Source organism: Acomys russatus, chromosome 7 (genome assembly GCF_903995435.1).
Source record: "Acomys russatus chromosome 7, mAcoRus1.1, whole genome shotgun sequence".
Taxonomy (NCBI): Eukaryota; Metazoa; Chordata; class Mammalia; order Rodentia; family Muridae; genus Acomys; species Acomys russatus.
Genome location: NC_067143.1, coordinates 42,316,333 through 42,387,779, shown reverse-complemented (window position 1 = coordinate 42,387,779; position 71,447 = coordinate 42,316,333). Strand labels below are relative to the sequence as shown.

The following is a 71,447-nucleotide window of genomic DNA, read 5'->3' as shown; positions in this document are numbered from 1 at the left end:
AAACATAATAAAGTATCTAAAAAAAAAAAACCAACAACAACAAAAATTTAATCAAACCACAAGTCAGATATGGTGGCACATACCTGTAATCCCATCACTCGGGAGGAGACTGCAGGGTCAGGAGTTCAAAGAAAACCAGAAATGTCAATGATAGTCTGAGCTAAATTAAACCTGCCCAATAAGACAGATGACAGGGTAAATAGAGGTGCTTGTGCACAGGCCTAATGGCCCAAGTTCAACCGTCTCATCTTAGTCCTGGATTGTGCTATAGCTTCGGAAAGTGGGTGAGAGTGTCTGCCTTCAGCCTGAACTGACAAAAAGACATTTAGAGATGTGCATTCTCAGGACTTTCATAACAAAGGTCCCAGAAACTCAATAGTATATTTCACCCTCTACTAGTATTATAACAGAAAGGACTATGGGGCTTGTTAGAACATTTCTTACCTTTACTCGTGATCTGTACTGTTTTTTGTTTTTGTTTTTAAATGAATATGACCCAAGTTGAGTGGCAGAGATAGCAGACATCTTATAAAGATATTGGCAAATTGGCAAAACTACAATCATGGGCCTGTGACACCCTAGAGATGTTTTTGTTTTGTTTTGATTTTTTTTTTTTTTTTTTTTTTTTTTTTTGCTATAATCCATCTTGGGTCAATAATAATTGCTTTAGTGAAACTGGACCTGAATAGAAGACCATGGGGATCGAGCCCCATGTACTCTCCTTTAAAGTACACTTTCTGGCTGATGTGAATGGGCATTTTCTTTTCTTCTAGGCAGTATTAACATAACATTGAGCACTACAAATGTGTCAAAACTGTGTACATTCCAAATTCAGGTTCAGACAAGATTATTTTAAATCCCTTTACTTATATGGATTTCTAAACCTCTGATACCGTCTATGCTGAAGCCCCAAACTATAAGAGTGTTTCTGTCTTTGTTTAGCCAATTCCAAGAGCTTGTTATCTTTTTAATCCCCTAAAGAAGTCAATACAAGGGGCTAGAGAGATGGCTCAAAGGTTAAGAGCACTGACTGCTATCCCAGAGGTCCTAAGTTCAATTCCCAGCAAGCACACAGTGGCTCAGAACCATCTATAATGTGATCTGGTACCCTCTTCTGGCCTGCAGGTGTATGTGCAGCCAGAGCACTGTCTACATAATAATAAATAAATAAATCTTAAAAGAAGAAGAAGGAGAAGAAGAAGGAGGAGGAGGAGGAGGAGGAGGAGGAGGAGGAGGAGGAGGAGAAGAAGAAGAAGAAGAAGAAGAAGAAGAAGAAGAAGAAGAAGAAGAAGAAGAAGAAGAAGAAGAAGAAGTCAATACAAATGAGGGCAGGGAGCAGAGCTCTAATGTCAGGCAGTCAGAATGCTCCCATTGGGTTTGATGGCACTGTGGATGTCAAGAGGAACCAGAAGTGGAGTCTGCATGCATTACTGGTCTGGGATTGAGGTCCAGTAAAGCAACTGGATCAAAACGGGATACTAAGGCTATAACTTAGTTGGTAGAGCATTTCCCTACTACATGCTATGCCCCTGTTTGGCCCAGGACTGACTGCATAAACTGGCCATGCAGAGCCAGGAAGATGTCCCACAGGGTAACGATCATTGCTGCCAAGCTGATGACTTCAGCTCAATCTCAGACCCACATGGTGGCAGAGAACCAACTCATAAAATGTCCCCTGACCTCCACAAGCACACACATAATGTAATTTAAAAATAAGACACATACATTTACACAATTATGGTAGTGAAAGCCTATATCCCTAGTTACATAGTGTATTCATGACCTAACCTGGGACCCTGGAGACACAGACTTTAGAAAGAGAGGAAGGAAGGAAGAAAGGAAGGAAGGAAAGAAGAAGGAGGGAAGGAACGATGGTAGGAAGCCAGGTGCTGTGGCACATGCCTGTAATCCCAGGACTCAGGAAGCAGAGGCAAGCAGATCTCTGTGAGTTCGAGGCCAGCCTGGTCTACAAAGCGAGTCCAGGACAGCCAAGGCTACACAGAGAAACCCTCGGAAAAAAACCAAAACAAACAAAACATGACCAAAACCAAATCAAACCAGACAATCAACAAACAAAAAAGGAAGAAAGAACTTAAGAAGGAGATACTTTGTGGTTTTGGTGAATAAAGATAGTATTAAAGTGCTTGCTTGGGACTTTCTCAGTGTCACCTGGAGCTGTTGGTTTTGTTTGTCCACTGACCTTTACCCCACATTTTTAGCAGCCCTTCTAGCATCTGGGCCCTTAGGGGAGTACAGATCTTTTAATCATCAAATGGTAACCTAGCTGCACTGGAAATATTACCTTGTACAAGATAAACAGTATGAAATGTACCTTTGAATATTCGGTAATTTGGGTTTTCTCCTTCCCTCCTAAGGAAATAATTGGGGACGATATAAATATGCATGGGCTAGCTGGGCGGTGGTGGCGCACGCCTTTAATCCCAGCACTTGGGAGGCAGAGGCAGGGGGATCGCTGTGAGTTCGAGGCCAGCCTAGTCTACAAAGTGAGTCTAGGACAGCCAAGGCTACACAGAGAGACCCTGTCTCGAAAAAACAACAACAACAACATGCATGGGCTAGTATGGGGCTATGTTTGGCAAGCTCAGAAACTATGTAAAAACACTACGGGTGAGGCTAAGCAATGGCTTTCATCATAATGTAATACTAGGTATGTTGTAAAATGATGTAGAAAATAACATGTTCATTTTATTTTGTCATAATAATTGCTTACAAAACTATAACATGGTTGGGGATGTAGCTCAGTTGATAGGATGCTCACTGCATGCTGAAGCCTTCTTAGATTTGATTCCCAGCACTGTGTAAACCAGGGATAGTGGACCATGCCTATAACCCCGTGCACACAGGAGGTGGGTGCCCGAAGAGCACAAGTTCCAGGATATAAACAGGGGCTGGAGAGATAGCCCAGAGGTTAAGGACACTGACTGCTCTTTCAGAGGTCTTGAGTTCATTATTCCTAGCAACCACATGGTGGCTCAGAACCATCTATAATGTGATCTGATGCCCTCTTCTGGCCTGCAGGTGTTCATGCAGGCAGAATGCTGCATATATAGTAATAAATAAATAAATCTTTTTTAAAAAATTATAAACTAGCCTAGATTATATAATATCCTATATCAAAAATATAAGCACCCACCCACAAAACCATGCTATCAATTATATTTCCAAACTAAATGTAGAGATGGGCATGGTGGCGCACACCTTTAATCCCAGCACTTGAAGCAGAGGCAGGCAGATCTCATGTGAGGCCAACCTGGCCTAAAAATTGAGTTCAGGATAGCCAAGGCTACCCAGAGAAACCTTGCCTCGAAAAACCAAACCAAACCAACCAAACAAACAAACAAAAACTTAAATGTAGACATCAATTATGCCTATCTCCAGACAATAGGATTATGGGAACATTTTTCGCTATGCTTTTCTTCTACTTAACAAATTATCTAAAATAACACCTTACACTTGACATTGCCAATAAATTATATTTTAAGAAAAACCAAAAAGTGGCTTAGTTTTCTTTTTGTAAAAAATGTCTCAACCAAATTCCCCAAGGGCAGAACAGAAGACTATTTCAGAATGCCAACTGTGCGTACTTAAAGCATCTCTCAGAAGACTTGTATTTGGAGACAAAAAAGTTACTTCCAATGCTGCCTCGAACTGTCACAGGAGCTATAGTGACTGTTTGAAAACCTTCAGACATTTATAATAGTTCAAGAGTTTTTGGGGTTTTTTTGTTTTTGGTTTTGGTTTTTTAACATGAATTTATTTATTTTATGTATGAGTGCTCTATCTGCATGTATACGTGCATGCCAGAAGAGGGCATCAGATCACATTACAGATGGTTCTGAGCCACCATGTGGATGGATGCTGGGAATTGAACTTAGGACCTCTGGAAGAGCAGATAGTGCTCTTAACCGCTGAGCCACCTCTCCAGCCACAGTTCAAGGGTTTTTTGTTGATGTTGCTTTTTGTTTTTGTTTTAAGAGACAGAACTTCTCTGTGGTGCTCTGGTGTTGGGGACGGGCTATATGGCCAATGTTCAGCCATCTTGTCAGAACCTAGGTTCCTATTTCTCCAGAAGTCTGCCATTCACCAGAAACTAGCTGACCTTGTCATAGGTCGGCAGTTAGACACCTGTTGTGGTTTATTGTGGGGGCTGGTCATTCCAGACCCCCAAGCTACTCCTTTTCTGGTGGGACTACTGATAAGATCAGATTAAGAGCCAGCTGCCTGCGAGCAGCAGTTCTGGGAGCTTTTTCCTGACTAACCAGATCCTTCACGACTTTCCTGGAATTTCTCTCCTGCAATTATAGCAGCTGTAAAGGTAGATACCTACCTGCTGGAGCATTCCAGAGTTAGGTATCCATAGCAACCCTTGCTTACGCAAATACTCATGCCTCTGTGCCTATAAACTCTGTGAAAATTCTCAATAAATGGGGTTTGATCAGAATGCAGACTTGCCCCCTTCTTTGTGTCTAGTGTTCTGTCTCCATACAGGAAAATTCTCCTCCCGAGCGTTAGTCGAACCCCGACGGGCCGGGGCACTCTGGTTGTCCTGGACTTGCTTTGTAGCCCAGGCTGACTTCCAACTCACAAGTGCTGAGATTAACAGCGTGCATTGTCACTGCCCATAGTTCAAATTTTAAAATAAATTTGTTAATGTGTATGTCTGGTGCAAGTTTCTGTGCAGCACTTGCATGAAGAAAACTGTAGAGGCCAGAATAGGGTGTCATATTCCTAATAAGTGGGGTTACAGTGGCTGCGAGTCTGATGTGGGGTTACAGCGGCTGCGAACCTGATGTGGGGTTACAACGGCTGCGAACCTGATGTGGATGTTAGAAACTGAACTGGAGTCTTCCAAAAGATCCCAGAGTGCTCTTAACCACTGAGCCATCTCCCTGCCCCCCTTTCAAGGGTTTTTCATTCTGGCATCTCTGGGATTCCATAAGAAGTCTCTCCGAGCATCCTTGGCAGCTATGTGTCAAGGGGACCACTGATAGTCTTGAGATAATATCCTAGAGTTCCTGAGAGAAGGAGGCAAAGGAGATCTTATCAGGAGGCGGAATAGCGTATCTATTAAGAATTAGGACTCGGTAGCTAAACCTAACTTAGAGACTGGTAGTTTGGGTGACCTTAGATTCATTACTTAATCTGTGTGTCTCAAATTCTTCATCATTCAATGAGATTATAATAACATCCATTTATGTTTCAGTGATGACTAAAGTAGTGCTGCATATTAAATAGTCAGCACACTTTTGTACACTGTAAGTAGGAACACAGAGAAGCCACTGTTACTATAATCAGTAGCACAAAAGAGATATAATGAGGGTCTTGATCAAATCAAGAAAGGGCATTGTGGTTGATTTGAATCACAATGGCGCTGGAAGTGGGCTTTGAGTTGTCAAAAGGCTCATTCTATTTCTCAGTGCTCTCTCTGTCTTGTGGTTTTTTAGATCAAGATGTGTGAGCTCTAGGCTGGTCCTTTGCTGTGCCATCACGGACTCTGACTTTGAAGCTGGAGCCGAACCAAACATCCTTTTATACATTGCCTTGGTCACGGTGCTCTATCACGGCAGCAGAAAAGTAATTAAGACAGGCACACTGGTTCTGATGGAAATGATGATGAAGGATGGCATTCCAGGGGGGTGGGAGCATCAGAGCTTAGAGGTGAGGCCATCATAGCACCATGTGTTGTACAGCTGTTGTGAAACATGACCTATATGAAGAGCATGTGGAGATAAGAACAGCCAGGAAAGGGGTTATCCTAGGTCATGGAAGTTAACAGATGCCCCATCTATTCGTCATCATCAGCATTCTTGTTGTTGTTTATTTTGTTTGTTTTTGTTTTTGTTTTTCAAGACAGGGTTTCTCTGTGTAGCCTTGACTTTCCTGGACTCGCTTTGCAGACCAGGCCGGCCTTGAACTCACAGTGATCCGCCTGCCTCTGCCTCTGAGTGCTGGCTCTAAGTCTTCCTTTTCATAGGCCACCATGGTCAGCTCTGTGCCCTCCTTTTCATAGACCTGTGGACAGTTGAAGACTTGGGAAGTATCCTACTTACTTTGCTATTGCTGGCATAAAATGCTGAGGCTACAAACACCCCCCCTAGGAAGAAAGGTTACAGTCCAACATCAGGGGATGCCAAGGCTGGGATTCAAGCAGAGAGCATGGAGGAAAGACTCTTCCTAACCTGCTCCTCCTGACTTGGTCAGCTTGCTTTGTTACACACAGGAGCATCTGCCCAGGGATGGCACCACCCATAGCAGGCTGGGCCCTCCTGTATCAATCATTAATTAAGAAAATGTCTTTTGGGGCTGGAAAGATGGCTCAGAGGTTAAAAGCACCGGCTGTTTTTCCAAAGGTCCTGAGTTCAATTCCCAGCTAACCACATGGTGGCTGATAAGCATCTATAATAAGATCTGGTGCCGTCTCCTGGCCTGCAGGTACACAGGCAGGCAGAACACTGTATACATAATAAGTAAATAATCTTTAAAAAAAAAAAAGAGAAAGAAAATGCCCTTCTAGCATGCCTAAAGGCTACTCTGATAGAGGCACTTTCTCGAATGAGGTTCTCTGTATATGCATATGTCTAAGTCTGTGTCGAGTTAACAAAGACAAACAAAACAAACAAACAAACAAAAAAGACTGCATTGTGGCAGTAGAGAGCCTTTAGGCAGTAACTATGGAGTTTCAACTTTACAGTCTCCATATTTTTATAAATTAACTCTTTTTTCAATTAATTCTTTTTTTTTTTTTTTTTTGGTTTTTCAAGACAGGGTCTCTCTGTGTAGCCTTGGCTGTCCTGGACTTGCTTTGTAGTTCAGGCTGGCCTCGAACTCACAGCAATTCTCCTGCCTCTGCCTCTCGAGTGCTGGGATTAAAGGCATGTGCTACCGCATCCAGCCTTTAATTAATTCTTTAAAAAATATGTATGCAGGGGCTGGAGAGATGGCTCAGAGGTTAAGAGCACTGTCTGCACTTCCAGAGGTCCTGTGTTCAATTCCTAGCAACCACATGGTGGCCCACAGTCATCTGTAATGTGATCTGATGCCCTCTTCTGGCCGGCAGCTGTCCATGCAGACAGAGCACTGTATACATACATACGTATAAATAAACTAATACATATTTTTTAAAGGCAGAGAAAGACCCTCCCCTGGCTGAGGTTTGAAAATAGTGGTGGAGTAAGAGGGGTGTGTGTGTGTGTGTGTGTTTTAAATGTATGTGTAAATGTGAACACATACACATATATAAAATTCATGTATATATGTGTCCATACATACATATATACATACATACATGCATGTTAGTTTTTCTTCTGTGGAGAGCCCTAATATACATCTTTGCTGTTTGGCATAAGACAAGGATAAATACAAGTAATGAACATTATCTTCGCCATTTACCGTGGATATGGAGTACCATTTAACATGTACCCCCAAGTTCATGAACTTTAGAGAATTTTACCCAGCATGCTTTCTTTTGCACCTTTAAAGATGTGCATTTGGAGAAGTACGTTCTGTGTTTCTGATTCAGTTCACTTGCCTTGGATCCAGACTTAAACAGTCCCTGAAGGAGGGAGGGAGGAGAGGTTTGCTGGAGTCAGGAAATTCCTAAGAAATGTACAAGGTTCCTCCCTGGGTTGTCTTAACAGTGAACAATTACTGGAGGAGAGGAGACCCTTGGGTAGAGGGGCCTTCTGTTGTTTTGTAAAATCTGTGTAATTTAATCTATGTAATTACCCTTTCAATACAAAAACTTCCTGGATACCAACCTACTCCAACAAAAACAGCAGTCTCTGGTGAAATAGGACAACGCATACACAATAGGACAATACGAACAGGGGTAGAAAAGGGAGAAACAATCTTTATAAAGAAATGGAAAGCCAGGTGGTACTTCCCAGGGGCTAGTGTTCCGCCTAATAGAAGGAAGGTCTTGCTTCCTGTTGGAGGCTGACTTTGGCTTTTAGGTAACGGTGACTTACGGCTGCTTAAGAAACTTTCCAACTGTGGAAAAATTCAGTCTTCCTTTTTTCAAAATTTTATATATTTATTATTTTGGTTTTTCAAGACACAGTTTCTCTGTGTAACCTTGGCTGTCCTGGAACTCCCTCTGTAGACCAGGCTGGCCTCAGACTCACAATGATCCGGCTGCCTCTGCTAGAATTAAAAGCATGTGTCACCACTTCCTGATGAGATCGGAAAGTCTTAAAACAATAACAAAATCCTGCAATCCAGCATTAAGTCCTATTTTTTTTTTTTTCTGAACCTGGCATATTCTAGGTCCTAAGATTAAAAACCTTTATTTACTCACGCCTTTAATCCCAGCGCTCGGGAGGCAGAGGCAGGCGGATCTCTGTGAGTTCGAGGCCAGCCTGGTCTACAAAGTGAGTCCAGGATGGCCAAGGATACACAGAGAGAACCTGTCTCAAAAAAAAAAAAAAAAAAAAAAAAAAAAAAAAAAAAAACCCTTTATTTAATTTAGCGGTAATTGTTGTCTTCAAGGAGTTAAGCGCTCATGTACCATGTACCAGGCAGGACTTTGTCTTTAAAAAGCAACGTATTTACTTCTTAAAATCAACACTAGGCATGGAGGTGCTTTTGTTTTTCTGTGAATAAAGGAGAACTTGGCCATTTAAAGTAAATTATTGTGAGTGTTTTTGAAGTTAAAACAACATTTTTTTCTTACTTCAAATCTAATACATGCTTATTCCCAGAAAGACAGAGAAGCAGGAAGACGGAGAGACAGGAAGGCAATGCGGCTCCACGGTCCAGCAGCTGCTTGGGGTGTGTGAGGCACCCTGTGTCAGATCTGCCGCAAGAGGAGAAGTGGGTGAAAAGAGAGTGAACATCCATACTGCCAGCCTACTGGGGAGCCATATGGTCCTGGGAAAGGAACAGGACCCAGAGTTAAGCTGTATGGATTCAGACCTCGCCATTCCAGATGCTACCTTTGTGACTTGAAGTAGTTTGATATAAATATATATATATATATATATATATATATATATATATATATATATATATATATATTTTTTTTTTTTTTTTTTTTTTTTTTTTTGCCTCAGCTTCCTTATCTATAAATAAAATGGTACTTGTTCCATCCTGCGGGGTCTTCAATGGATACCTGTGGAGGGGGCAGACAAGTGGGGGGACAGGAGACACAAAGAAATGAGGGCAAGTCTGGATTCTGATCAAGCCCAGTTCACAGAGTTTTTATAGGCACCCGGGCATGGGTGTTTGCGTAAGCGAGGATTGCTATGGATACCTAACTCTGGAATGCTCCAGCAGGTGTCTACCTTTACAGCTGATATAATCACAGAAGAGGGAGAAATTCCAGAGAGAAAGGGAAATTGTAAAAGATGTGGTTAGTCAGGAAAAAGTTCCCGGAACTGCTGCTCACAGGCAGCTGGCCTTTAATCTGATCTTACCAGTAGTCTTACTGGAAAAGCTAGTTTATAGCCAGAAAGGAGTAGCTCAGGGGTCTTAGAATGACCATCCCCCACAATAAACCACAACAGGTGTCTAACTGCCAAACCACAACAGGGTCAGCTGGTTTCTGGTAAAGGACAGACTGCTGGAGAAATAGGAACCTAGGCTCTGACAAGATGGAAGAACATTGGCCATATAGCCCGTCCCCAACAGATACTGTAAAAATTAAAGATTAAATTAGATAAGCTATGTAACAGACCCTCAGTTGACATGACCTCTGGACAAAATTTCCCGCGTCCTTTTTGTCCTAACATCTTAAAATAGGAATCGTGCTGGGTTTGATACATTTGAAAGGAACGCCTTGCATCTCAGTCACTTTCAGCCAAATTATGTTTTCCCTGGATCTTTTTCTTACTTTGTAGGAGGGAACTGCAGATAAAATCTTACTCACGGAGCTCGCCCTGATGGTATGGGTGTAGGAGAGCTGGTGGGCTGACCAACTCAGCTACCTGCCAAGGTAGCATGGGACAAGGTCACTTGCTGAACCTGGACCTAGGCTGGCAGCCAGAAGCCTCAGTGACTGTCTGTCCTCCACAGCACTGGGATTCCATGATGCCTAGCTTTTTATGTAGCCACCAGGGACTCAGATTCTGAAGGTGCTCCTACCCACAGAGCCTATCTCCCTAGCCCAGCACCTCTCTCTTTTTTTGCAGGAAGAATATTAGGATTTTTGACGTTGTACCTGTGGTTCTCATCCTTCCTAATGCTATGGCCCTTTAATACAGTTCCTTATAAAATTAGTTCATTGCTACTTTCCAACTGTAATTTTGCTGTTATGAATCGTAATGTACACATCTAATATGCAGGATATCTGATGGGTGCTGACACCCAGAGGGGTCATGACCCACAGTTTGAGGGACACTGGTGTACCCAGTCTCATTTTCTGTTTTATGACACTTCTCACCTGAAATTACCATAAACTGCACATAAATTCAGCATTTTCTTTCTAATTTCTAAGTTGTTACATAGCCATTTCTTTTTTAAGGTTTTATTTTTTAAATTATTTTTATTTGTATGGGCGTTTTGCCAGAGTGTATGTCCGTGCACTATGTGCATGGCTAGGGACCAGAAGAGGATACCCTGGAATTGTGCTCTTAAGCCCTGAGCCATCTTCCAGGCCCAGTGACTTCTTTCTAGCTGAAGCATTTCCTCATGGAGGGAAGCCTGAATCTATGGCCCAATGCATAAGATTCACGTGGCCCAGGAAGCAATCAAAATATATGAGACTCAAGCCAAGCAAGATAGCACACACCTTTAATCCCAGCACTCATGGAGGCGGAGGCAGGTAGATCACTGTGAGTTTGAAGCTAGCCTGGTCAACAAAGTGAGTCCAAGACAGACAAGGCTACACAGAGAAACCCTGTCTCAGAAAACAAAAAACAAAAAACAAAAACAAACAAACAAAAAAAAACCCAACCAACCAAAACCAACTTATATTGTTCAGCTGATCTAGTTGAAGAGACAGGGAGCAGTCATCTTTGTGGGACTGGCTTACATCAGTTTCCTGTAGGTCTGTATCTCAGCAATTCTGGATGGAGTCTGTTAGCTGACCCGGCCTGCCAGGGTTCGACTAACGCTCGGGAGGAGAATTCTCCTGTATAGGGACAGAACACAAGACACGAAGAAATGGGGGCAAGTCAGGATTCTGATCAAACCCCGTTTATTGAAAGTTTTCACAGAGTTTTTATAGGCACAGAGGCATGGGTATTTGCATAAGCGAGGGTTGTTATGGATACCTAACTCTGGAATGCTCCAGCGTCTACCTTTACAGCTGATATAATCACAGAAGAGGGAGAAATTCCAGAGAAAGAGGGAGAAATTCCAGAGAAAGAGGGAAGTTGTAAAAGATGTGGTTAGTCAGGAAAAAGTTCCCGGAACTGCTGCTTGCAGGCAGCTGGCCTTTAATCTGATCTTACCAGTAGTCTTACTGGAAAAGCTAGTTTATAGCCAGAAAGGAGTAGCTCGGGGGTCTTAGAATGACCATCCCCCACAATAAACCACAATAGGTGTCTATCTGCTGAACCACAACAGGGTCAGCCGGTTTTTGGTAAAGGACAGACTGCTGGAGAAATAGGAACCTAGGCTCTGACAAGATGGAAGAACATTGGCCATATAGTCCGTCCCCTACAGTTAGCCACGTGAAAATCTGTTGAGACAAATACAGACTGGGGGCAGAAGTTAAAATTGTGTCCATAAGACAGTTAGAGTAGGCTTATGTCTTTGAAACCCAGTAAGAGCATGAACATTTTTTTTTTTAGTCCAGAAGACTTGATATACAAATTGGACAGACTCTTTTTTAATAAGCAGCCAGTACTTTACTAGTTTATTATAACCATTGATCTTATTTTAAATCTGTAACTTGCACTTATCAACATTTAAACTCTTTTTAGACTCCTAAATATTAAACAGTTTTTAGACTTTTAAACACTTGCATTTATTAACTTGAAACACTTTTTTTATAGACAACCTTAAAACACCTTTATATAATAGACTTTATGTTATGTTTGTTCAATAGTTCTCCTTGATTGACAACCCTAGTGTATACTGACCTTCGGTCCCTACATTCTAAGGTGCAAATTATGGTACTAAGACACAAATATAAAACTATAAAAGACTCTCAGATCATGTTAAACAATCTCTAGACCTGTTTCAATCTTGAAGCAGTTACAAGAAGAAGGGGGGAATAAAGGAACCAGGTCCCCCTCCTTAAAGACCCCCATTAAGGCCAAAGCATGTACATTTTTAAAAGGTCCAGCTTGACTCAAGGACAGACATCAATATCAGATGTGTGACAGGGACACGAAAAACCTTGAAGAGTCCAGCTTGACTCAAGGACAGCCAGTTTGTGTTACAGCTTGTCTTTAAAACATTTCCACTATCCCAGGAATGTACTTACCCCTCCCAACTAACAAAGTTCCTAATGTGCCCCTGCCCCCGTCCATCCCCCCTCCCGTGACTGCTTCAACCAATCATCTCCATAGGTCGACTTGTCCTCCACCCATTACCCAACCATGAAATGCCAAGGCTTCTAACTCCCTGCTTGCAGCTTTTCTGCCCAAATGCCAACCAATCACATACTGTAAAACTCATTTCTTTGTCTAAAACCTATAAAAGGCCCATGCCTCTGTTTCGCAGGGTCTTCAGCTTGAAAGAGCCAGACAGACTCCTGTCGTGTCTGCTTAATAAATTCCTATGTGTTTGCATCGACAACTAACTCCATCTCTTAGTGGGGACTTCGGGAATAGGCTAAAGAACTCCCTAGAGGTACATTTCTGGGAAAGTGGAAATTTTAAACACAAGCTGTAACACAAAACTTGCTGTCTTTGAGTTAAACTGGACTCTCAGCACAGGCGGGCTGTCCTTGGGACAAACTGGACTCTTTAAGCAGATAAGATTTACAGACTTTGGCCTTAATGGGGGTCCTGAAGGAGGCTGGTTCCTTCATTGATTGGTGTGGTTGAGCCCTAACACACACCTTTAGTCCAAGAGCTTTTTGTACACACGATTTAATAAAGTTAGTCCTAGGTCAAGGGGCAGAGCTAGAAACCAGCTGATAGGGATTAAAGAATAGGAGGGACTTTGAGTCGAAGGGCATTTAAAGACAGTGTGTAGAAGTAGAAGGGCTCTTTAGCTCCTTAGCTCTTGGGCACTTAGCCTTTAGCACTTCAGCTCCTTGGCCTTTGACTTTTTGAGCTTTGAGCTAGCAAGCCTTTGGCTTTGGGTTTTTTGGGCTTTTCCTCCTGGGCTGTCAGCTGAACCTGTGAGCCTCTTGGGCCTTTTCCTTTGGGACGTGAGTTGAGTAGGAAAGTCAGCTGGGCGATTTCTGTGCCTCTCTGAGCTAGCAGGTTTTCACTCCAGCAACTGGCTCCTGAGTCTTTAAAGGTAAAACAGAACATTTGGGATTTGCATTTAAAAAACACTTATAAAACGCCGGAAATCAATGGAAACATAGAAGGCTCCTGAAGCTCCTGAGACACAAGTCGTAAGCCCCTCTCCCAGGTTACATCAGCAGTAAAAGTTGCCAGGCAGTGTGACTCCAATTGACTGAGCCTCCTACGTGTCATAGTTCCTTTTCTCATACAGGCTCTCACTTCAGAAAGGTAGAGTCAGCTGGGCATGGTGGCACACACTTTTAATCCCAGCACTCGGGAGGCAGAGGCAGGCGGATCGCTGTGAGTTCGAGGCCAGCCTGGTCTACAAAGTGAGTCCAGGATGGCCAAGGATACACAGAGAAACCCTGTCTCGAAAAAAAAAAATCGCCTTTTGCCCAAGTCTCACAATTTCATTCAGTTGCTTACATTGACTTATAGGCCATGTCAGTTTCCTAGTGCCTCCCTCCGTTTTCAACAGCTAACAACAACATTTTGACCACAAACCATGGCAATTTAGAACTGTGTAATTTTGTTTTATTTTTGGAAACAGGTCCTATTACGAAGGCCCGGCTGTCCTAGAACTCCTTGTGTAGACCAAATTGGTCTCTAACTCACTACAATCCACTTGCCTCTATCACCCTAGTGCTGGGATGAAAGGCATGAACCATCATATCTGTCCGAACCATATACTTTTTTGTTTGTTTTTGGGAGACAGGGTTTCTCCGTGTAGCCTTGGCACTCCTGGACTCGCTTTGTAGACCAGGCTGGCCTCAAACTCACAGCGTTCCGCCTGCCTCTGCCTCTCCAAGTGCTGGGATTAAAGGGGTGCGCCACCATGAACCATATAATTTAAAGACCATATAATTGTTTTTCGTACAGGTTTTTAATAAATAGATCTTGGTTGCCTCAGAACTTGCTACACAGACCAGGATGATGTAGAGATTGAGGCGATCAGACAATACTGTTGTTACCTCTCAGATGTTGGACTACTGACTGGCATGCATCATGAATCGCAAAGTATTTTTACTTAAATCTAAACGTGTAATTTAAAATATAGCTTTACTCAAGCCAATAGTGGCACCAACCGGTTGAAGATAATCATTCGTTGTAATAAATATTCATTAGATAAAACATCTGCCCAGAATTTAGGCGTGTCCTGAGACACTGATTTGGTGCGGTTTCGAAATCCTCCCCAGGGCTTTAGAAACCGGTAGAAGGACCACCTGGTTCAGCAAACAAGAACGGAGAAGAGGAGGGGCCAGCAGGAGGAGGCCGGTCTCCGTAACCCAGCGCGAGAATACGCCTCAGCGCATGCGCACTTCCGGGTGGGCGCCTTCCATGTGCCAGATGGGGGTGGAGAGCACAAAACTGCCTCTAGATTTTGAATTTCTAACTTTAAAAAGGAGCCTAGGCTGTGAGGAGTTGCGTAAACATTGTCGCAATGTCGTCCTCCAGACTCAACACCAGGGACCCTTGGCATAGACACCTAAAACAAGAAGTGACTCTTCGTTCCTTCCCCCTCCCCCTGGGATAGTGGTGGTCTGGCCCGGGCCACACACTTTCGCTCGCTAGCAGCGGGTCGGAGATCGAAGGGTTGAGCCAAATGCGGACGAAACGTCTTTACAAGGCAGGGGGTGAGGGAGCAGTCCTTTGAGTTCCGCCTCTTCTCTAGGTGCTGGTGGGGGAAGGAGAACGTAAGACATCCTGCCCTCTGAGCCAGCAGATCCGACACCTCGGTGCAAAGTGCCGAGAGGACGGCGGGAAAACCGCCCGCGGGAGCAGGGGACGGGAAACAGCCAGGAAGCCGTGCGGGAGGGCGCGCGCGCGCGCGCCCCTTTTTCAGCAGTGTGGCGGGGTCGCACGCACGCCCGCCTCGGCGGCTGGGCGCGATTTGCGACAGTGGGGGGAGCGGCGGAGGTGGCGGAGCCGGTAGCTTTGCGGCAGGCTCCGGCCGGGCTTGCTTGACGGCGGTGTGGCGGAGGCCCCGCCCAAGGCGGCAGGAACCTGGAGGGAGGCGGAGGAATATGTCTGAGAGGGAAGTGTCGACAGCGCCGGCGGGAACCGACATGCCTGCAGCCAAGAAGCAGAAGTTGAGCAGTGACGAGAACAGTAACCCGGACCTCTCGGGAGACGAGAATGTGAGTGCAGTCCTGACTGTCCCGGGACCGTGGAGTGGAAGTTTCGGGTTCTTTGGAAACTGCGCGCGGGGTGGGCGGGCGGTCGGCTGTGCGGGGTGGGGAGGGGGGGGGAAGGGAAAAGGTGTCACCTGGCGCTCGGGAAAACGCGGGCGTGTGAGGAAGTCCAATTTGTCTGAGGGGTTCCAACTGGCAGAAAGTTGACGGAGGAGCGGGTTAAGGTTCCCAAGGGTCTTCGAGGTTGCGTGGGACGGGGAGTGTGCCTTTGGGGACTCGACGGTGATTGCGACTCTGAGATTGTACTTGTTTAAAAGGCATGCTCCAGGTAAGAGATGTTGTTTTCCATGGAAAGTTGGTGGGAAGGGGCCGTCGGTTAGATCCTCCTGAAGGATTCAAGGGGCTGTGTCCCTGTAGAGCAGTACGGAATCTTCAGGATGGAAAGTACAGATTTTTTGGGTTGGGTTTACGTGACTGGGGTTGTGGATGCTCTTTTCCGTGGAAGTGGGTCGTGTCTTCGTGTGGATTTTACTGTGGAAGGAACAGACTCGAGAAGGTGGTGGGGGGAGCCACCTTTGATTAAGGCAAGGGAGGAGACGATTTGAAAGTTTTTTACTTTAATGTACAGGGATTGGAAAATTTCAGGCAGCCGTGGTAAAAGTCTGATTTATTTGAGCAAGTGTGGCGATTAAGTGAAGTCACAGTGCTTAGAGAAATGCTGCCCCGTAAAAAAAGTGCTGTATAAGTGTTGTGAAAGGTACCATGCACGTGCTGTAGTAATTATTAACTTATATTCTGGTTGGGGAATGTAGAGTTGCAGCTTTGCTCCTTTCCCATGATTAATAACTACTCAGAATTTAATGAAAATGTCAGATTTGTTTAGAATGAGGAAATTGTCAGGGTAAAAAAATTAAGAGAAAGCTCATTTTAATTTAGCAGACTCCTAAGGTATATTTTTTGATGCTTTCTTAAGCTATCCATAACTGAATAATTGGTTTAGCTTTTTGGTCCCTTCAAACAGGAATGATACGTTTTGGTGTGTGTTCCTTTGACACATTATTGAACCTTTTAGGGGCCTCTGGAAATAAAACTTCCCTTTTTGACTTAGAATGTCCCTATGTAGCCCAGGCTGCCCTTACCCCTCTTGTCGTTTTACCTTTACCCAGTACCTAAAGTGCAATCCTTCACCACCATGCCCTGCAGAATACTGTGGATATACAGGTGAAGTGTATAAAATTACAAACAAGACCAGTATAAAACCTTTATTTATTTATATCTATCTATCTATCTGGAGGGATAAAGCTCATTTTTGAAGATCTGTTAAGGAGAAACAGATAAAATGTGATTTTTTTTTTTTCCCCCTTTTAAATTGGGGTCTTATGCCCACGCTGGTAAGATCCTTTTGCCTCCCCCCCCCGGCCCCCCCCCCCTCCGTTGCTGGGCAAACAGATGCCTGGCTAAGTTGATTGTAATTTTGGAGCCCGATTTTAAACATGTAACATTTAAATTTCCATAAAAATGAATTGTGTGCATTTACATTAAATTGCAATCCAAACATTTATAAGTCACCTACTTTGTGGCTCTTTTTTGTTTTTGTATCACAGGCTGCCCTCAGACTCGTGGCTAGTCTCCTGCCTCAGCATTCCAAGTACTAAGATTATAGGAGTGAGGCACCATAATATAGTCTAGAATATTGTATTTTCATAAAAGGCATTTCATTTTGTACCATTGTGAAGACTGAAAAACATTTAAGAACTAATGTTTTTAGATGGATTAGTGATGTTTAAATACTATTTGACACTTCAGTTTATTTTTAACCTTTTGTTATATATCAACTTTAGGAAGCAGTAAGACCACAAAGGGAGTGTAGACTTCATGGACTTCAGTGTGACTCACTCTGACAAAATGTTTCCTCTGGAATGGATTTGGGGACTACTGCCCCAGGGTAATAGATGGAAATGTTTGGTTCGAAAGAAGACTTAAGTAGGGTTCTGAGCTAAAGATAAGAAGTTAAATGACTTTCAGTATTTCCTGCAGCTATATCTACAGTTGGACAGATTGTAGTGTACAGAGTTCAAATGTTTGTAGTCGTCCTCAAAGTATGAGGTAAAATGCCTTTATACATAGAAGGGACACATGTAGGACTTTTAAAAAAGTCTAAGTGGCTTGTGTGTTAAATAAGTAGAATATGCCTAACAGAAGTTGTTTAGAACTACATCTAAAATAAGAGGTCTTAGCTGCTCACAGTGATACACAGTTATAATCCCAGCAGAGGCAGGCAGATCTCTGAGTTTGAGAACAGCTTGGTTTACAAAAGCGAGTCCAGGACAGCCAAGGTTACAAAGAGAAATCCTGTCTCGAAAAAGCTAAACTAAACTACCAGCAGCTCCTAATGGCCATGTGCCTTTGCTTCAACTTGAGTAGCACTTAAACAAATTACAAACATGATCAGTTGTGTTGAATTATGCGTTAGTGAACTATTGAGTCCTAGCAACTCTTTAGCAGCAGGAAAGCAGTTAGTTTTTCTCAGCATTTCCTTGTCTGATGGTGGCTTCCCCAGAGCTGTGTAAGAGTGCATGATGCATTGTATTAGTGTCACTTAAAGTCTAACTTAAAGCCAAAATTGCTTCACTTATCTTTCCCAGTAGTTTTTTCCCCCACTTTCTCTGCAGTGTAAAGTATCTACAGGTGTTCTAATGTATAACTGGATTTTATTTCCTAACATTCCCAACTTTAGCCAAGTACATGCCTCCCTTTTTCTCTTTTTGCATACTTTTAACTCAGTCATTAGCCTTGAGCGTCCTGGACTCACTTTGTAGATCAGGCTGGGCTCAAACCCACATCTATCCACTTGCCCCTGCCTCCCTGAGTGCTGGGAGTAAAGGAGTGGGCCACCACGCCCTGCTTTTTTTTTTTTTTTTAAATAAAAATTTATTTATTTAGTATATATACAGTGCTCTGCCTGCATGTGAGTCAGCCTGCCAGAAGAGGGCACCAGATCTCATCTAGATGATTGTGAGTTACCATGTGGTTACTGAGAATTGAACTCGCGACCTGTGGAAGAGCAGCCAATGCTCTTAACCTCTGAGCCATCTCTCTAGCCCAGTCATTCTCTTTCCATGTGCATTTCTGTTTAATGAAGTTGACCCTGGTTCCCTGCTCACAGGACGATGCTGTCAGTATCGAGAGTGGCACAAACACTGAACGCCCCGACACACCTACTAATACCCCGAATGCACCTGGAAGGAAAAGCTGGGGAAAGGGAAAATGGAAGTCGAAGAAGTGCAAATATTCTTTCAAATGTGTGAACAGCCTCAAGGTATGTACAGGAGGCACTAGGCTTCAGACTTCTCAGGGACATGTGTTTTAAAGAAGTTTCTGTGTGTTTATGCTGAGTGCTGTGATCTATCATATATTTAGCCATGTGAACTTTAGTTCTTGTTGTCCTTTTCTTTAAATGTATAACACTTGAGTTTCGGGCTGATGTTGCTTTATTTGTTTAAGCTTTAAGAAATGCTATGCGTGGTGGCACGCGCCTGTAATCCCAGCACTCAGGAGGCAGAGACAGGCGAATCTCTGTGAGTTTGAGGCCAGCCTGGTCTACAAAGTAAGTCTAGGACAGCCAAGGATGTTGCACAGAGAAACCCTGTTCAAGAAAGAAAAAGAAAGAAAGAGAAAGAGAAAGAAATGTTACTCTTTATATTCCAGACAACGTTAACCAAAGCCATACCTGGCATTAGTTACTAAAATCTTCCAAGTGTGATCTGTTAACTGGTCTCTAGTAAACTTCAGCACATCTTATTTTTTATAGTTTTAAAAACATTCTAAACTTTTGCTTGTAATTGTCTTATAAAAAACAATATAGCCAGGTGTGGTGGTGCACACCTTTAATCCCAGCACTTGGGAGGCGGAGGCAGGCAGATCACTGTGAATTTGAGGCCAGCCTGGTCTACAATGGGAGTCCAGGACAGCCAAGGCTACAATAGAGAGACCCTGTCTCGAAAAACGGGGGAAAAAAGAAAGAAAAGAAAACAGTATAACATTTTAAAAAACTTTTGGGTTCTGGGCCAGCCAGATGGCTCAGTGGATAAGGGTGTTTGCTGCCAAACCTCACAACTGAGTTTAATCCTTGGAACCCAGATGGTAGAACAAGAGAATTGATTTCTAAAGTTGTTCTCTGATTGTCGTATGTGTCTGGTAAGTGGGCCTTTATACATATACACACACAAATAAAAAAAAATTTTATTTATTTGTATTTTATAGGTATTTGTGTTTTGCAGGCATGTTTATCTGTGTGAGGGTGTCAAATCCCCTGCAGATGAAACTATAAACAGTTGTGAGCTGTCATATGGTGAGGGGGTTCCTGCGGGTGTCAGACAGAGAAGCAAACTGCATGAAGAGATGAGAATGGAAACTTCAGTGCAGATTGACTTGGTCATCCTGGATCAGACTTTGGGGACTCTTTCACCAGGAGGTTTATTGTAGACATGTTCAAACAAAACACAAAAACTATGTAACCCAGGCTGGCCTCAAGCTAGTTATAGCTCAGTCTTCTGTGCATTGTGATTGTAGGTGGGAGCTCTGTGCCCAGCTTAACTACTTAAATATGCAATAGGGGGAAACCAGAAATGGGAGTTAAATTACTGTATTTTCAACATTTTAATTAATTTATAAAAAAGAGACCGCTGGTAGTAAGGACTTTTGGTGTTTACATGGTTTAAATGCATCCATTTACTGTTTTCTAGATTCTGTGGGCTTTTTTCCCTTTGAGGAAAAAAAATATATGTATATGTACATGTACATATATGGATATATAATCTTATATAAGTTTAGGTTTAACTTTGTGAGAAGAACTTTGTTTGCTATATATTTGACTGGGAATTAATAGCTATAATATACAATTAACTTAAAAAATTAACCCTCCCCCCAAAAAAACCGAACCCAAATATAGTCAGTAAACAGGTAGTAAAATGACACAATTCAAAAGATGAAGTCAGGCCATCCATGTAAAATTAATTGTATGGTCTTTCTTTTGGTTTTTTCAAGACAGGGTTTCTCTGTGTAGCCTTGGCTCTCCTGGACTTGATTTGTAGACTGGGCTGGCCTAGAACTCAGATGAGCAGTATGGTCTTTCTATGTGCCCGTTCTAGCTCCCAAATAAATGAGATGGCGGTCCATCATTATAAAAACCCTTAAGCACTACAGCTGGACATATTCTCATCTAATCTAATCTGTCTATGCTAGCCTGGCCGTCTTTGTCCTCCAGAGACTCTCATAGTGACCTTCTCGGCCACCTCCTCTCTCTCCGCTCCACCTGGGACTCTCTTCCTGGGATTCCAAGTCCTGCCTCAACAGTAAACGCTGTTCAGCTCTTTACTGACCAGTCAGATGATGGAGGACAGTTTTTACACTATCTAGATAGTCTTGAGGGGGTGATATTTTCCTACAGTGATCCAAATCCATCCTAGGTTTAAAGATTTTTTTTTTTCAAGACAGGGTTTCTCTGTGTAGCCTTGGCTGTCGTGGACTCGCTTTGTGGACCAGGCTGGCCTTGAACTTACAGCAGTCCACCTGCCTCTGCCTCCCGAGTGCAGGGACTAAAGGTGTGCACTACCACCGCCTGGCTGGTTTAAAGATTTCTTAAGATAACTTAAACTTGTTTGTATAAGACTAATAAAAGTAGGGGCAGAGTCAGGCATGGTGGTACGTGCCTGTAATTCTAGCACTTGAGAGGCAGAGTCAGGGGATCACTGTGAGTTTGAAGCCAGCTTGGTCTTACAAAGTGAGTCCAGGACAGCCAAGACAACACAAAGAAACCCTGTTTCAAAAAACGAAAAAAGAAAAAAAACCGGGCGTGGTGGCGCACGCCTTTAATCCCAGCACTTGGGAGGCAGAGGCAGGCGGATCGCTGTGAGTTTGAGGCCAGCCTGGTCTACAAAGTGAGTCTAGGACAGCCAAGGCTACACAGAGAAACCCTGTCTCGAAAAACAAAACAAACAAAAAAAAGGTAATGGCAGATATGGAGTGTGATGTGGTCCGTTTTTCTAAGAAAAAAGTTAAGCCTAATAAAATCCATAGCCTTTTGTTTGTCTTATATAAGAGAAATAACCTCGGAAGGCAGAGGCAGGCGCATTTCTGTGAGTTCGAGGACAGCCTGGTTTACAAAGAGAGTCCAAGACAGCCAGAGCTGTTAAACAGAGAAACCTTTTCTTGAAAAACAAAAACAGAAGTCATTATGTGCACGATACGTGTCTTAGACAGTCTTCTCTTGCTATAAAGAGACACAATGAGTATGGCACTTCTTGTAAAAGAAAACATCAACTGGGACTTACAGTTTTAGAAGTTTAGTCCCTTATAGCTGGAAGCAAGGCGGAATGCAGACAGACATGATGTTGGCGAGATAGCTGAGAGTTTACATCTGGATCCATAGGTAGGAGGAAGAGAGAGAGACTGGGCCTGGTATGAGCTTTTGAAACCTCAAGGCCCAACCCAGGGACACAGTGCCTCCAAAAAGGACATACCTCCTAATCCTTTCAAATAGTGCCGCGCTCTAAGCATTCAAATATATGAGCCTATTGGGGCCATTCTTATTCAAACCACCACAGTATGTAAAATAGGGAATGAGATGAATTTGGAGCAGATGAAGGTGAAGTAGGCCGGGTGTGGTGGTGTGTGCCTTTAATCCCAGCACTTAGGAGGTAGAGGCAGGAGGATCCCTGTGAGTTCTAGGATAGCCAAGGCTACACAGAGAAGTCTTGTCTGGAAAAACCAAAAGAAGGTGAAGTAAAGGTTAGTTCGCTAAGTTTTTTTGTTTTCAAAAATATGTTATAATTTTCTTATTTCATGGTTACCTTATAGGAAGATCATAACCAGCCGTTGTTTGGAGTTCAGTTTAACTGGCACAGTAAAGAAGGGGATCCTCTGGTGTTTGCAACCGTGGGGAGCAACAGGGTGAGCATCAAATGGGCAGGTTGTCAATAGTGATGATTTTGCATCTGTTACAATTACAGTATTTACAGTATTGAAATGCAATGATTTGAAAATAAATTCTGGCACTCAGGAGGCAGAGGCAGGCGGATCGCTGTGAGTTTGAGGCCAGCCTGGTCTACAAAGTGAGTCCAGGGTGGCCAAGGCTGCACAGAGAAACCCTGTCTCGAAAAACAAACAAACAAACAAACAAAAGAAAAGAAAAGAAAATAAAATAAATTCTGGGTAGCTGGGTTAACAGTATGTTAACTCTATATAAGAGTGAAGCTTTTGAAAAGTGGTCAGGGTTAACACTAATGACTAGAAAATACATCTTTATTTACATTTGTTATGAAGCAGATTTTATAGTTTCCTTTATAAATAAGTTGAGTGGAAAAGAATTGACTGTTGTTTATCATTCAAATATGAAAGAAGCCCGTACCTTTATTTTATTTATATCTTTATTTTTAAAGATTTATTGTGTATACAATGCTCTGCCTGCTGGCACACCTGTAGGCTAGAAGAGGGCATCAGATTCCATTATAGATGGTTGGGAGCCACTATGTGGTTGCTGGGAATTGAACTCAGGACCTTTGGATGAGCAGCCAGTTTTCTTAACCGCTGAGCCCTCTTTCCAGCTCTTTACCTTTATTTTTAAAGTTTCACTTTATGTGTATCAGTGGACTGCCTGCATGTATGTCTGTGCACCATATGCTTGCAGGGCAGGCAGGCGGGGTATCAGATTCTCTGGAATTGGAGTTACAGAGGATTGTTAATTAACAGTGTTTATTATACTAAATCATAAGAAATTGTACATATTTATGGGGTATCAGAAGATGTTTCAGTACATGTATATATTACTTGAAGTTCTTTAATTAGTCATTGCTTCATGTTACCAAAGATGTTTTGTTACAAATTTAAAAGAGGATAAGCCATAATTATTTTAAGGTTTTTAATTTTAACTCATTTTGAAAAGTTGTGATTTAAATGGATGAAATGTATATTTAAGTGCTTGAAAATAGAAACTATTATTACTAGGCTATTAAATATAGTCTAGTATTACATAAGATGTGTGAGGATTTTTAATGGCTTTGGTAAGCATACAGAGCTGTTTAAAGCAGTTTTTGTAATGCTGTGAAGTTACAATTGCGACTAGTGTATTTAAGAGACAAAGAGGATGTTTTTTTATTTGAGATGATATGCATATTTTTACTTCTTTAGGTTACCTTATATGAATGCCATTCACAAGGGGAAATCCGGTTATTGCAGTCCTATGTAGATGCTGATGTATCCTTTTCTGAGTGTTTTTGTATCTCTGGAAAACATTTATTTTGATAAGTACACTAAAACTTATAAAAACTAATTCCATAAAGTTGCTGCCATCCTTTAGCTAAGCATGTTGTCACTGGGGGATTCTAGTGTCTCCCTGATTTTGACTTTGTCATGAGGTGGGTGTGATGAGTGGGTGCAAAATGAACGGAAGCGGGAGCATTAGAAGCCCATGTTAGCAATTACTGACAGAGGCCAGTTCAACCTTCTGCGGGGCAGTAGTGGCGCACGCCTTTAATCCCAGCACTTGGGAGGCAGAAGCAAGTGGATCCCTGTGAGTTCCCAGCTTGGTCTACAAAGCGAGTCCAGGACAGTCAAGGCTACAGAGACAGAAAAACCTTGTCTCCAAAAACAACAACAACAACAAAAAAACCCCAAAACCTCTTGCTTATTGAACATGCTTAGAGCTTTACAATTTTAGTATAGTTTTAATACTTAACTTAGCTGGCAGTCATTCTAAGTATTTGGTGGAAAAAATTAAGTGTAATTTAGGAAATAAAATATTGGAAAGTGAGTTATGAAGAAAAGTAAGGTCTTAACTTAAAGCCAGAAGATAGCTCACAGGAGTTTTTAAAAGCTGAGTGATAAGATGTTTCTTCCAGATCCATTTGAAGAAATATGGCAAGTGAGGCAAGGCGACGCTGAATCTGTAGATGACACAGGAATAAGTGAACTGTTGCCAGGTTAGGAAGATGGAAATGAGCGAACTGTAGGTTCATAGCAGTGTCAGGATAGAGGGTCAGCAAAGCAAAGCCTTTAGACTCACCACTTAGCTTTGTAAATCAAGTTTTATTGGAGAACAGTCAAGCCTATGTGTTGAACTGCTGTTTTGGCACTCTGCCAGTGGAGTAGATACAGGCAAAAGAGAGGTATGGTGGAGTGAAATACAGGGAGGGAGCGCATTTAGTGTGGATTTTAACCTAAAAGTGACACTGTAAATATTTAGTTTTGAGAATTGGGCCTTGCTGGTCTTTAATTTATGAACATCCTGCTGCTTCTGCCTCTTGAGTCTGGGACACCTGGCTATCATTGTGCAATTTCTGTATTTAAAAAAAATAAGCACTTAATATCCAAAACTTTAGCAGTTGTTTGGAAAGTTCATTTTTGTTGTAAACAAGGATATGTTTATTTTTCAAAATAAATTATATTTCTTAACTGGCTTTCTTAGGCAGATGAAAACTTTTATACTTGTGCATGGACCTATGATAGCAACACCAGCCATCCTCTGCTAGCAGTTGCTGGATCTAGAGGCATAATAAGGATAATTAATCCCATAACAATGCAGTGCATAAAGGTGCGTCTTCTAGTCAAAATGTAGATTTTCTGCTTTTGAATACACTTCTAGTAAAACTTCATAAAACGACTTTAAAACAAATGCAATCAATAACTTAAATACTTAATTTGAATGTACCTTGCTTATTTTCTTTTTTATTACATTTATTCACTTTTGGGTGTGTGGAGCAGGTATATAATGAGTGTATGTTTATGGAGGTCAGGTGTTGCTGCCCTTCTTCCACCAAGTGGGTCATGAGGATCCAGCTCAGCTTTCAGGCATGCCAGCACCTTTACATGCTGAGTTGTCTTGCCAGCCCCCATACTTTATTTAGATTAGCCCTTTGAACCCCTGGGAAAATTGGATAATGTAAATTAAAAAGTATGTAGGAAAGGTTGATATCCACACATTTTTTGGTGTTTTTGTTTTTGTTTTGGGTTTTTTGTTTTGTTTTGGGTTTGGGTTTTTCGAGACGGGCTATCTCTTTGTAGCCTTGGCTGTCCTGGGCTCACTTTGTAGAGCAGGCTAGCCTCAAACTCACAGCATTCCACCTGCCTCTGCCTCCCCGAGTGCTAGGATTAAAGGCGTGCACCACCATGCCTGGCTTTGTTTTGTTTTTTAACTTCTTTCTCTCTTTCCCTTGCTTTGAGAGTCTTTAACAGAAAACTAACAGCTTTCTCCAAGGGACCCAAACTAAGAGTTGTGGGTTCCAGGGCACCTTGTAAGGAACAGGAAGGGAAAGCCAAGAACGCTAATAGGAAGGCAGGCTTTACAACTGCTGTTTTTAACCCAGGGCTCATTGCATCTCAAAAACAGTGCTGTTAGCTGAGTCTTGGCTAACTGGTACCATTTTCTTTTCCTTAAGCTTGTTGGTGATTTTGAAGTGTAGGCGAGGTTGAGAACTACTTTAGGTGGATTTATTTGTTTGGGGGCAGAGGGTAGCATAGCTGCATATAAAACCTTGGGCCTTGCTAGGCTAGTGGTCTACCACTAAATCTCACCCCAGCCTTATGTTTTTTTTAAGGTTTATGAAAGAGGACTTACTGGCTTTTTGTTTGTTTTTTCGAGACATGGTTTCTCTGTTTAGCCTTTGCCGTCCTGGACTCACTTTGTAGACCAGGCTGGCCTCGAACTCACAGCAATCCGCCTGCCTCTGCCTCCCCGAGTGCTAGGTAGGATTAAAGGCCTGCGTCACCACCGCCTGACTAACTTACTAGCTTTTGAGATGAAACAAAATGTTTTAAATTTATTATAGCACTATGTTGGCCATGGAAATGCTATCAATGAGCTGAAATTCCACCCACGAGACCCAAACCTCCTCCTGTCAGTAAGTAAAGGTAAGCTTACAAGAAGCAAATGTTCCCCTAGTTTAGTTTGTTTTGGAATAATTGTTTGAAAGAGACAAGTTGTGTTCTAAGGAAAAACAATCAAAATTAAAAGAGGAAAAAAAAAAGTTATAGTAGTAAAAAGAAAAACCCTGTATTAGCATTTCATAAACCAAGACTTCAAACATAAGCCTCTGCCTATTGATTCTGGACACAATGTGATGTGTCATCCTTGTCACTTACTGCTTTGTGGTAGTTCTAGGACCTTATCCTTGTGTGAATAATTATGTTGTTTTATCAGTACTGAATGACCTATCACCAAGGTAGAATTTTTAAAAAGTTTTAATAGTTTACTTCCCACCAGTCTCTTCAATAATGTTAAAGAAATGCTGCATGTTAACTTTTTAAAAAGGGGCCTGATGAGGTGGCACGGTAGATAAAGCCTGACTGTGCCTGGGACCTGTGAAGGTGGGAGGAGAGACCTACCTCCACATACATGCCACGGCACCCACGTGTCCAAACACACACACACAAATAATGGGAACACTGCAGTGAAGAGCCATGCTGTTATTTTTAAGAGATTTTGGCTTTGAATCTATAAAATTCTTTCACACACGCCCTGCCTTGTGTTTTGGTTTTTGAGACAATTTCTTATTCTGTATCTCGGAGTAGCCACAAATCCACATAGAGCCTCGAATCCCAGCCTTCTCAGTGCTGAGGTTACAGGTGTGAGCCACTGTACCCAGTTAACATTCCTTGAATGGCTATGCTCTCAGGCATGAACTCTGAAATACTTCCAGTTTAAAAAATAAAAAATAATAAAAATAAAAATAGAAAGCAGGCTAGAGAGATAGCTCAGAGGTTAAGGGCACTGACTGCTCCTCCTGAGGTCCTGAGTTCAATTCCCAGCAATTACATGGTGGCTCACAACCATCTATAATGTGATCTGATGCCCTCTTCTGGTGTGCAGGTGTACATGCAGGCGGAGTGCTATACACATAATAATAATCTTTTAAAAAAAAAAAAAAAAGCATGGCATCGCTTCTTGTACATCCACTGCTGTTAAAAGTTTACCTGGGCTTAGAAAGATTTTGCAGCTTTTCTTGTTTTGTTTTACTGTGTATGGATCTTTTGCCTGCATAAATGTCTGCAGTCTGCACTACATGTGTACTTGGTGCCCAGGGAGACCAGAAGAGAGTTAGATCTCCCGAAACTGGAGTTAAAGTTATCTGCCATGTTGGTACTGGGTCCTCTGGAAGATCAGCCTGTGTTCTTAACTGCGTAACCATTTCTCCAGCCCCTCTTGGCTGTTGTAAACCATTTCTTAGCTTTCTAAAATTTATTCTACACTACTACCTCATCTCTTTATATTTCTACTTTTTTTTATTATTATTATTTCTACTTCTTTTAAGTCTGTACTTTAAAAAAAGTTTCACTTTAACTTTGTAGACGTGTAAGTTTGCATGTGGGCATCTGCATATGAAGGCAGATGGCTACAGAGACCAGAGAGCGCCTGGAGCTGGAATTAGAGACCACTGTGAGCTATTTGCTGTAGATTCTGGGAACTGAACTTGGCTCCTCTGGAACAGCCCAACTGCTCTTAATTGCTGTGCCATTTCTTCTCTCCATTATATTTTTGTTGTTTGTTTGCGACAGGATCTCTCTCTCTATAGCCTACGTTGGCCTTGAAGTCTAGGTAGTCCTCTTGCTTGGTCACCTTCCCCAAGAGTGCTGAGGTTACAGGTGTAAGGGGAGGGGGATTTTGCTTTCTTCAGTGCCGAAGCTTGAACCGCAGGCTTTGGGCAGGCTAGGTAAGTGTTCTGAGCAACATCCTCAGTGTCTGCTGCAGTTGTCGTTGGTTTGTTTTTGAAGCAGTCTCGATGTATAGGTTGGAACTTAACATTAGTATTCTACATGTGATGTACTGTAAGTTGTTATCTGTCATTGTTGTACATAATCTAAATTTTTGTAGCTTTTACATATTAAAGTTTACCTACTAAAAGTTTGCGGTAGACGAGTAATAAGTTTATCTTAACTTTTTTGTGTTTATACCAGATCATGCTTTACGATTATGGAATATCCAAACGGACACGCTTGTGGCAATATTCGGAGGTGTGGAAGGGCACAGAGATGAAGTTCTGAGTGCTGTAAGTTGAAGCTGGGGTGATGACCTCAGTTTACATAGTGTGGTTATCTCCTGCTGAACTTTGGTCTTCGTAGGCATATGTGTCTGCTTCATGCAGCCCACCGGGCAGTTATTTCATCCACTCAGCATAAAGACTAACACTGCACATAAAGGGATAGTGCAAGTGTGGCCTGCCAGTTTCAGTTTTATAAAAATGACTCGGATTTTATGAGTGCCATGATTATCGAAGAAGAATACTACAGAGTCATTCCTTTGAGTGGGGGTAGGGATGGTGGTAGGGGTTGGGGTTTGGAGATAGGGTTTTACTACATATAGCTCAGGCTGGTGTTGATCTCCATCCTTCGGGCTCAGCTTCCTGAGTTGCTGGGATTACAAGGATGCTCCACTGGATCCAACTTTTTTGCTTTTAATTTAAAATCACCTTTTAATTTCAATTTTTTTATTTGAAGTTGAAATGAAGTATTCATTTTGAGGAAGTCTTATGAAGTGCTTATCCTTGTATTTTAGAGTGCTTGTTCTCTGGGTAGTCTGTAAGACCAGTAGTTGATGTTTGGGGTTTGTTGGTTGGTTGGTTGGTTTGGTTTGGGTTTTTTTTTTTTTTTTTTTTTTTTTTTTGAGACATGGTTTCTCTGTATAGCCTTGGCTTGCTTTGTAGAGCAGGCTGGCCTCAAACTCACAGCCATCTGCCTACCTCTGCCTCCCTGAGTGCTGGGATTAAAGGCATGTGCCACCATGCCTGGCTAGATGATTTGTTTTTTAAAGATTTTATTTATTATGTATACAGTATCCTGCATGTACACCTGCACACCAGAAGAGGGCACCAGATCTCACTATAGATGGTTGTGAGCCACCATGTTGTTGCAGGGAATTGAACTCAGACCCTCTGGAAAAGCAGACAGTGCTCCTAACCGCTGAGCCATCTCTCCAGTCCCCCCGCTAGATGTTTTAATGTGATATATTATAGTGTATCTTGTTCATATTCACCCCTTTCCCCCAACTTCTCCTAGAGCCTTCCCCACCTCTCCACATCCATCTTTTCCTCCCTCTGGATGAGAATCCAGTACAGTTTGTGTTAGCTGACTACTCCTAGACATGAAGTCTGCACTGAAGTGTGGTAAATACACCAGGTGTTACACCACCGAAGAACTGACTCCTCCCCAAAGCAGGCAGGTGCCTGTAGCTCCTCACCAGGAGAGGGACTTCATGCCTGTCTTCACTGAGCCATGCTGGGATTTAGTAAAGTACATGTAGTAGATGTACTCTTATTAGATGAACCGAAATACTTTTGCTTTTTGTTTTACACTCTAGTGGTGACAAAGTAATTAAACCTTTAAATGGAATATACTAGAATCTGTGACTTAGGATGTACTGATGTGAAACCCAGATAGCATTTAAGGCTGTAACTTACTTATTGGCACTGTTCTGTTTTCATTTCTAGGATTATGATCTCTTGGGTGAAAAAATAATGTCCTGTGGTATGGATCACTCTCTTAAACTTTGGAGAATCAACTCAAAGAGAATGATGAATGCGATTAAGGAGTCTTATGACTATAACCCAAATAAAACTAACAGGTGACAGTTCCAATGCTTTGTGTTGCTTGAAAAGGTGTGCTTTCCTCTCCACACTGTTGCTTTAGAAGCCCTTACTCTAACTTCCCCGTATCATTTACCGGCCATCAGATTCACCTCTTTGAAATGTTTTCAGTCTTATTTGAGTTGTTTTTATCTAATTTGGTGGTACATTTCACCTATTTTGATTTATGTATGCATGTTCTTAACTCATTATGTTGAAAGTATAAAAGTTTAAAATTGAACCGGGTGTGGTGGTGCACGCCTTTAATCCCAGCACTCAGGGAAGCAGAGGCAGGAGGATCGCTTAGTTCGAGGCCAGCCTGGTCTACAAAACAAGCCCTGTGTAGCTAGGGCTACACAGAGAAACCCTGTCTCGGAAAAACCAAAACTAAAACCCTTTCCTGCTGGGCATAGTGGTGTGCACCTTTAATCCCAGCACTGAGGAGGCAGAGGCAAGGGCATTTCTGTCAGTTGGAAGAGTGGATGCCAGCCTGGTCTACAGAGCAAGTTTCAGGCCACTTAGGGCTATGTATATAATGAGACCCTGTCAATAAATAGATATTATTATTTTCCTATAAATAGTGCTTCCTTCACTAAATAGAGAAAATTCAAGTTGTGGAGTCTTGTTCCATAATACCACGGGCTAGAGAACGTGTATTATTGACGTGCTTCAGTTGTTTTTCTTGAAGCATTTCAGGTTTTACAGAACTGCCTTCTTAGTACTTACTGGGTTGTCAGGAACACTTTCACTATAAACATGTTTACGTGTGTTATTCTTTGACCATAAGCATCATATTAAATATGTTATCTTTTAATTTTATTTTAGCAAAGAGTTTATTTTCAGGGTTTTAAATCAGATTAATAGGTTAAGTTTGCAAGTTTTAGTAAACAATGAAACATACTTAATATACATAACTCATTGGCTTTTAAGAATTAATACAATTTCAGCCTGTCAACATCAGGTACAAATTATATTTCACAGAGTTGCCCCAGTCTTTTTGAAAGGGCTCTAATTTATAATTTGCATTTGACTAAAAAGCAATTGACGTTGTAATAGGTAAGAATTCATGTCAAAGCCGGGCGTGGTGGCACACACCTTTAATCCCAGCACTTGGGAGGCAGAGGCAGGCGGATCAGTGTGAGTTTGAGGCCAGCCTGGTCTACAAAGTGAGTCCAGGACAGCCAAGGCTACACAGAGAAACCTGTCTTGAAAAACCTTTATTTAAAAAAACAAAAAAAAAAGTCAAGATGGCTTGGCGAGATGGGTGCGAGCACTTGCTGTAAAAGGGAAATGACCTCAGTTCAAATCCCCAGCAACCATGTAAAAGCCTGGCATGGTTTTGACCTCCCTGTAAACCCAGGCCTAGGGAGTGGAGTTTGCTAGCCTGGAAGCCTAGGAACTTACTAACTTCAGGTTCAGTTAAAGGTGGAGAGAGATACAGGAAGCCGCCTGTGGTCCTCCTCTGGCCTGTACATGCGCATTCATGGGCACAGGTGTACACACGTGTTTGTGTTCAGTCATTGATAGGATTTTACCGTCTTAACTTTGAATTAGAGTTTGAGAAGATGAGCTTAACCTGCTTTTTTATACATGAGGGAAAGGGGAAAGGAAAACATGATCGCCTCAGATAACTAATCACAATCACAGTTTTATAATTAATATAAAAAGTGAATAACGGGTGGGTGGGGCTCTGGTTGAACATTTGTCCAACAAGTGTGATGCCGTGGGATGTGGTCCCCTTAACAAAAGAAAAAAACAAAACAAAACAAAACAAAAAACACCTAGGCCATAGAATCACTTACTAGTTTAGAAATGTTAGGTGTGCTTTTAATTTACCACCCCCAGAACATCTTTTTTTATTTCCCACAAATATGTTAGCAAAAATGGAGGTCGGGCTGGGCAGTGGTGGCGCATTCCTTTAATCCCAGCACTCGTGAGGCAGAGGCAGGTGGATCACTTTGAGTTCGAGGCCAGCCTGATCTACAAAGTGAGTCCAGGACAGTCAAGTCTACACAGAGAAACCCTGTCTTGAAAAAACAAAAACAAATAAACAAAAGGAGGTCAGAGGACAAGTTTGTGGTGTCATTTCTCATCTTTTACCCTCCTGTGGGTTCCAGACATTGAGCTCAGGTCAGGCTTGTGTAGTAGTTTCCATCTCGCCCACCCCAAGTTTAAAAAAGAAAGTAAAACGTATTGGAAAAAGAACATGAAAGAAAATAAAAGTGAAAAATGGATACTTTAGATCTGAAAAGCAGATTAACTTGTACACTTTATTTAGGAACATAGAGAAATCAGTAGTCATATTTTATGTTACAGAGTTTTAAAAATTGAACTGAAAAATGGAGCTCAATTGGCAGACTGCTTGCCTGATGTGTGAAGGTTTGAGCCTGAGCACTAAAAAGTTTATAATCCCAAACCGAGAAAAGCAATATGATCCTACTCCAGTTTTTTCTTTTAACTTTTACATTTCCATTCTTTCAGGCCATTTATTTCCCAGAAAATCCACTTTCCTGACTTTTCTACCAGAGACATACATAGAAATTATGTGGATTGTGTGCGATGGTTAGGCGATTTGATACTTTCCAAGGTACGGAAAACTAGAATTAAGTTGTACTTGCATTGTGTGTGTGTCTGAACTCTGCAGGAAACAGTTAAAAATCAATAGCAAATAGTAAACGTTTAAAGTCTTATACTTTGGCAGATCTGCAGACCCATTTAAGGAAAAAGAAGCTCAGTAGAATGTAGCTCTTTATGCTCTAGTAAGAAGAAAAGTAAGCCTAGAAGGTGTAGCTGTCTGGGAATCAGTGATGCTGAAAATAATAACTAAAGCCAAGAGCGATGTTTTTGTGTTTTCTTCACTAAATCCTTATTTGCAAGAACAGGTGGCTGGAGTTCATTGCTTACAGGCTACAGTTTGCTCACATATTCTCTACCTTGTTGCATCCGTGGACTCCATATCTTCTAATTCAGTCTGCAGTGGTCAGAAATATGTGAACAAAAGAGTTTCATCTGTACTAAAAATGTGCAAAGAACTTTTCTTGTCATTCACTACAGTACAGCTACAATATACATGTACATTGCACTGGATTTCATAACCATAGTCATAGTTGAAAGTATGGGAGGATGTGGCACACACTGTGTATCTATTGCAATAAGGTACTTGAGCCTTCGGTGTCTGTCGCCAGTTCTTCACGCCTTGCTGTGTTTAGTTTGGCTTTTTGTACTTGATCATCTAGAGGCGTCATTGGTGATGTTACCTGAGCTTGTAGGCTTGTCAGAGTTGGAGAGATTCCTGCCTGGCTTCTTAATGTGCATGTCAGAGTGCTTCATATTTTCTTAGGTAGAACCAGCCTAGTTTGATTTTTTTTCCCTCCTTTTTCATTTCCTTTCTGGTTGAGGTTTACTGTTGTTGGTTTCATTTTTCCCTCCTCAAAACAACTTTTAATCTTGAAGTAGACTAACAGGAAGTTTTAAAGGTTCAGTATGACCATCATCTACTTCTCTCAGTAGTTACGTTATTATTATATATATATTTTTATTTTATGTATAGGTTTTTGCTTGCGTGTATCTCTGTGTACATGTGTATGTGTGTGGAAACAAGAATATTGACATGCTGTGTTTAGATCCTTGTCATTTTGTCACATGAATTTTGTCATTTCAATAATGCTACGAACAGTTGGGAGTTGTTTTTTATTTTATTCAATAGGATTCACTGGCAATCTATCCAAGTTGCTGCCTGTAAAGTAGTTCCTATTTTCCACTGCTGAGGAGTATCCAATGGTATTGCTGTTAATCACTATTAATCAGTTAATTTTTATGTATTTGTTTGTTTATTTGGGGTGGAGTCTATGAAGCCTTGGCTGGCCTGAAATTTGCTGTGTAGACCAGGCTGACCTCAAACTCTTGTCTGCCTCTGCCTCCCGAGTGTTGGGATTAAAGGTGTGGGCCACCATGCTCAAGATTCATATACTCACTTATAATTGGACACTAGCCCAACAGGGATGTCCCTGAACGTCTCCACTTACCAGGAGATTGGGATAGGTACGGGGACCACCTTTTGGGACTCTAGGTGAGAGAAATACGGGAGAATAGGGGAATAGAAGGATCCAGAGGGCCCTAGAAACCTACAAGAAAATATCATGTTGGTCGGATCTGGAGCCAGGGGAGTCTGTTCAAGATATTGTACCAACCAAAGACAATATATGCAGTAAATATTGAACCCCTACTCAGATCTAGCCAAGGGACAGGACATTATTCACAGTCATGTGGAGAGTGTGGACTGACTCTGACATGAACTCTGATGCCCCATATTTGACCACTTCCCCTTGGTGGGGAGGCCTGGTAGCACTCAGAGAAAGAATAGGAAGGCTACCAAGATGAGACTTGATAGGCTGTGATCATATGGTGGGAGAGGAGGTCCCCTTCTGTCACAGACCTAGGGGAGGGGAATAGGGTAAAAGAGGGAGGAAGGGAGGGAGGAACAGGAAGATAGAAGCAAGGAGATAAAATTGAGATGTGTAATCTGAATAAATTATTTAAAAAAGGAAAAAAATCAAGATTCATCACAGTTATTTTAACACAGTATTACTGGCTATATTTGTTACAGCACACTTGTGTACAGGATTTGATGTGGACTTTATTGTTTTTCTGGGATAAATGCTTAGAGCAGTTGTTGGGTAATGAATGGTTAAGGGTTTTGTTGTTGTTATTTTTTTTTTTTTTTTTTTTTTTTTTGGTTTTTCGAGACAGGGTCTCTCTGTGTAGCCTTGACTGTCCTGGACTCGCTTTGTAGTCCAGGCTGGCCTTGAACTCACAGCGAATCGCCTGCCTCTGCCTCCCGAGTGCTGGGATTAAAGGCGTGCGCCACCACGCCCGGCAGGTTTTTGTTTTGTTTTTCTGTTTTTTTTTTTTTTTTTTTTTTTTTTTTAAGATTCATTGTATATGAGTGCTTTATCTGCAGAATAGGGCATTGGATAATGTTATAGATGGTTGTGAGCCACTGTGTGGTTATTGGGAATTGAACTCAGAACCTCTGGAAGAACAGCCAGCACCCTTAACCACTGAGCCATCTCTCCAGCCCCATGAATGGTTGTTTGTTTTTGTTTTTGTTTTTTTTTTGATTTTTCGAGACAGGGTTTCTCTGTGTAGCCTTGGCTGTCCTGGACTGATTTGTAGACTAGGTTGGTCTCGAACTCAAAGAGATCTGCCTGCCCCTGTCCTGGGATTACAAGTGGATGCTCCACCACACCTGGCTTGTGTAAGGGCCTTTGTTTCCATGACGATTCTAAGTCCCAAGAAGTTGATAATCAGGATTAGACATCACATCTATAATATTTTTACTGGGACCTGAATGTTTTGAGTATCAGAAGACTCTGGAGACTTTTCTTTTTGTCATTCACCCAGCCATTAATTTGCTTTATCATTTGTCATCTGATGGATATCAAACCCAGGGCCTCAAACCTGCTAGGCAAGCAATCTGCTTTGAAGCCAGCCCCAGGATCTTCTTGGGATCCTCTCTTGTTAGCAGGCTTTGTTCTTCTCAGCTGTGGAAGGGAACATTGCAGCATGGCCTTGCAGGTTGCCAGGTGAAGGTAGGCGGTCAGGCTTCCCTCTACACCTCATCTGATACCACCTTAAAGGAGGTGAGGGGGATGCCTTGCCACTGCTTACCTAGTGGCCTCTGCTGTGATGTGCTGGCTACCAGTCTTCCTCTGGTACTAGCCAAGCCAGCAGGTTAGCACATTACTACAGAGGATAAAGAGAGGCAGGAATCTACGTGTTAAGACCTAAGCAATGGTTTCTCAAAAGTAGGTTCAAATGTCACTTAGCATTAGGATTTTCAAGTCTGAAGAAAGTAGAGAAGAAAATTGTGCTCTTCCCATGTTAGTCTTTCTGTTGGCTTGTGGTTAAACTGTTTAAATGCAAAGACCCTATAGGCTGCCATCTGTGACTGCATAGACTGCCCTAAGTGAAGAAGATCTCTAGGTGCTGTTGAGGTTGGCCAGGCTTGGAGGAGAGATTGGTTTTTGGAGTTTATATTGTTTATATTTTGTTTGTTTTTGTTTTAGGGGGTTTGGTTTTTGGTTTTTTGAGACAGAGTTTCTCTTGTCTAGCTGTTCTGAACTCACTTTGTAGACCAGGCTGGCCTTGAACTCACAGAGGTCCACCTGCCTCTCCCTTCCAAGTGCTAGGATTAAATGCATGAGCCACCACACCCAGCTAGGAGGAGAGGTTGTTAATGAGATGTTTAGCAGCATCTCTGACTTCTGTCAAGTAGAGGCCATACACATTGCCAAACATTTGGTATATGGAACACTGTAGAAGTGATTGAAATAATGGCCACAGGGAGGTTGTATAATTTCATGGCCTATTCCTTTCCCCACGCCTTGAGGTACTCTAAAACATATGGTTCTTAGAAACCCTGTCTGAAAAAAAACAAAAACAAACAAAAAACAAACATATGGTTCATTCAGTGAACTAATCAATTTCCTATGCTGACTTCTACGCATATACCATGTGGAGCCCACATTGGGTGAAGCCTTAGTAGTTAACTAGGTACAGGGAGACACTCCTGGTTACATGTGGATTGGGAAACAGGAAATATGAGCGAACCCCAGTGGCCAGATTTGAAAAGCCTCTTTTTTTGTTGTTTTTTGTTTTTTGAGACAGGGTTTCTTTGTGTAGCCATGTCTGTCCTGGACTCTCTTTGTAGGCCAGGTTGGCCTCAAACTCACAGAGATCTGCCTGCCTCTCTCTGCCTCTGCCTCCTAAGTGCTGGCATTAAAGGTGTGAACCACCACACCCATCTTTTCCTAATTTTCTATGGCGCTCTTCAAGTCTGAGGGCCAACATGTTTAGAAAGGAACTGGAAGAGAAACTATTTCAAGTAGTACAGTTCTTCTGTTTTGTTTAATTCTATTGCTAGTGAGATTTCTTGTCTTTGGATGTAGAACTGGACTTGGTAAACAGTTTATAGTCTTGGAAAGCAGACTTCTTGCTATTCTAAAATAGTAAATTTTTATTTTTATATTTGAAATTCAGTTCTAATATGTGTCTCTTATTTCTCTTTCAGTCTTGTGAAAATGCCATTGTATGCTGGAAACCTGGCAAAATGGAGGATGATATAGATAAAATTAAACCTAGTGAGTCTAATGTGACTATTCTTGGGCGATTTGATTACAGCCAGTGTGACATTTGGTACATGAGGTTTTCTATGGATTTCTGGCAAAAGGTAGCACATACTTTTACATTTGGGATTGTCTTGTAAAACACTGTAGTTCTAGCCTTTTCTGTTCTGTCTTGCTCCTCCTCCTCTCACACTGGTGGTGGTTCTGACCTGTGTCAATTGCTTTGGCTGCCTTCCTGGGTCCTTGCACATTATCTGCAGTGTTATAAAAGAAATGAGCAGTTAAGTGTTCCTAAAACTTGTTCCCAAGGTACAATATTTTAATGTGTTTATCATCTCACATAGCCTTTTTCTAGAAAAACAGAAACATTAGCATGGAAGGTAAAATAACTATTATCTAAAATGTTAGAGGACTCCGCTGCTGTGATTTTGTTAGACAGATTAATTGAATGTTTAACAGAGCTCTGGAAGAGCATCACACTGGTAACTCTTAGGGTAGAAGAAGAGTCCCATACCTGTGGTCAAACTTAGGCCAGCCACGAAATGTTGCAGACCAGAGCCTTATTTTCTCAAGATGCCAAGGAAATATTAATTGTTCTTATTCTACTTACACATCAGTAACATAGATGCAAAAACTAGTCAAGTGGGCCGTCAAGTCTACCCTGAGGCTTCTCTAAGCAAGGAAGTTGTCTAGGATTGCTGGACTGCCTTAGAGCCTGGTGCAGCATTGATTTTGTGTTTTCTACTATATTTACACAGATGCTTGCATTGGGCAATCAGGTTGGCAAACTTTATGTTTGGGATTTAGAAGTAGAAGATCCTCATAAAGCCAAGTAAGTATAGAAATTTTTGAAATGTTCTATGCCTGACTTGAATCATTAATTTTTGTGGTGCTGGGGATCAAATTCAGGGCCTTATACGCTGGGCCCAATCATTCAACACAAGTTTCAGAGTTAAAGTATTTTTAAAAAGTATTTCAATTAACTTATAATTAATGTTTTAGTTAACTGTTATAACGGTGATGAAACCTGATGAAGTTTGAGATGAATTCTTAATGAAGATAGGCTAGTCTTAAACTACATTTTTTTCATTCGCTCTTTAAGGTAAATATTGTTATGTGTGTTATTTAACCCCCTGTCATGTTTTTCCCTAGATGTACAACATTGACTCATCATAAATGTGGTGCTGCTATTCGACAAACAAGCTTTAGCAGGGATAGCAGCATCCTCATAGCTGTCTGTGATGATGCCAGCATCTGGCGTTGGGATCGACTTCGATAAACTATTTTTTCCTAGTAAAAGTTAGACTATGTTGTCTGTGTACACTAGAGTTAATGTATCTTGCTAGTAAGGGCACAATAGAGCAATTAGGCTTGTTTTTCAGCATTCAATCAGGCTGAGCTGAATGTAGTGATGTTTACATTGTTTACATTCTTTGTACTGTCTTCCCTGCTCAGACGTTACTGCTTTTAATAAAAATTTATTTTTGTAAAGCTGTGTTATTTTTATTGTGATTAAAAACAAGCTGGAAGAAATAAAGTTATACAATATCTTTCTGTAACGATTACTTTAACTGGAGAAAGCTGTTTATTTACTATGGACTCTACAGTGTAAATTGTATACCTAAACTAAACTTAAACCATGGTTCTGCTACCGTGTAGATGTGGATATTGTCTTAGTCATTTTTCCTGGTCATGTGTCATGAAGAGACATATGATCAAGGCAACTCTCTTTTTTTTGGGGGGGGGGGGTTGGTTTTTTTTTGTTTTTTTGTTTTTTTTTGAGACTGGGTTTCTCTGTGTAGCCTTGACTATCCTAGACTCAGTCTTTGTAGACCAGGCTGGCCTCAAACTCACAGCAATCCGTCTGCCTCTGCCTCCTGAGTGCTGGGATTAAAGACGTGCACCTAAGGTGACTCTTATAAAAAAAGAAAGCATTTAGCTGTGTGCGGTGGTACTGGGAGGCAGAGGCAGGCAGATCTGAGTTCGAGGCCAGCCTGGTCTACAAAGTGAGTCCAAGATAGCCAAGGTTACATAGAAAAACCCTATCTCCAAAAACAAAACAAAAAACAACCCCCCCCCCCAAAAAAAACCCAAAAAACAAAAAAAAAGAGACTTCCTTTTTTGTTTGTTTGGTTTTTTTGTTTTGTTTTCTGAGACAGGGTTTCTCTGTGTGTAGCCTTGGCTGTCCTGGACTTGCTTTGTAGACCAGGCTTGCTTCTGCCAGATCTGCCTGCCTCTGCCTCCCTGAGTGCTGAGATTAAAGGTGTGTGCCATCACTGCCTGGCTTTATCTTCTATACACTTTATCTAGTTCTGGCCTTAGAAGTTACAAAGAATATATGATGATACGTGAACAGAAGACTAGCTTTCAACAGACTAGAGAAAGGTTTCTAAATTATTTCTTTTTAATAGATTATATATACACATTGTATAATTTTATATATTACATATACTATATAGTATACAATGTTCTGCTTGCATGTGTGTCTGCACGCCAGAAGAGGGTACCAGTTCTTATCATAGATAGTTGTGAGACACCCTGTGGTTGCTAGGAATTGAACTCGGACCTCTGGAAGAATAGCCAGTGCTCTTAACCTCTGAGCCATCTCTCTACATGTAAATTATTGTTTATAATCCTCTGTCCAGTCTAGAACTAAAATTATCAGAAACGGATAAAGCTGGGCAAGGGGTCACATGCCTGTAATCCCACCACTCAGGGAGGCAGAGGCAAGTGCATCTCTGAGTTCCAGGCCAGCCTGGTTTACGAAGCAAGTCCAAACAGCTAAAGCTACACAGAGAAACCCTGTCTCAAAATGCCAGAGAGGGAGGGAGGGAGGGAGGAGAAAATGGTGAATAAACAAGTTATACATGATACAGACTGACTAAGATGTTAAATAGCAGCTATAGACTAATAAGTGGCATATAAAGAAAGGATTGACTATCACATGTTATGGACAGATGAAAATGTTGCCTAAGCACATGCAAGTCAAAAAGTAAGTTGCTTCTAAAGTCAAGCACATGCACAGACTCTAAGGTGGGTATGGCAGAAACACTGGGCATTGGACAGTGTGTGCACTGTGTGCTACAGTGTAAAGCACTGATACTGAGCGGAAATCTAACCACTGTAGTAGGTCATATGTAAGACTTCATCAAGCGACCGTATTAGGTAAATTCAGATATTCCATTTTAAAGATGGTGAAAAAGGCACACAGGAATGTTAGGGTAATCAATCAGTCTGTTAATGCACCTAGTAACTGGTGGAAGTGAAATGAATTTTGAACAGTAGAATGACTGCCAGTGGTCGTATTATATACAGCCTTTCTATTCTACAAGTTCAGGGATTTGTTCGGTAAAGAAATTAGAGGCTCCAGTAGAAAGATCTATGTCTTCACCTTTGGCTCAGCTATCTCAAGGTATCTCTGACACCCTGTATAAAACTTGCTCTTGGGAAGAGAGCCCTGCTATGGCTGGCTGGTGGCCTATGCTCAGATCAAGCTGGGCAAAGACTGCCTTCCTTTCTATGCAAAAGGCAAAGGGATTAAAGCTGAGAAAAGGAGAATGAGTATCAATGGCTGTAGATCCTTGATGCTACTTCCTTATTGTTTTGTCTTTGCTATTAGCCTTTTGTGGAAATGCACAGAGGAAAGAAAAAAAAAAAAAAAAAAAGAAAAGACATTTAGGCCAGGTATGGTATGCATAATCCCAGCACTTGGGAGGTGGTGTGAGAAGGAACAGGAGTTCAAGGTCATCCATGACGCAGGGTGTGGTGCTGCACGCCTTTAATCCCAGCACTGGGAGGCAGAGGCAGGCGGATCGCTGTGAGTCTACAAAGCAAGTTCAGGACAGCCAAGATAACACAGAGAAACCCCGTCATTAAAAAACCAAAAACAACACCCCCCCCCCCAAGTAAATAAATAAATAGGTCATCCATTACAGCTGTGTGTGGTGGCACATACCTGTAATTCCAGCATAGACAGGAGGATTACTATGAGTTCAAGGCCAGCCTGGTCTACAAAATGAGTCCAGGACAGCCAAGGCTACACAGAGAAACCCTGTCTAGGGGTTGGAGGGGGTGAGATCATCATGACTACAGAGCAAGTTCCAGGCCAGCCTAGATTATGCAAAACCATGTCTCAATAAAATAAAATGAAAACAAACAAGCAGGCAAGCGTTCAAACAAACAAAAAACTAACAAGCTGGGTGGTAGTGACACACATCTTTAATCCCAGCACTCAGCAAGCAGGGGCAAGCAGATCTGAGTTCAAGGCCAGCGTGGTCTGTAGAGTTCCAGGACAGCCAGGCCTACATAGAGAAACCCTGTATCAAAAAACTGGCTCCTCAAAAGTGGGACAAACTAAGATTAAAAAAAAGGAAAAGGGTATTTTAAAATAAAAGTCCCATTAATTAAGCAGCATTAGATGGTATTCTCAGAGGGAGTTATCGATTAATTTATCATTTAATCCTCCCAGCAACCCCAAAAGATAACTACCATTTTCATTTTGCAAATGAATAAAGAAGCTGTTACATAGCTTGTCCACACTTGTACATAACATTATTGGGGGGGGGGCATGAGGGGAGGCAAAAGTGAAGCTGGAAAGCGCTACAAGAAATATAAACAAAAACACAACTGCTTGTTAACATTAGTACTTATGGGGAAACAAATAAGTACTTCTGGCCCTCCCTGGCGTCCTGTAGACCTATAATTCCAGCAAGCTGGGGATCGAGAAAGGAGGTTCACGAGTTGGAGGTCAATCTGGGCTACATGAGACCCTGCCATAAAAATAATGAGATAAAAATACACAAGTTTTTCTGAGATAGTGTTCGGCAAAAGAATGCAAGAACTGGACGACGACTTGCATTCACACTCCAAAATTCACAGCTTTGTCAAGTTTTAGGTCACTCTAAACTTCAATTTCCTTCACATATAAAATGGAGAGATTTACCCCATACGGATTTTGTAGGGAAGTCGCTGGGTGAAGCGATTCTGGCAAAGGCGCAGTTACTCCTAAAATGTTACATAACGCTCAGAAACACCTTCACCCAGCATCGCATTGAGAAAGTTTCATTCACACAAGCACGTAAATCACGTACTATCATTCAAATTCTCCGGGCTTGCCTTCCCGGAGGCCGGCGCATGGCACGATGGGATTTGTAGTCTTGGTGAGATGCTCGCTCTTACTTATTGCCTTAGAAGGAGGAAATGAGTGAAAGCCCCGGAAGTACTCGTCCCTGAGAGGCGTGCAGGTTAGGAAGGGAGGGTCAGAGGTCGCCCGGGCCAGAATGCGTTCCCGAGTTGCTATATAGTGTAAAGGCGCGTTCCCTCCTGCAAATCCTGGAAGGTTCTTGAGTTCAATTAGGACAGTGGCTGCGGAATTCCTGTTCTCCGGCCTGAGGTGCCCGCTGGCCGAGCGGAGGCGCCGTGGGCGCTGCCATGTTTGGCTGCCTGGTGGCGGGGAGGCTGGTGAGGATGGCCCGGGCGGTGGCAGGATGGGGTCGATGACTGATAGGCGGGTGGTGGCACGGTGCTAGGAACGCGGCGGAACCCACTCATTGTCTTTTTTGGCCTGGTCATGTGCGATGGGGAGTGGGACGCTTGCCCAACTCTTAGACGTGTTTGAATGGTTGTCAAGACATTACTGCATTATTATCGAGTGCGCATTTTGTTCCACCTACTGGGCTGAGTGCTGTAATTACTTGTTATTTAAGCTTTTGGTGAGGCGTTCATCCTGGCATTGCGCCCTAACCGCGGTTAACTTGCGAGATGATCGTTCTCTCTTTGCAGGTCAGGAACTTAACACTCAACAGATAGTGTAAATACTCGCTGAAATGTGTAATGTCACTTAGAAGAAAAGCTGAGATTTGTAATCTAAAGCTAAGAGTTTTTCAAAGATTTTAAAGTGCCCGGGCAATGAGTTTCCGTTGGTGCCTTTGAAAGGCCCTTTTTATGAAGTTTACTGACCCGGTTTAAAAATTTCCACTCTGTGGAAAGTTATGCTTAAAATAATTGGAAGTTGATTAGTAGAAATGACTGAAATTTAGGTGTGAGCCATATCTGTGATAACTAGAGAAAGAGTCGAGTGAAACGCTTCCTCATTGGTCAAAAGAGATTTGCTTAGCCAGAGAGTTAGAATGTAATGAAATGAGTGCCTGGCATTGTTGAGGAATCATCTAGAGTGACTCTCGTTTGCTCCTTTAGAAACCATCCACATTTACGTCTTGAAACCTGGTTCCTATCTCTTTGTTTTGTTTCTCCCTGCTTTGTTAAATATTGCAACCTCTTTGTTAAATTTTGCCTCATGCATGATAGGCGAGCGTTCTACTGCTCTCAATAAGTTTTCACCAGTTTTTGATAATGTATTGCCCTTAAGAAACCACGTGGTTCCAAGAAACCGCAGACTACTAGCGATAGAAAGCTTATTTTCTGTCTCCGGCTACTGAGAGGCTCCTGTAGAGGTGGGCTACTGGTGAGCTAGTCCTGGAAAATCCCAGCTCTGGAGCTGGAAGATGAAAGAAACCATTTGAGATGAAAGTGACTCTCAGATGCCTGTCATTAGTAAGCCCAGCCTGGTACACCTGTAATTCCAGTCGTTCCAAAGGAGGGGGAGCATAGTTGCAAGGCTAGACTCTGTCTCAAAAAAGGGGTGTTGGGAATATAGGTCAGTGGTAGAATTTTTAAAGTTTCTCTGTGTAGTCTTGCCTGTCCTCGACTCACTTTATAGACCAGGCTGTCCTCGAACTCACAAAGATCCACCTGCCTCTGCCTCCCGAGTGCTGGGATTAAAGGCGTGCACCATAATGCCCGGCCCCTTGAGGTCAGTCTTGACCACATAGCTCACTCAAGACCAATTTGGGCCACATACATAAGATTCTATCCTTAAAAGGGGGGATTGGAATGTTGGTACAGATTTACAGAATGTCTCTTGCCTGTGCAATAAAAATTGAAACAAATACTTACTTTGCCTTATGGTTATTTCCAGACTTGTGAATACCATATTTTCTCATTCCTAACAAGAAATATATGTGCTGAAAATGAGTCTAGACTAGCCAAGGCTACACAGAGAGACCCTGTCTTGAAAAAAACAAAAATAAGGGGCTGGAGAGATGGCTCAGTGGTTAAGAGTATTGCTTGCTCTTCCAGAGGTCCTGAGTACAATTCCCAGCAACCACATGGTTGCTTACAACCATCTGTAATGTGATCTGATGCCCTCTGCTGACATGTAGGTGTATATGCAGATAGAGCATTCATATACATAAAATAAATAAATCTTAAGAAATATATGTGCTAAAACTTGGTGTAGTTGAATTTAGCACTACAGAAGTTTTGGGTTATATTTTTGTTTTTCATTTTTTTTTTTAACCGTGCAAAATTTTAAGTTGGGTCAGTAAATTTTATAAAAGGGAATCACAACTTGACCTTAACACTCAGTCCCAGATGCCTACGGTGACATGCACGTTTAAGTCTGACACCTGTGACTGAAGCAGACTGAGCAGGAGGCAAAGGTCATTCTCTGTTGTGTAGTGAGTTTGAGGCTGGTGTGAGCAGTGTGAGATCCTGACATTCAGCCTTGACATCTTGGGATTTAGTTTAGTTTATGGATGGAGTTAAGTAGTAATCTGGTTTTTAAGGCTTCTTGTATTGATAGAATAGAAAATTATAGAGAAGAAAAAGTAAGCATTTAAGTAGCAGCAAATACTGGGCACAGAAAACTGATTGCATTCAGGCAGTAAGAACTCAAATTTTGAGTGGCACACACTTTTAATCCCAGCATTCTGGAAGCAGAGGCTGGCCTGGGTCACAGAGTTCCAGCACAGTCAAGGCTGTCCAGAGAAACCCTCAGTCAAAATATCAATCAATTCAATTCAGTGTTTAGACTTAAGAATAGTTGTAGTGAAGTGGATTTGTTCTTTTGATGAATAGCAGTTACAATAGAACCAGAAAGATAAAATTAAAAAAATTTTTTTTCAATCTTACATAAGCTGAAATTTACTCAAGTCCTCTCAGAATTGCTATTTCTTTTTCATGATGTGTAGGGATTCAGTAGTAACAGTACATAACAAAGATAGATTTTTATGTACAACCAGCAGCCCCACCCCATCACACAGGAACTCATGGAGACTTCCAACTTGCTGTGTAGCCAAGGTTGGCCATGATCTCCTGAATCTCCTGACTCTACTTCCAAGATATATGTGCCACAATTCCTGGCTTACCACTAATTCTTGTTCTTCCCAAAAGTAATGTTTTCTTTACCTTGAAGACTAAATGGTAAATGCTAATCATTGCAACTAGTTGAACAGCAGGATTAGGTTCTTGAGAACTTTTGGTTTCAGCATTTTAAAAAAATTACTTTTATTTTTCTTAAATTTATAATTAATTAATTAATTTACATCCAACCAAAGTTTCCCCTCCTCTCCTCCATTCCTTACCGGTCCGCCCCCTGACCCCCCCCTTCTCCCCTCCCCCGGTAGCATTTTTTAAAACATCATGTCATTTTGTTTCATATGTATTTGTCTTTTTTTGGTTTTTCAAGACAGGGTTTCTCTGTGTAGCCCTGGCTGTCCTGGACTTGCTTTGTAGACCAGGCTGGCCTTGAACTCACAGCAATCTTCCTGCCTCTGCCTCTGCCTCCAGAGTGCTGGGATTAAAGGTGAGTGCCACCACGCCTGGCCATGTATTTGAGCCAAGAGTGATAGTATACAACTGTAATCTTAACACTTCAGGCTGGAGAGTTACTGTGAGTTCTAGGATAGCAGAAGAGGTGTGGGAGGTTTACATAAGCCAATACCAGGCCAGCCAAGGTTACATAGCAATATCCTATTTCCAACAGAAAACATTGTTGATTGATTAATATTCAACTCCTGGCCTAACACCACTGTACCTCATACTAGAAGAAAAGTATAACTGTATTTTTCCATGGAGGCATTTCATGGTCATCTTGCAAGTAGAAACACTAGAAGTACTTTATAAAGTGTGACCATTTTAAATATCAAAATCACAAAAGTACAAAGTGGAAACCATGGCACTAAATAGATTGCAAAAAGGACATTTGCACATAGCATGGAGGTTGAAAGAGGAAGGCACAACACAGCCTTGTTCCATTTTAGCTGGAAATGACTTCTTTCTTTCTTTCTTTCTTTCTTTCTTTTTTTTTTTTCAAGACAGGGTCTCTCTGTGTTAGCCTTGGCTGTCCTGACTCAAGACCAGGCTGGCCTCGAACTCACAGCAATCCATTTGCCTCTGCCTCTTGAGTGCTGGGATTGAAGGCATGTGCCACCACACCCTTCTGGAAATGATTTTGTAAGGCAACTTAATGTATTTTGTTGTTGTTCTGCCCCTGAGACTGTTAGTGAATGATGGGAGAAATTCTGCAAGCCTTGCTTTTGAGTTATAAATAAATTTTAGTGGCTGAATTAGCAAACCCAGAATCTTAGAACAATTGACTACCCATTTTAATTACCTGACCCTCTAGCCTTGAGATTGAGGATAAAATCCTGATAGTGTTAATTTGAACACTTTTATTTTTCATTTATTTATATGTTTTTCTATCCTGAGTGTAGTTTTTCCTTCTTCCAGCACCCGCTGCCTCTCCAATCCACGCCTGTTTCTCTTCAGAAAAGGGCAAGCCTCCCATGTATATCCACCAGCCATGGCATATATTAAGTTTCAGCAGGACTAGGACTTCTTCTATTAAAGCTGGATGAGGCATCCATCCTAGTAGGAGGAAAGTGTCCCAGAAGCAGGCAACAGTCAAAGATAGCTCCTTCTCCCACTATTAGGGGTCCTACGAGAAGACCAAGCTGCATAACTTTAACATGTACAGAGGGCCTAGGTCAGTCCCATCCAGGCTCCCAGGTTGGTGCTTTAGTCCCTCACACTTTTCATTTTTACAAGGCTTTTGTATTTGAGGTGAGTCTCATGTAGTCCAGGCAGCCTCAAACTTGCTATGTAGCTGAAAATGAACTCCCCCTCCCCCATCCCCAAAGTCCTGGGATTATAGGCATGTGCCACCATGGTCATTTTTACAATGTTTTTTTTTTTTTAATTGTTAGAACAGCTTTATTCAGAGGCTTAGGGAAAGGTTGGAGAAGTCCTTGCTGTCTGCTGTCCTCCTCAGAGCAGATTGTAGAAGTCTCCCAGTGGGCAAGAGGTTTACAATGTTCTTAAATCATAGTTACTTGTTTTTGTAGGTGAAAATCCATTCAGAGAACTTTTGAGAGAATGTAGCAATATTTTAAAATGAGCTTTTAGGGCTAAATATATGGGTTCGGAGTTTTATTTTTTGATACATTTATTTGGTGCTTTTGTAACTATAATATTAGGCTAAAAGCATTATAGTAAGTGTAATGACCGTAGTAGATTATACTGGTGACTGTTGCAGTACTAAAGGTTATGATAACTTATCAAACTCTCAAACTAAGACTGGTTTCTTATTTTCTAGGTGCAAACAGCTGCACAGCAAGTGGCAGAGGATAAGTTTGTTTTTGACTTGCCTGATTATGAAAGTATCAACCATGTTGTGGTTTTTATGCTGGGAACAATCCCATTTCCTGAGGGGATGGGAGGATCTGTCTACTTTTCCTATCCTGATTCAAATGGGGTGCCAGTGTGGCAGCTCCTAGGATTTGTCACGAATGGGAAGCCAAGTGCCATCTTCAAAATATCAGGTCTTAAGTCTGGTAAGAGTAATATTCAAATATTGTCAATAATCATAGTGTTCTTGTAAACAGCATAACCCAGGTGCTGCCATGTGCTCTGAATAAGAACAGATACAGAAAACGTTTGACAAGCAGCAAGTGAATGCTAATGCTTCCTAGGTGCTTGTCTTCTGGCCCTGAAGGAAATGCTCACGTTAACTTTAAACGTGTCTGAGTTCCTGAGTATTGTAATAAAGAAAGAAGCTGGTTTCTTCTTCTTCTTCTTCTTCTTCTTCTTCTTCTTCTTCTTCTTCTTCTTCTTCTTCTTCTTCTTCTTCTTCTTCTTCTTTCTTCTTCTTCTTCTTCTTCTTCTTCTTCTTTTTCTTTCTTTTTTTTTTCTTCTTCTTCTTCTTCACATTTTATAGTATATGCATGTCTGTTTTACACAGAAATCGATACAAATACAACCGAATAGGAAATAAAACTGGAATTCTTCATGAAAAATGTGAACTTCTATATGGCTCAGTTGGTAGTGCTTGCCGTGCAAGCATGTAAAAAGTCAGACATGGTGGTATGTGTTTGTAATCTCAGCACTAGCGAGGCAGAGACAGCTGTAGCCTGGAGGCTTGCTGTGCAGCCAGCCTAACCAAAATGGCAAGCTCCCGGCCAAAGAGAAATCTGTGGCGAAAACCAAGACAGACAGACTCAAGGAATAACACCTAAGATTAAGTTTTGACCTCTACAAACATTTGTGTGCATTCACACACGTACTTGAACATGCACACCTGAATGATACATGCTTCTTCATGTATGCACATACCTGCCTATGAGGTTATTCACACCCATGTGCACACACATGGAACATGCATGTACACACAGCTGGTTTCAACTCTTTTTTTTTTTTTTTTTTTTTTTTGGTTTCTCGAGACAGGGTTTCTCTGTGTAGCCTTGGCCATCCTGGACTCACTTTGTAGACCAGGCTGGCCTCGAACTCAGTGATCCGCCTGCCTCTGCCTCCCATGTTTTCAACTCTTATGTCTGATCTCTAGTGTTCTTGTTTTGCTTTTGTTAATAGTGAGGGGCATTATCTTCACTTAAAATGTGAAAATAAGCTTAGATTGGATACCGTTTGCTGCTGCAGAATCCTTGTTTCTCCTAAGTCTAGATGGAAGTGTATAGAAACTCAAATACATTTCTTACAGAGATTGCATACGGAGGCCAGGCAAAAGCTGATTCAGGCAATGTCAATAACATGTTTACATACTGAACATATGTACTTCATAGTTGGCTGCTCTGGGTGTTTAAAGATAGCAATTCAGTTCTTTTTATTTTACTTTTTAAAGATTTGTTTATTATGTATACAATGCTCTGCCTGCTCTTAACTGCTGAGCCATCTCTCCAGCCCCAACAATTAAGTTCTTGTCTGCAGTAACATTTATATTCTTACAGAGGCAGACAGTTCTGTAGAGCTGGCCACATGACTCAGTCAGTGAAAGCACTAACTGCAAGCCTGACAGCATGAGTTCGATCCCTGGTTCCCATATACACACACTCCTCAGAAAAAGGGTTCAGACAATTCAATCTGTTTAAAAAAAAGAAAAAAAAAAGAAAAAAAAAAAAAAAAAAGTAAAGAGTAGTTGTGACTGTAAAGAGCCCTGAGAAGAGTAGGAGAGTAGTATGCTCCAGGTGCTTGGAGGAGGCCCGGAAGAGACGTGTTGTTGCTCTTGGGAAGGGCTCGGCAGGCCTCGGAGACCTGTTGGGTGAGAACGCGGTTCCCTTGTGCCCACACTCTACTCCTTTCCACTGCATATTCTTTCTTTTTCATGTTTCTTGTTCTTTTCATCCATCCTGTCTCCTCCATGTGGTTTCTAAAGCTCTTCGGTCTTTCTCGATGACATAGCTTGTCCAGGCTCCCTAGTTCTTCACTGTCTCCCCCTGCTGCTGCCTCCCCCTGCTGCTGCCTCCCCTGCTGCTGCCTCCCCTGCTGCTGCCAACCCCCGCAGGTCCCACTCTCCTTTGTAACCCATCCTGTTTATCTCCTCCCCAAGTGTAGGCAACTACTGACCTCTCTTTTGATATAAAATAACTTATATTTTCTAGAATCACGTAAACGATGTCATATAATATGTACTTTTCTGGAGGTGGCTTCTGCAGTTGACCACAATTAATTTTGAAATCATCTATATTATAGTGTGTATCACTATCACTAGTTCATGCTCTTCTGTTGTTGGATTACAAAGTTTTTGTTTTGCTTTGTTTTGGTGTTTATTTTTTTGTTTGTTTTTGTTTTTGTTTGTTTTGTTTTTGAGACAGGTTTCTCTGTGTAGCCTTGGCTATCCTGAACTCACTTTGTAGACCAGGTTGGCCTTGAACTCACAGGGATCTGCCTGCCTCTGCCTCCCAGTGCTGGGATTAAAGGCCACCACGCCCAGCCCAGTTGGGATACTTCTAGATAGTTGGGTCATAAAGTTGCGTAGGAGATAAAAGCACTTGCCTTTAAGTCTGATGATTCTAATTCAGTCTCTAGGACTCACATAGTAGGAGAGAATTGACTCCTGCAAGTTGTCCTCTGACCTCCATACCTATACTGTGGCAGAAATGAAAAATACTGGTTTTGTAAGCATGTATATGAACATTTGTATGGCATTTACATGTACTTCTGGGTAAGCACTGAGGAGTGCAATGACTGGAGTTGAAGCAACTATTCTCTTTGCCAACCCTTGCTATGATCTGTCTCAGCATTGTTAGTTTATTTTCTGGGGGGCTAGTTTTGTTTGCTTATTTGTTTGAGATGGGGTTTCTCTGTATAACAGCTCTGGCTGTCCTGGAAACTTGCTGCTCTGTAGACCAGGCAGGCCTCAAACTCACAGAGATTTGCCTGCCTCTGCCTTCTGAGGGCTGGGATTAAAGGCATGCAGCACCACTGCCTGGCTTCTCATTGTAGTTTTAATGACAATTTTACTAATGTCTTATGATACTGAAAATTCTTCATGTGCCTTTTTTTCCCTTCTTAAAGACAAGATTTCTCTGTGTAGCCCTAGCTATCCTGAAAACTCGCTTTGTAGATGAGGCTGGCCTCTATTGAGCACCCTTATACCGACTCTTTCATGTGCCCTTTTGAGGTCTATAACTTCATGAGTGCTCAAATGCTTTGCTTTTTTTTTTTTTCCCAAGCAGGCTTTCTCCTCTCTCTTTCTCTCCTTTGCTCTCTCTCTCTTTCCTCCACAGTCAGAAGAACTTGTCATATAGTTTAAGAAGGCCTTAGACTTTTATCTTTTCTACACCTCCCAGGTGCTGGATCACAGTATATTCTGCTACTTCTGGAAATGGGAATTTTGAGCGTTGTCTACATGAGTTCTTTATCAGATTCATGATCTGAAAATGCCTTAGTTTTTCTTTTTGTGGAATATTTAGTTAACAGAAGTTTATGTTTTGGTATAGTCTATATGGATTATGTTTCTGGTTTCTGTCTAGCTCAAGGTATGTTTTGAAGGCCCCCTTTTTTTTTCCTTTTTCTTTTTCTTTTTTCTTTAATTCTTGAGAAATGGATATCCATTAGTTCCAGTGTAAAAGAAACATTTATTTTCCTGGCTCAGTTGTTGTGTGGGAGGCTTACTGCCCATCTGCTAGCCTATGCCTAGGCCTAGAATGTTTTCAGGTTCTGAGACTTACTGCCTAATAAGCTCACCCTTACTCGTTCTTTCTGAGTTCTGGCATGGCTGGTTCAATTTACCTGTTCTGGCTCAAACTCTTCTCCCAGCTGATTTATTTAATCTGACTTCTCTTTCAGCCTGGAATTGCTCTGCCTGGCCTCAAACTAACTCAGCAATCTGCTCTAGTCTTCTGGTTTCTTCTCAGTTTCTGGCTCATTCCATCTTCACCTGAGTTCTCTCTCTGCAACCCATCTATTATTGTCCTAGTAAGCAGCCCCCTCTCTCTGGAAAACTGCCTCTTATGTAGCTTCCCTTTTCTCTATCTTCTCTTGAGAGTTGGGTATATCCTATCCTGTCAAATCTTCTCTTATTTGTCACCTTTCCTGCCACTCAATTAGACATCACTTTCAAACATGGATTCTTTCTTCCACAAACTAACTTTACCTTTATTTGAGAGTAAAGGCATGTACCACCATGCCCGAACCTAAGCTTTTCTTTACCTGATACTTGCTTTATACCAGGCTGGCCTTGAACTCAGATCCATTTGCCTCTGTCTCCTGGATTAAAGTCGTGTTTGTATTCCAGCCAGATCACACAGACCTAGAAGGATGTGATTTTCTTCCCAGGACAGCCATGTTCTGAATTAACATTCCTCTGCATTCCAGCCCATGTTAAAAGACAGTCAGGAGCGCATTTTCCTGCCATTGAGCACGTTCACTTGGTATCCATGTGGGAGTTCTCACTGCTGTGTTTTAAAGTATAACATAAACATATATTACTCTTCAGTATACATTTTCAACTAAAAAGTAATGTATATGTGTGGGCACAAACATGCTAAGGCCAGAGGGCAACTCGTTGGAATTGGTTCTCTCACCATATGGATACAAGTTATGGGACTTGGGTTGTCAGGCTTGGTAGTAGGTGCTTTTGCCTACTGAGCCATCTCACTGTACTGTATTTAGATCAAAAGGATAGAAATAATGCGGAAATAGTGTTTGTTTGTTTTTTTTTAAATAGGGTTTCTCTGTGTAACAGCTCTGGCTGTCTTGGACTCGCTTTGTAGACTAGGCTGGGCTCGAACTTACAGAGTTCCACCTACCTCTGTCCCTCTGAGTGCTGGGATTAATGGCATGTACTACCACTGTCCAGCTCAGAATTTTACTAAATGAACCAAAAACAAAACAAAACAAAACAAAACAAAAAACCAAAATGCTAAAGAATAACTAATGATAAAATGTTATAAAAATTACCAAATTTTACTTCATAGTTGTCAACATATATAGATGTTTACTTCTATAATATTAATTCATGGAATGTTGGGCTGGAGAGATAGCTCAGTGGTTAAGAGCACCGTTTGCTCTTCTAAAGGACCTGAGTTCAGTTCCCAGCAACCACATGGTGGCTTACAACCATCTATAATGAGATCTGGTGCCTCTTTTGGCCTGCAGGTGTATGCTCAGGCAGAGCACTGTATACATAATAATAAATAAATTTTAAAAATTCATGGAATGTTACAAAAAGTAAATTATAATCTGTAGGATAAACTAAAAAAAAATGTAAAGAAATATAGCTTATGGATAAACTTTAAAATATTCAAGCCAGTATGAGTTGCAGGGCAGCCAGGGTTACAGAGAGACATGCTGTCTCCAAACAAAACAAAACAAAACAAAAGAAGTAAAATTTTGAATGCAATGACAAATTGAGGAGAAAATATTTTTGATTATTTTGAATTAAAAATATTTGCCTCAATTCTTATTATTGCTGTTTTTGTTTTTCGAGACAGGGTTTCTCTATGTGTATTTTTGGCTGTCCTGGAACTCACTCTGTAGACCATGCTGGTCTTGAACACACAGAGATATGCCTGCCTCTGCCTCTCTTGTACTAAAGGCATGTGTCACCGTGCCCTACCAACCTTGGCATTGTCTATAGGCATCAAGAAAGTCCAGGCAGTGGGATGTCAAATGTTCTCTCTGTTAAGGTACTTTGCCTATTTTCTCCAAAGTTTGGAGAGTCAAATAAGAGGCAAAAAGGCTATTTGGTTACTTTTGTTTTGACTTACTTTGGTCCAGCAAAGCATTTCATTTCCAGGTGTCCTGAGAATTGTCTTTAGTGGACTACATCTTTAATTTTCTTAATAAAGTCCTTTTATTGGTTTTTGTCTTATTAACATAAAAGGTACTCTAAGAATTTAAAATCTGTGGTGCATACCTGTAATCCTAGCACTCAGGGAGGCAGAGGCAATTGGATCTCTATGAGTTCGAGGCCAGCCTGGTAGTGTACAGAGGGAGTTCTAGAATAGCCACAGCTATACAGTGAAGCTGTGTCTCAAAAACAAAACAGAACAAACAAAAAACCAACCAAAAAAAAATTCAAAACCATTTCCACATATACCTAGTGCATCCCTCGTGTTATATTAACACTGACTACTGCTTTTTCCAGTTGCTTCTTTAAATGTCATATCTGAGTTCTGAAAGTGGCATTTATTCTTTGTGTTATAAATTTTAAGGCTCCCTAGAAAACTTGATACTGCTTTCAGTATTCAGAGGTCAACTGAAAACTGGTTTCAAGTTAAAAGTCTTTTTTTTTTTTTTTTTAAGATTTATTTATTTATTATGTATACAATGTTCTTCCTGCACTCCAGAAGAGGACACCAGATCTCATTCCAAATGGGTGGGAGCCACCATGTGGTTTCTGGGAATTGAACTCAGGACCTTTGGAAGAACAATCAGTTTTCTTAACCTCTGAGCCATCTCTCCAGCCCCAAGTTAAAAGTCTTAACACCTGTAACAGCTATGAAAAAAAAAAAAAAAGTCATGAAATGTTTTGATTTGTGATAGATCAGGAATATGGGTATGGTTTTTTTAAATTATGAGGTTAAAATTTTGATTCTGAATTTGGAAGTAGAAAGCAGTTTCTCTTGCCAAAAATAAGTAAGTACTTAGAAAAAATATAAATAATGTATGTCTGTGTATATTTATGTGCATTTGTCTGTCAAAGATAAGTGTTTGCAGAGTTCATATACTATTTGAAGAGTTTGTTAAAGCCACATGCACATACCCTTCATACACACAAAGTTCAATTTCAAACCTTCCTTTTCTCTGTAGGTTAACTATTTGTAAAGTGTTTCAAGAGACAAGGAGGAAATAGCGCAATGCGTCAGTCAGGGAGCATTCCAGTGCCATCTACAGTGGAGAATGGGAAACAGAAGAGGCCAAGATTGGAAGAGCAGGTGGGGGAGTAGACCTTAGGTCAGATATAAGAACACTTACATAAAGCCTGACAAAGTTTTCATTGTGTTTACAGCACTTTTAATGTGTGATTATACTTAATAGAATAATAGAAATAGTTGCTCAAATTGCCTGTGGCATAAGAGACAATAAGTGTGCAAATAAGTACTGTAGTGGGGTTTTATAAACTGCACACCTTGTTACTAGTAAAGGATTATGTTTTTGTGTTTCAATCGTCCAGAGTAAATTAGGTACCTTGTAGTTGAATTTTCCTTTATACTGTTTTGATGAAAGCCCAATTGTGAGATACTATTAGTTTGAAATTCAGCTTTTTAAAATAGCAGTTCTAAGGGCCAGAGAGATGGCTCAGTGGTTAAGAGCATTTACTGATCTTGCAGAGAACCTGGGTTCAGTTCTCAGTACCCACATGGCAGCTCACAATTTGTTTATAATTCTAGTTCTAGAGGATCTGGCGCCCTCCCTGCTCTGGCCTCCATGGGCTCCATGCACACATACAATATACAAACTTGCAGGCACTCACACATACACATTTTTAAAAATCTTTAAAAAGACAACGCTTTTTTTTACTATTAGGGATTGTATGTGTGATATGAGTGTGAGGCAAATAAAGCTCTACCACTGAGTGACATTCCTAATCCTGTACCAGAGATTTACAACTTTATTTTGAAACAAGAAATTAACAGAGAATAAAAGAATTGTACAAAGATTCCTATGCTCTTTTCATACATTTATAATTTTTGCCATATTTGTCATTATCTAGGTATGTTTATTCCTTTTTTAAATGTGTGTTGTGCATGTGCGTGTGTGCCATGGCACACGTGTGGGAGCCGGGGATTGTGTCTCTGCTCCTGCCATGTAGATGGTTCCGTGTGATTGAAGTCAGTTTGTCAGGCACAGAATGAAGTGTATTTTCCTTCTGAGCCGCCTCACTGGCCCTACATGCATTTGTTTTTCTTCTAAACATTTTGAGAACTATATTGTACTTACCGTTCTCCTTTACTGCTGAATGTGTAAGCTTATATTTTGTAGACCCATGGCGTGATCTTGCCAGTAGACACACAATATCATCAAATTCAGTATTACGCAAACACAGTACTCTCATCTGATTTGTAGCCTGCCTTAGTTTTTGTCATTTGTCCCCAAAAGCCTTTTATATCTGTTCTGTCAGCCTTCATCTAAGATCTAAGCAGAGCGTGCATTGCTGTGTTATACCTCAAGCCTCTGATCTGCTACAATTAACTTTTCTTTGCCTTTTGTAACAGTAACATTAACATAGTTAGTAGTAACATAATTTACTACCTATGAAAAAAGACTGTCACCAAAGAAGTTTAGAAAATATTGAAGTTTGTCTTTATAAATCTTCATTTGACTTACTGTTTTTCTTCCTTCCCACCTCTGCCCCTCTACCCCTTTTTGTTTTTGTTTTGTTTGTTTTTTTTGGTTTTTTGAGACAGGGTCTCTCTGTGTTAGCCTTGGATGTCCTGGACTAGCTTTGTAGACCATGCTGGCCTGGAACTCACATCTGTCCGCCTGCTTCTGTCTCCTTGAGTGCTGGGATTAAAGATGTGCACCATCATGCTTGGCTCCCTGTTGATGTTTTTGAGACATGATCTCAGTCTCATCGTGTAGCCCTGGCTGGTCTCCAGCTCACAGATCCTTGAGCCTAAGCCTAGTGTTAGGATTAAAGGTGTGCACCATCACATCTGGCCCCGAGTTACTTCTTAATAATCATGTTCTTTTCCTTCTGGCCCTGTTGCTGTTTTTTTAATGACATTACTTTTAGCTTTCTCTATATGTAGCTTTAATGCTGTCTTGTTCAGTTCAGTTGCCAGAAGCAACACTTACACTAACTCTGGCTTTGTTTTAAAATTGAGTTGAGTTTGTTAAGAGGATAGGAAATGACAGAAACCAGCTCAAGATGGCACTGTTCTTCTGTGTTCATGGGTGGGTGGTGTTGGTGAGCCAGAGTGGGAACCTTGTATCTCCCCACGCTTTTCCACTCACTTCACTGAGTGGTTTCATTGTCAAGTAAGGATTAAAAATGGATTAGAGTTCTTAGCAAAGAACTTGATGGGAATTGGTAGAAGGTAGAATAATGAGCTGGAATGGGTATGCATCCTTTTTATTTATTTATTTATTTATTTTCATTGTGTAGCCCTGCCTATCCTGTAGACCAGGCTGACTTCCAACTGGCAGAGAATCATCTGTCTGTGCCTTCCGAGTGCCGGGGTTAAAGGCGTGCACCACCACTACCTGGTGTGTGCATTCTTTTTTGACCTGGGCTCTGTTCCACCCGCCTTTGTTGTTGTTGTTTGTGTATGGTGTGTATGCACTTGCCTGTGCATGTACTTGTGAGGCCAGAGTAGGACTTGGGTGTCAGTCCTTTCTCCCTTTCTTCCTTATTCTTGAGGGGCTGGGTCTCTTACTGAACTTGAAACAGTGCCTGCTAGAGAGCCCCAGGGGTCTCTGTATATTATGCCCCCAACGCCATGTTGTGGTTACAGGCACATACAACCTTAGGCCTAGTTCAGATCTCTCTTCTCTGAGCCCTTACCCCAGTTTCATATTTGTTAGTTGGTTGTTTTCTTTTCCTTTTTTTTTTTTTTTTTTTTTTTTTTTTTTTGAGACAGGATTTCTCTGTGTAGCCTTGGCTGTCCTGGACTCGCCTTGTAGACCAGGCTGACCTGGAACTCACAGCGATCTGCCTGCCCTCTGCCTCCTGAGTGCTGGAATTAAAGGTGTGTGCCACCATGCCTGGCCTTTTTTTTTTTTTTTTTTAAACATGGTCTTATGTAGCCCAGGCTGGCCCTAAACTCCTGCTTCTACCTTCCAAGTACTAGGATTATAGGTACATACTGCCATGCTCAGCTGTCAAGGGCTGTTGCTATACTGCCCAAATTGATCTCAAAACTCAGAAAGTATGTTACCGTGATTTAAGTTTACATTTACTGACAAGAAAGCTTTAAAATACACTTTTGAAACTATGTTAATGAAAAATGTATTTTTAAAGAAAGATTTATTTACTTATTATGCATATAGTACTCTGCCTGCATATATGCTTGCATGCCAGAAGAGGGCATTGGGCATTATATCACATTATAGATGGTTGTGAGCCACCATGTGGTTGCTGGGAATTGAACTCTGAACCTCTGGAAGAGCAGACAGTTCTCTTAACCTCTGAGCCATTTCTCCATCCCCGAAAAATGTATTTTCATACTTGTTATCCTATTAATAAATATGGAGCAAAGAGATTTAAAATATACATATATCTTTATGTACATATATAGATATTTATTTGACTTCTAATCTTTCTGTTCAATATTGTTAAGATGTTTTCATGTAGCTTTGCAGCATACATTGTCATATTCAGATGTTACTATGTGGCAACTGCTTTCCTTTGTCATAAGCATTTTCAGTTTTCTTCCTTGGCTGCTGTGTGCACATATAGTATCTGAGACTGGACTTGTAGCTTTTTAGTTTTTCCCTTGAGCACTTAATTAGATGAATTATATTTCATGATTTTATTCTTTTTTCCAGGTCTTCCAAAGTACAGAGGGAACCTTTACATAAACAACTTTGGGTGTGGCTTACAGGGTATGTCCACCTTGGCTCTTGAGACAGGCTTTTCTACTGCAGCCTGTGTCTCACCAATTGCGATAGGTTAGCTGGCCAGTACTGGGATGATAAGAGTGAACTATCATATGTGGCTCTGTGTGAGCACATTGCGGGTTAAACTCAGGTCCTTGTGGTTGTGAGGCTAATACATTGTTTTTGGTTGTGAGGCTAATACATTGTTTTTGGTTGTGAGGCTAATACATTGTTTTTGGCTAAGAGCTTATTTTTATCTTGCAATTACAGAAGTTCTGTGGGTCATTTTAGAAATCCAAAGTGTATCTGGGGCTGTGTCTTAGGATTCCAGTATCTCATATACTGACTTTCTTTTTTTAAAATATATTTTATTAATTTATTCATGTTACATCTCAATTGTTATCCCATCCCTTGTATCCTCCCATTCCTCCCTTCCTTCCATTTTCTCCTTACTCCCTTGCCCTATGACTGTGACTGAGGGGGACTTCCTCCCCCTGTATATGCTCATAGGGATTCAAGTCTCTTCTTGGTAGCCTGCTATCCTTCCTTTGAGTGCCACCAGGCCTCCCCATCCAGGGGATGTGGTCAAATATGGGGCATCAGAGTTTGTGTGAAAGTCAGACCCCACTCTCCACTCAACTGTGGAGAATGTCCTGTCCGTACACTGACTTTCAATCAAGAAATTATTTTACTTTCAACACATCACTAATTTTTAGCTCTGCTAAAAGAAAAGGGGTTGGCATATAATAAGAAAGCTGGGGGAATGATGGGATTGCTCATGGCAGAGGTTGGCTAGGTTTTTTTGCAAAGGGTCATATAGTATATATTTTAGTCTTTCTAGGTGGTCTCTATGGCTTATTGCTCTTTAAACAACTCTGAGCATTATAAGCTGCATTCTTAGGTCCCAGTCGTATAAAAATGGGCTGTGAGTCAGATTTGCCATTGCACTGACACGTAATCTTCATGGACACTTTTCAGTTATGCTGTCTTATATTTGATTTGGTTTTTTGAGATGAAGTCTATCTCACTCTGGCTGGCCTCAGACTCACAGACATCCATCTAAATCTGCACCTCACATACTGGGATTAAAGGCGTGTGCCAGCCACCATGCCCAGCTCCAGTTACGCTATCTTTAAAAAAATACATAAAAGGAGACTGGAGACATGAACTTTATGGCCTTCTTTTAGCTTTATTAAACAGAATCTGGAATCTACACTTTTCCGACTGTTAATGATGGTAAGGAAAGAAACGGACAGAGGAGGTTTTATAGGGAGAGAAATGCACAGGGAGACAAAAGAGAAATGCATCCAAGAACGATAGTGAAGATGCTCATGTTAGCAAAGGCTGACATGCTGAGCCTTTAGATGGCAGTCTCCTCAGCTGAGTGAACTGTTTCTAAGGACCACAAGGAAATACGGTATTTCACTCAGTTATTTAAGAAGGGCTTAGCTTTCAGTATTTGGTAACATCTTGAGTATCTGATGAAAATATTTGTGCAGATCCTGAATATGGGTTTATGTGTAAAGAAAATTGAAGTGAAATAGAACAAAAGCAAAAGAGAAACATCATTGGGTTGCTGTGTTAGTCACTCGACTACTTGCTATGACAAAACACCTGGGGTAAGCGTCATAAGGGAGGAAGGGTTATCATGCTGAAGTCATGGTGGCAGGGGCTTGAGAGCTGATCACATCGTATCCATAGTCAATCAGAATTGATGATTGGCCAGCCAGTGGTGGCGCATGCCTGTAATCCCAGCGCTCAGGAGGCAGAGGCAGGTGGATCTCTTGAGTTTGAGGCCAGCCTGGTCTACAGAGCAAGTTCAGTACAGCCAGGGCCACACAGGGAAACCCTGTCTCAAAAACCAAAGAAAGAGATGAATACTTGTGCTCAGCCCTTTCTTAATGTGGTCCAGGAGTCCTGCCGTTGACTAATACCACCACATTCAGGCTGGGGGGGTGGGGGTGGTGTGTGTGCCTTGGCTAGCCTTAACCATTTTCAGTTGACAAAACGTCCTAGATAAGTTGGTCTGGAATATGTCTGTGAGGAATTGTGTGGATTATTAGCTGGTGCAGGAGAGCCTAGCCCACCATGGGTGGCACCATTCTGAGGCATGAGGTCCCGGCTATGTAAGAATGCTGTTACACCTGAGAGCAAATCAGCAAGCAGTGTTTCTCTGTGGTTTTTGCCTCAAGCTTTTTCTTGAGTTCCTGTCGTAACATCCTGTAATAAATGGACTGTAACCTGGAAGCCAACTAAACCTTCCTTTTCCTTCTCTACGTTGCTTTTGGTTGGAGTGTTTTATCACAGCAGCAGAAGAAAGCTGGAGTCAAGGGCCTTCCCACCTCAGTTAACCCAGTCTAGATAACCCCTCCCAAGCATGTGTGCTTGTCTCTTGGTTCTGCCAGCTGACATCAGGGTTACTACCATAAACTGGTCATTCTTGAAGAGTTGTTTAATTTGATTTTTTGTTTTGTTTTTGTTCGTTTTTTCGAGACAGGATTTCTCTGTATAGCCTTGGCTGTCTTAGACTCGCTTTGTAGACCAGTCTGGCCTTGAACTCACAGTGATTCACCTGCCTCTGCCTCCCGAGTGCTGGGATTAAAGGCGTGCGCCACCACACCTGGCACTTAATTTGATTTTTTATATTTAAATGTTGTCCTGTGTGTATGTGTGCCATAGTATGTTGGAGGACAGCCTGTAGGAGTCAGTGGTCTCCTTTGACCGGGAACCCTGAAGCTACAACTCAGATCACTAGACTTTGTGGCAAGTGCTTCTACCTTCTGAACCATCTCACTGGTTCTCTTATTTAATTTTTGTTTGTTGGTTTCGTTTTTTTCGAGACAAGATTTCTCTATATAGCCTTGGCTGTCCTGGACTTGCTTTGTAGACCAGGCTGGCCTCGAACTCACAGCGATCCACCTGCTTCTGCCTCCCTCTGAGTGCTGGGATTACAGGTGTGTGCCACCGTGCCTGGCTTCTTATTTAATTTTTATGTATTTACCTATTGTCTGCCTGTGTGAGTGCTCCAAAGGGTGTGTGTGGAGATCAGAGGACAATTTGTAGGGGTTGGTTATCTTCTTCCACGATGTGGGACTCAAGGGTCAAATTCAAGTCAGCAGGCTTGGCAGCAAGCACCTTTACCTGTTGAGCCATCTCACTGGCCCTGTAGATGGTCCTTCTTAAAAGTTTACAAATGTAAAAATGAGAATGTTTGCATATTATGGCTAGAGAAGATGATCTTCCTCACTTGAAAAAGATGATGAACCACTAAAGGCTTCAGATTCCAAGCTTTGAGGTACTGTATATGACTGCATGCGCATGAAAAGATGAAGATATGACCATAGACAGACCATTAGAGATCTGGTTTACAAGATTCACATCCTTTCTTACTTTTGTGTGTGGTGATGGGATCTGTAAGATGGACATATTTATTCTATGTTGTGTTCCTTTCCTAGGGAGACTTAAGGGGTTAGAAGGAGCTGCAGGTTCATAGCAAAGGGCAGCTGGGCTGAGTTTCCTTTCAGGGGAGCTTCATCAGGAGAGTTAGAGCAGCGAGACCCGAGATGGGGAGCAGGCCTTCAGGTCCAGAGCAGCTGCCGTAGACAGCAGAACAGGGACCCTGAGGTGAAACATCCTTCAGTTAGCAGAATCATAAAGGTAAATGTCACCCTTTGCAATGTGTTAGATCAGGGGAGACTCCTCATTTACAGAGGAGTTTGCATGAGAACAAGTTATCTTGAGATTTGTAGCACCTGTACATTTCTTCCAGGAGAAGGAAGCCAACATCCATTTGGAGCCATGAATATTGTGCGAACCCCATCTGTTGCGCAGATTGGAATCTCGGTGGAATTATTGGACAGTCTGGCTCAGCAGACTCCTGTAGGCAGTGCTGCTGTATCCTCTGTTGACTCATTTACCCAGGTAATGCATACACATTTCAACTTTTTGCCCCCTCCCCCATTGTGGTGTGTCTCACTTTGTGTATTTCTGTGGTGTTTAAGATAGTGTTTTGAAGCCAGGCACCATGGTGCATACCTGTAAACCCAGCACTCAGGAGGCAGAGGCAGGTGGATCTCTGTGAGTTCAAGGCCAGCCTGGTCTACAAAGTGAGTGCACGATACCCTGTCTCGAAGAACAAAAACAAAAGAAAACAAAGAGTAAAAAATGTTTCAATAAATGTCTGTTTTGTGACGTCACTAAAGCTAGGTAACATATCCATGATACTGCATTCTTCCTTGTGTAAGCACATTGAAGGTCTGATGTCTTAGCATATCTCAAATATACTTTCTTTTAAAAAAAAAAGTATTTATTTATTGTTTGTACAGTAAGTATTCTGTCTGCACGTGTGCCTGCAGGCCAGAAGAGGGCACTAGATCTCATTATAGATGGTCGTGAGCTACCATGTGGTTCCTGGGAATTGAACTCAGGACCTTTGGAAGAACACACAGTGCTCTTAACCTCTGAGCCATCTCTCCGGCCCCTCAAATATACTTTCAACATATAATCTTCTGTCATACATACACATTGGCACTCTTTGACCAATACCTCCACGTTTCCCTTAACCATTTACATCCACCCTTCTCCTGTCTGCTTCTGTGAGCTTATCATTTTTTGAGCTTTTAAATAAAGCACTTGTACTTTTATTGAGCATTTTATTATGAAATATTTTGTTTTTGGTTTTTTGAGACAGTGTTTCTCTGTAGCCCTGGCTGTCCTGGACTAGTGTTGTAGACCAGGCTTGCTTTGAACTCACAGAGATCTGCCTGCCTCTGCTTCCCAAGTGCTGGGACTAAAGGTGTGTGCCACCAATGCCTAGCGAAGTATTTTAAGTATATAAAGTACAGAGAAAAAGTTAGGTATTCCACAGATTTTTATTGTGTACTTACTCTGTGTCAAGGATTTTAAAAGCAGAGATAATTACAAAGAAGTAGACAAAATAAATAACACCTGTCCTTGTAGATGGACGAGCCCTCTCCTCCAGTTTGTTATAGTCTCTCACGTCTGCTTATTTCGGGATTCCTTCCCTCTCTTTTATATCTTTTTTGTTTCTGGGTTTAATTTACGCCCAGAGTCTGCATGTATAAGTTATACCTCTTTGACTTTCTTCTGGAGCCATTCCTCTTCCAGCTCTCTGCTTTTCTTTTTCTTTTTATTATCTTTTAAATTATAACTTATTCACATTATATCTCGATTGTAATCTCCTCACTCTTATCTTCCTGTTCCCACCCTCTCTCCCCTTTCCCCCCCATTCCCCTCCCCTAGACCTCTGACAGGTAGGGACCACTTTCCCCACCGTCTGACCACAGCCTATCAGGTCTCATCTGCATAGCCTGCATCCCCTCCCACAGGGCCTCTCTGCCAAGAGGCAGTGATCAAATTGATCAAATCGCAGGCACCAGAGTTTGTGTCAGAGTCAGTTCCCCACTCTACCCGTCCTCCCACTTCCCCATGTGGAGAATGAGCTGTCCATTGGCTACATCTGAACAGGGAGTTCAGGTTCTCTGCTTGCAATGACCTTGGTTGCTATATCAGTTTGTGCAACCCCCCCCTAGATCCAGATCTGCCAGCCTTGATAGTCTCCTTGTGGAGCTCCTGACAACCTCCTCCCCGTCCTTCCATCCCCCAACTCTTCCATACAACCCGCAGCTCTTTGCCCAGAGTCCTAGTATCTGTCCTGATCCCCCACTGGGTGGAAGTCTCTCAGAGGACATCTATGTTGGGCTAATATCCACTTATAAGTGAGTATATACCATGCACGTCTTTTTGGGTCTGGGTTACCTCACTCAGGATGATCATCTCTAGTTCTGTCCATTTGCCTGCAAATTTCAATATTTCCTTGTTTTTGATAGTTGAATAGTATTTCATTGTATGTACCACAGTTACTTTATCCATTCTTTGGTTGAGGGACATCTAGGTTGTTTCCAGATTCTGGCTATTACACATAAAGCTGCTATGAACATAGTTGAGCAAATGTCCTTGTATGGTAGAGCATCTTTCAGAGTGGGTTTGTTTTTGTTTTTGTTTCCCCCCCCCCTTTTTTTTTTTCTACTGTGAATTGGTTATTTGGGTAGCATACATAATCTGCGTGGGTTGTTTTCTTTTACTATTAGTATAGAAGTTTCTTTATTCCTCTTTTGCATTGGATTCCTTTATTTTTGTTTTTGTTTTATTTATTTGTTTTCTTGTTTGTTTTGTTTTAATACTTAGCCTCTTACCCTAGAGTAAATAACAACTTTATCATGTATCATGCCACATATATTCAGTTATATTTTGGATTTTTTTATTCAGGTAGTTTATTTGCCTGCCTCTTTGCCAGTTATATCTTAAAAAAAAAAAAAAAAAAGATTCTTTTTTGCTATTTTGAGAAAAGGGCTCATTATAGAGCTCTGGCTGGCCTGATTCATTATGTAGATCAGGTTGGCTTTGAACTACAGATATCCACTTTGACTCTGCCTCCTGAATGTAGCTATTAAAGGTGTACACCACCACTGCCCGCCTGCGTGCGCCGCCACACATGGCTCTTTTTTTTTTTTTAAGATTTATTTACCATGTATTGTGTTCTACCTGCATGTACACCTACACACCAGAAGAGGGCATCAGATGGTTTGTGAGCCATCATGTGGTTGCTGGGAATTGAACTCAGGACCTCTGGAAGAGCAGTCAGTATTCTTAACCTCTGAGACATCTCTCTAGCCCTCAGCAGATATTAATGATACCTTAAAGAAAAAAAAAAGATTTATTTATTTATTTTATGTATATGAGTGCTGTATCTGCATGTATACCTGCATCCCAGAAGAGGGCATCACATCATATTATAGATGTTTGTGAGCTACTATATACTTGCTGGGAATTGAACTCAGGACCACTGGAAGAGCAGACGGTGCTCTTAACATCTGAGCTATCTCTCCGCCCTATTAAGGATTCCATAATGGTAGCTTTTTGAATTGTATTACTTCCGACTCATTAAATGAGTAGATTTTGTTGTTGTTTGTTTTTTCCAAGACAGGGTTTCCTCTGTGTAGCCTTGGCTGTCTTGGACTCACTTTGTAGACAAGACTGGCCTCAAACTTGCAGAGATCTATTCACCTCTGCCTCCCAGAGTGCTGGGATTACAGGCGTGCACCACCGCTCCCAGCTAAATAAGCGGATTTTAAACCTCAATGAGGTAATTCCTTTTGGGGAAAGGATGCATTAGGGACTTTCAGAGCTGGTTTTGTATTTTAGGAAAGTAATGTTGGGAAGATCATTTGTTTTACATTTATTATTATTATTTTGTGTGTGTGTGTTACATGCATGTGAGTGTGAGTAAAAGCATTGAGGTGTAACCTGCATATTTAATGTAACACACTAACACCAACTATTAACTTTTCAGTTCACACAGAAGATGTTGGACAACTTCTACAATTTTGCTTCATCATTTGCTCTCTCTCAGGCCCAGATGACACCAAATCCATCTGAAATGTTCATCCCAGCAAATGTGGTTCTGAAATGGTAGGAGGCAATTCTGATCTCTAGTATTAATATATTTTGTTTGTGAATGGATTTCTTATTTGAGCACTAAACATAGTCTTTTATTGTGGACATCAATGTTTATGTTCATATGTTGCAGGCTAATAATGTATGTTCTGTAGCATTCAGATCTGGAATAGTTCATACCGTGTAAACATCCTATTAAATAGTAGTCATTAAAAATTCATAAAGACATGAAAACATAGTTGTTTGTGTTCGGGGGAACATTATTAGGGATGATACATTTTGTATGTTGAGTCAGACGTACTATATTGACACTTGAGCAGTGGCTCAAAACATTCCTCCCTGGGCCTGCCTGGAGAGATGACTTGGTGATTAAGGACACTTACAGCTCTTAAAGTTCAGTTCCCAGCACCTAGAACTGTTTGTAACTCCAAAGGAGCTGATGGCCTCTTCTGGCCCACTGGATCTCTCTCTCTCTCTCTCTCTCTCTCTCACACACACACACACACACACACGGTGCACATAACATGCATGCAGGCAAATTGCTCCTACACATCAAATAAAAATAACATTAATAAAATTGAAAGTCAGCACACTGGGCATCCTGTGGCTTGCACTGCATCTTGAGCATATGACTATCACTTTTCTCTGACTTCCTGTGTTTTGCAGGCGTTTCTTTTTACTTAGAATGTCCCAGTGAGGAGATGCTTAGGAAGCTTTGTAGGAAGTGGCACTCTGCTGTAGTAATGGCACCAGACCACACTCGGTTTGCGCTTTGTTCAAGTGCTGTTGTGAGTCTGAGCAAGCGGCTTTCAGGGGTCCGCAGTCTTTCCTTGAACGTGCTACCACTGGCTCGGCCTGCTTGCGGAGGTCAAGCGGTTGCTGCTGTCGGCCCAGAGCTGCCAGTCCCATCTCACTTTAGGTCACTGTTTTTGCTCTTGTACTGAGACCTTCCCGAGTTGCTTTCTCCCTTTTTATTGTAGTTTTTTGGGAAATGTCACAAAATTACTGTTGATAAAAGTTATTTGGTAGGTTATGAAATACTAATTGAAACATTCTTATATAAATCTGGGTTTTCTTTTCTAGGTATGAAAACTTTCAAAGACGACTAGCACAGAACCCTCTCTTTTGGAAAACATAATTTGGATAAAATAATTTGCCATGTCATGTAAAAGCACGAAGTCAAAAGGGTCATGAAGCCTACCTTTCAAAACTGCTTAGTGACTATGAAACTTACTTAAAACCCTTACAAAAATTAGAAACATTGAACAAGGAAAATGTTCAGTATTAATTACTTTTTCCCTGGTAAGAGTGAAGTACTTCTCAGAGGCAAACATTTTGTATTGTCTGTCATTCGTTTCTTAAAATAAATCCTACTCACGGTAGTAGTATTTGAAATACCATTGCATGTGTAACCTTTTTGCTTATATAGTACTTTGCTAAAGTAGTTAATTTTCTTTGTTGTTTAGTTTGAAGGGCCGTGTGTGGCCAGGACAGCCAGTGATTCACTGTGTAGCGAAAGTGCTGTGCTTACAGGCTTGATCTACCACGTTCTGCTTAGAATAGTCAACTTTAAATCAAATATTTCATAATTGGGGAACTTTTGAAAAGCATGTTGAATTTGTGTTTTAAGATGGGAACATTATCTTGAGGAAGTTTTTCTTTTCTTTCCTCTTTTTTTGGGGGGGGAGTGGATGGTGTTGGTTTTGAGACAGGGTCTCATGTGGTCCAGGCTAGTCTCAAACTCCCTCTGTAGCTAAGAATGCCCTGTTCCTGATGCCCAGCCATACCTCTTGAGTGCTGGCATTACCGGATATACCAACACCACTACATTTGGTTTCAGGGAGTCTGTCTTTCTTTCTTTCTTTCTTTCTTTCTTTCTTTCTTCCTTCCTTCCTTCCTTCCTTCCTCTTTGTTTTTGCTTTTTTGAAGGTAGCCTTGGCTGTCCTGGACTTGCTTTGTAGACCAGACTGGTCTTCAACTCACAGTAATCTACCTGCCTCTGCCTCCCAAGTGCTGGGATTAAAGGCTTGTGCCACCATGCCCGGTGCTCAGGGAGTATTTCTTAAGACTAGCTAGTTGGTTTTCAACCAAGAAAGATTGGTTGTGAGTTTTTATATCTGCTGATTGATATACTTTTATTTAATAAAATTTCTATGTTTAATACCTGTGAACTTTTTGTATACTGTTGCTAACATTAGGGGGCAGTTGTGTATAGAATGTAGGAGAGTAGTACCTTTGCATATGAAGACAGCTTTCTGTCTCATTTAAAAAGGACTCATGCTGGTGAAGCATATTGCCTGCCGACCACCAAGATCTCATCTGTAATCAAAGATGAATATATTATACTCCTCAACCAAGGAGTGTGTACAGCAGAGGAGCCACAGGCCCCTATATAGGAAGGGAACTTAATAGTTTTGGAGATTTGAGTTAATTTTGTGCTGTTTTGGCAGATAATTCTAAAATACTGGGAAATAGGTCATTGATGGTACAGTGTATTTTGTCTTCAAAAGGTATAAGATTAATTGTAGGCTCTCAGCTGCTGTTGTCCCTTCATCACCAACATTGAGAAAATTAAAAGAATCCAGAGTATTAACAATGTCTTTTAAGTATATGTACCTGTGCAGACTTATCAGTTAGATCAGTTTGCCATCTTTTGTTGAAACAAGGAACTAGTTGAGCTATACCCCCAACTTTTCCCTTTGGAAATTTCTTGAATTGTCAGAGTTTGGTGGACTTTGCATGTGATGTGACTTTTTCTTCAAATTCTTCTCAATTCTCTGCCTTTCTTCCTCCAGAAGCCTAGGTTATTAGGTTATGATTGTGCACATGTATTATGTTCAATCCTTCTTGTTTATAAGTGATTGTTGTCCAGTCATTTACCTTGACAGTGAGTATACACAGCTTTTATTCCTCAAGACAAAAAGCATTGGTCAGTTTCAATATAACTGGCATAATCAGAGTGATTATTCTCACAGTGTATGCATAACCAGAACTCTAGATCGCCAAACCCAGACTGCAAAACTATGACTCAACTCTACTAAATCTGGCCGTGCAGCCACTGGTTTTTACCTAGTCAAAATCAGTTCTGGGGCTGGAGAAACAGTTCAGGCATTAAGAGCGCTTGCTGCTTTTTCAGAGGATCTGGGTTTGGTTCCCAGCACCCACACAGTGGACCACAATGGTCTGTAACTCCAGCAACAGGGAGTCTGACACTTCTGTCCCCCACGAATGCCAGACATGCATGCTGCACACAGACATACGTGCAAGCAAAATGTCCATATACATAAAACAGAAGTAAATAATCTTAAAAACCAAAACAAAGAAAGCATCTGTTCTGCCTATTCAGTGACTTGGTAGATCAGGTACAAGTTATTTAACACAAACTGTTCCTTGACTTGGTAAGGGGACATAGACTGTATGACAGTATTGGGTCAATACATTTAAATTAGTTTGGTTTCCAGACTAGATGGTAAGAGTTAAATTTTGCATGACCTTGCTGAGTTGTTCTTGCTCTTGAGATAGCATTTTGCCTAGCATGAGCAAAGTGAGTTAGTTTTCACTTCTAAGAACTGTGGCATATACTCCTGGCATGTTGGAAATGCATAGTTATTCCCAGGGAAACAAGAAAGAAGAAAGTTAAGTATCTGAATGATTACAAAAATTACTTTATATACACAAGATAGATTTTTGTGTAGGATGCATATATAAACCTGGTTTTGAAATAAGTAATTAAAAAATATTTTAGTTATTATATATGAGTGCTCTATTTACATGTATACCTGTATGTCAGAAGAGTGCATTAGATCACATTATCAATGGTTGTGAGCCACCATGTGCTTGCTGGGAAGTGATCTCAGGACCTCTGGAAGGGCAGACCGTGCTCTTAACTCCTGAGCCATCTCTCTAGCCCTGACATAAGTAATTTCTAATGGTACAGAAAATATTGGGAACATTAATTATTTTTGGTCTTTTAGTCTAATTACTACTTTAGAGTAGTTCGTGCTGACTAAGGAAGTACCCAGGAGAAATAAAAGTAGTGGGCTGGAGACATGCATGCTGCGCTAAGCTGGACTTAGTGCTGGGCTTAGTGCTTACAAGTTCAGATTGCCTTTGCAAAGGACTCAGGTTCAATTTTCAGCACCTGTATTGAGTGGCTCAGCATCACCTGTATCTCCAGCTTCAAGGAACCTAACACCTCTGGCCTCTGTAGGCATATACACAGACACATATTTTAAAATAATAAATCTTTTTTGTTGTTTTGATTTTTTTTTTTTTTTTTAAACAGGGCTTCTCTGTGTAGTCATAGCTGCTCTGGGGCTTGCTCTGTAGATGAGGCTAGCCTTGAACTCACAGAGATCTGCCTGCCTCTGCCTCCTGAGTACTGAGATCAAAGGTGTGTGCTACCACTGCTTGGCTCAAAAAAAATTTTTTTTAAGAAAAACATTCCTATAAAAAGATAGAACATAGATATCAATAGCATTATTCTTAGTAGCCTAAAAACAGGGAAACAACCTAGTTGTCCATCCACTGAGACTAGGTGTGGTGTACTATGTCTTCATAATGGCATATTTTATTTGCAATAAAAAACAATGAAGGACTAGACATGGCTATGGCATGGACAATTTTGAAAACATGTTAAGTGAAGGAAGCCAATATGAAAAGCTTACACGCTTATAAAATATCTAGGCACTTAGGGCTTAGGGCTATTGCAGGTCAGAGGATAAGATAACTGTTACTGGATCTGAGGCTTTAGGGGAGGATGGAAGTGTTCCAGAATAAAAAGATAAAAATTACAAAGCAAGGCGTGGTGGTGGTAGTGGTGGTGGTGCACACCGTTAATCCCAGCACTCGGGAAGCAGAGGCAGGTGGATTGCTATGAGTTCAAGGCCACCCTGGTCTAGAAAGAGAGTCCAGGACAGCCAAGGCTGCATAGAGAAACCTTGTCTTGAAAAAACAAACAAAATCACAAAACAGAAAGTGATGTTCTGAAGTCAGACTGATACTGCTGGCACAGCTCTGAGCATAATAAAAGCACTGTACGCTTTCAATAGGGAGTTGTATGTAGGTTATGTCTTAAAGCGCTTTTAAAAGCTAAGGCAAATGCTGAAATAAATATGTACACAGAAGTCATGGAAAAACAGAAGCCACAGAAATAAAAGAACTCGATTGTGTTGCAAGAACGAGAGGGAATGACAAGCAGACTGTTAGGCAGCGTTTATAGGTCTCCAGTGCTCTCTCGTTGCCTGTATGCCTTGGCTCAGTCAGCCAGCACGTGTACTGCTGCGGGAAGTGGAGCCTAGTAGAAGGCCACAGAGTCATTTGGGGTGCACTCTTGAAGAGGATATTGGGGCTCTATTCTTTTCCCGTCTCTCCTTGCTACTCAACTGCCATGAAGTGCGCAAACTTTCTGTGTGTGCCTCCACGATGGTGCGTCCTTTCTGCAGGCCTAAAAGTAACAGGGCCAAGCCACCATGTACTGAAGCCTCAGAAACTGGGAACCAAAATAATTTTTCTTCTTTTAAGCTGATGGTTCTGTGCCAGTGGTAGAAGTTAACACAGCCTTGCTCTGTGTCCGTGCGTGATACCTGTTTCTATTGGGTATCTATGTCAGAA

General features: G+C 41.5%; 2 protein-coding genes across 5 annotated transcripts; both read left to right on the top strand.

The window, feature by feature from the left end:
- The first annotated feature begins 15,158 nt into the window (after positions 1-15,158).
- Eed (embryonic ectoderm development) lies at positions 15,159-38,879 on the top strand. The gene is made up of 12 exons (XM_051148896.1): positions 15,159-15,505; positions 18,666-18,818; positions 22,358-22,450; positions 23,687-23,752; positions 24,963-25,088; positions 26,323-26,404; positions 28,448-28,539; positions 29,977-30,110; positions 32,593-32,698; positions 37,184-37,342; positions 37,997-38,070; positions 38,391-38,879. Exons 1-12 carry the CDS (start codon positions 15,392-15,394, stop codon positions 38,515-38,517), a joined length of 1,326 nt encoding a protein of 441 aa, XP_051004853.1. The 5' UTR covers positions 15,159-15,391; the 3' UTR covers positions 38,518-38,879.
- Positions 38,880-42,463: 3,584 nt separating this feature from the next.
- On the top strand, positions 42,464-67,234 carry Hikeshi (heat shock protein nuclear import factor hikeshi). 4 transcript variants are annotated; one of them, XM_051148892.1, is made up of 5 exons: positions 42,464-42,698; positions 47,674-47,911; positions 62,128-62,279; positions 65,731-65,849; positions 66,918-67,234. In XM_051148892.1, exons 1-5 carry the CDS (start codon positions 42,669-42,671, stop codon positions 66,970-66,972), a joined length of 594 nt encoding a protein of 197 aa, XP_051004849.1. In that variant the 5' UTR covers positions 42,464-42,668; the 3' UTR covers positions 66,973-67,234. The 4 variants fall into 4 exon arrangements, with proteins under 4 accessions (XP_051004849.1, XP_051004850.1, XP_051004851.1 ...); XM_051148894.1 differs by lacking the exon at positions 42,464-42,698 and adding an exon at positions 54,627-54,751 and having other exon boundaries at positions 47,764-47,911; XM_051148893.1 differs by lacking the exon at positions 47,674-47,911.
- Positions 67,235-71,447: the final 4,213 nt, after the last annotated feature.

Coding starts and splice junctions, on each gene's coding strand:
- Hikeshi (XM_051148892.1), top strand. CDS start 42,669: ATGTTTGGCTGCCTGGTGGCGGGGAGGCTG. Junction 47,912..62,127: donor AATATCAGGTCTTAAGTCTG/GTAAGAGTAATA, acceptor CATTTCTTCCAG/GAGAAGGAAGCCAACATCCA. Junction 62,280..65,730: donor CTGTTGACTCATTTACCCAG/GTAATGCATACA, acceptor TTAACTTTTCAG/TTCACACAGAAGATGTTGGA.
- Eed (XM_051148896.1), top strand. CDS start 15,392: ATGTCTGAGAGGGAAGTGTCGACAGCGCCGGCGGGAACCGACATGCCT. Junction 25,089..26,322: donor TAACAATGCAGTGCATAAAG/GTGCGTCTTCTA, acceptor AATTTATTATAG/CACTATGTTGGCCATGGAAA. Junction 28,540..29,976: donor GAGATGAAGTTCTGAGTGCT/GTAAGTTGAAGC, acceptor TTTCATTTCTAG/GATTATGATCTCTTGGGTGA.